We start from the raw sequence: 60,948 nt of genomic DNA on the forward strand, positions 1-60,948 counted from the left end.
GCAGATTGAGGGGATTTCAGCAGAAACAAAGAGGGAAGAGATGAATCGGCTCTATGTCCGAGAAGAGGAAGAAACGTTAAGAGTGAGGCAACACAAAAACTACACACATCTTTTTACACTTTTTTATGATAGAGACGATAACATTTAAACAATAGCATGTTTAAAGTTGTGTAGAAAGCTTATTTTGCATGTTGTCCTGCCTCTGTGCTGGCGATGACCTTTAGTTGGGGTGAGTAGCCTTTTTCTTTGTACACCTTTTTCTCCTGTTTTTTGGTTAGAGAGTGAGGTAAGAAAACCTGTTTTTTTTTGTTTTTTTGTTGACTTTTGTTTTGGGTTAGGAAAGTGAGTTTTAAAACCCAGCTTGTTTTGTTTATTGTTTTAGGTATTGCTCACCCCGAAGTCTATTTTCGTTTGGGTAAATAAATTCCCCTTATTTTGGACTGCATCCGTTGGTTTTTGGCGATTTATTCTTGGAAGTGGGAAAAAGGGAGAGATCATAATGTTATGTTCTAGTATACCCGAGGCCGGGGCATAACAATTCTTTACACAAATGTCCAATGTGATAAAATGATTAACTTGTGACATTTTATATCCATGAGGTCAAAGGTCAACTGTGTTCTGGTGTTTCTAGTTTATTCAAATATTTAAAGCCCCTGTACGGAGTTTTTAATTGGATATGCAAAAGTCTCTGGTTTCTGCTGATGTGTCTCCATTACCCACAACAGCAAATGAGCCCATCAGCGTGAAGATACGCTATTTCTAAGTAGTCTAATTCTATACCTCTGAAAGGCCTTGGTCGGGTCGGACCACTGACGAAACGATTTACGGCAGTCAGACCGGAACTGACGACATTCAGGATACGGCATAGCTGTTTTGTTGCTACGCTAGCCAGTGCTAACCGAGCTAAAACTTTTGTCATGGCTGATAATTAGACAAAGAAAAGAAAAAGAATTCGAACCGAAGACCAACGAAAGGCCAAGAGGGAATCCGATCGAGCTAGGGCTAAACACGGATAAACATTGGCGATTCCTTCCAGAGATGGAGAGAGTTGCGGGGCTTGAAGGGAGGGTCAGATCCGGAATTCGCCCGATTCCTCCTAGACAGGTTTGTAAATTTTATTTCATTTATGAAATGTAATGCGGGACGTAGTTTACAGCAATACATGAATTTATGTTGTTACAACAAAGCTGGCTAACGTTACCACTAGATTAGCTCTAGATACTACACTCGTGAAAACGACAACAAACGTCTTAGATCACGCATCCATTTCAGCTGTGTGATCAGCCCAGCCGACCTGCAACGATGCGTCGGTAATATCCTCTGTCATTATAAATGATTCAGTTTCTTACTTAGAACAAAACATCCATCACAATCACTGTGCAGATAGCTGCTAAAAAAAAAAAAAGTTTTCAAAGCAAGTCACGTCGTCTTTCCGACGTTTCCAAAACAAATCTACACGCGCCGGCCAGACAAACGTCTTCACGACAGTGGGCGCTAGAGCTCATGGGAAATACAGTCTTCATTCCGGCAAAACACTACCGCTTTCGTCCAGCGGGGCCGCCAAAATCAACACTAAATGAAAAGTCTGTACAGGAGCTTTAAAAAAGAGAAAAACAACACTTTTTAAATTCTGAGACGTACTTTTTTTTTTGCTAATTTTGTCGAGATGTATTTTTGACAATCCATCCTTCATTTATAAATGTACTGTACTGTTGGTGAAGGGAGCAACATGCCTTGTTTAGGACTTGGACTTGTGATGCCGGCCATGTTTGCTTTTGAATTAGTATCCCACTTAATAACCCAAATTTTCCTTCCTTCCATCACCAGTTTATTTTTTTCAAATTTCTGGTGCTATGATTAAAGTCTGTGTACATTTACATTAGTTTAGTTCAGTCTTCAAACAGGAAGAGTCTGTTTTCAAAGAAACAATAAACCTTTTACGACACTCCACAAAGATATGACAATCTATAAAAAGTAAACACAATAAATACATTAAAAAATCACCTAAAGTACAAAGGTCAAAAAATGTTTTCCAAACTCTCAAATTTTAGATGTTTGTCTTCAGCGACCTGAACTTCTCCTGTGAGGTGAAAACATGATTCGTTCTCACTGTTTCAGGGGAAATGAAACTCTGCGTTGCTGTCTGGAACAGTCAGCTGTCTTTGAAACCTGTAATATTTTACAACCTCCCATAAAAGAGGGTTGCTGGGAAGGAGGGAGAGCTGAACTACAGTTGCTTGATAACACCTGTAACTCAGGTGCTTAGTTCATTGTCAAGTCTCAGCCTTTTGGAAAACACAGCGGAGCCGAGATGGACTCCAGCGGTTTGGTTCGGCCTGGTCTCCTTCTCTTCATCTCTATTTGTGTGTGTGCCATCTCTGGAGATCCTTTAAGTGAGTAGAACCAGAATGGATGGAGTTTGGAAATCAGGAAAAAAAGTGGTAGAGATTTGATTTAAAACTGAGGCCGACGGTTTTCTGACGCTCGATTTATTACCATTAGTTTTTCGTGTCCAAATCTGTTAATTCAGTCCGTCCAAAAATCAACAAGTCATACTTAATATTCATCATGACTTATTGACATTTGGTGAATGTCTGGTGAGATTATTTATGGAAGTTCAGTATTCAAGTTAAATTAAGTTATGACGTTGTTGGACCCTGCAGCGGGTATCAGGCTGTGCCATCGTAAATCTACCTCTAGTCTTTGACGCACTTAAGCAGCGAGCAGATACTCAGGGGCTCGACCCAGCCCTTTCACTGTGTACACTAAACAATGTGTGGTTGTCAGTTTGATTACACTTTATGGTGTTTCAAAGTCCAGTATCAGGTTCTGCACGGATGTAAGAAAGAAAAATTACAGTACATAGTCACCAAAGATTATACATTAACACTGATTATGACCAGAGACATTAGAATTAATTTTGCCATTGTTAAAAGAAAAGAAAAGTAAAGAAAAATATATTGTAATTTACTTTAAATGGTCTGTTTGTTTCAGGGCTGTTCAGCAAACATGTTTAGAGTATCTGTCTCCAATGGTGGAGAGTCACTTAAAGGGCAACTCAGATGTTACTCAGTTGCATTGTGGGTAATGTAGGCACCAGGTTTTGAAATAGAAGACAGATGACTGGAATAAAAGGTGATATCTCTGGTTCTGTTCTTTTGTTTGTGATTGTTTGTTTTCAAACCGTCCATAATAAGTCGAACAGTGTTACAGCAGTGTAATGATGCTTTTCAAAACCAACTGCCTTCATTACCCACAATCCAACTTGGCCACTGAGTGACATCACTGGAGGCAATTATCTGACTCCATGCAGCTTCCTCTGTAGCCACAGAAAGGCTTCATGATAATTTTTTATCCAGTAGGACTCCCTCAGACCTGTAAACACACTTTAATGTGTCAGATTTGACAAGTTACTCTTGAAGCACATTTACTGTGGCAACACACATTTGACCCCTTTCACTGCTAAGTAATATTGTTGGCACTGCAGTGATCCTTTCCATTTCCTGCAGTCTAAAAGGGCAACAACACTGGACAAAGAGTCAGTTTATTCAAACATGTAGTCTATTATATAAATGGATCACCAGTTAATCTTCATCATTGCAGGTTTAGTTTAATTTGTTTTTTATCAGCGTGGCTTCAGGGATATCAATATCAGTCTGTCATTAACACCCCTAAACAAATGATAGGCACATAAAACCAAAACATTATACATGCCCAGATACCAGATGTTGTTATGGAGGTTTTAATATGCAGGTATTTGAGTGAACCTACATTAATGTGTCTGTTCTGTATTAACTTGTATGTTTTTTTCTGTTCCTAAAGATACTACAGTCATAGATTGTACTACAGGTAGCTCAAGAGCATTTGGTCCAGTGGATGAAGGATATGCAGGTAAGTTAGATTTTACACTTGTTCTACGTCACAGATTTTCAAATAAATTAATGTCAATTAATCCAGCAAAAGGTGACTTTAGAAAATGAGTTTTGTGTTTCTTTGCAAAAGGCAGATATCTTCTAAATGATTATAATAAATCAAATGTGTTCAAATAAAATGACCACCTAATTATTTAATTTCTTTATTATTTTTTTTCCTTCTCAAACAATATTTCACCCAAATATCAAAATTGAAATGGATACCAATATTTTTTTAGAATTAAAAACCTGGATTTACTATCATGTGTGGAAGAGTGTCATGATTTATGAGGTGATGCATCATTAATGAGCCACTACAGAATACATTATCTGCTCAAGGCTCATAAGAGTGCAGCATTCATATCAGTGAGATGCATCATTTATTAAAAGTTCACTCAGATAAGTAATTTAGTCCCTCTCACAATGCTCCCATCATGCTGCAGGGGATGTGGAGTTGATTACTGGGATCACAGCAGGAAGTGGTGTGAAGTTGGTGCCATACATCTTTGACAATCACCTGGAGTATCTGGAGCTGAGCTTCATGATTGGAGACACCAGCGCGACTGTTCGAACCAAGAAGCCGCTGGACGCAGACACACTGACAGACGTGAGTTATGACAACACTGTCAGATAGATATTAAATTGATTTACTGATAAATCCCAACAGCAAATGTGTTCTACTGCCTGGATTGAATTTCCTCACATGCTCATGTCGATATTAAAGGTCACATATTATATTTTTCCAGCTATTCACGACTTGCTGCTGTATTATGTGCAATATTTCATATTTAACCTTCAGCACTTCTTTATGTTGAGTTTTCTAGTGTGTTCTGTCAGGTGTCTCCACAAACCTCAAGTGCCCTGTGTTCCTGTCTTACAGAGTGGCGGCACCTTGTTTTACTCCATCATGTGTGATGGTGTAATTAAGGTGAGTGAAATGTAAAAGTTACAGTATTCACTCAGCACTGCATTACAAAATATTTCAAATGATGTGTTTGTCTTTGCAGTACAACAACACTCGGAGACTGAAAATCAATGACATCAATGACAACAGCCCGATATTTGAAGAGAAGCTCTACAGTCAGAATGTCTCTGAGGTGAGTCACTGAAATCTGTGAGAAAGTGACTGTAGACCTCCTGCACAATACACCTGTATCTACTGTCAGGAACTGAGCAGAAATATAAATGCAACACATTTTTGATCCAGTTTTGTCAAATAATTTCTCTGAAATTTTGTTGATATATTGGTTAAACTCTATGTTAGTGACAGTAAGGCCCAATCCACACATACGGGGGATTTTCAGAGACAGGTTTCTTAAGAAAACACAACTCATGGTCGATCACGTACACTAAGTAGGCTGTGGTCAGTTGCTTAGCAACAGGAAATACTATTTATAAGGAAGTGATATCCTCGGTGAATAAAACAACCTTTTTTCAAAAGGCTTTGTAAGTGTGGACCGGGCCTGAACTGCATGAGGACAATGGTGTTCACACCAGATACTGATAAAAACTAGTGGAGCAGAGGCTAATTTGTAGTGAAGTACTAGAAGAATTTGCTTGAAAATGTTTGTTTCATTGTTCTTCTGTTTTGTCTGTAATTGGCTGAGCTGATTAACGACTAGTGTTGCCAAAGTGTGACCATAACCACCAGTTAGAGAGGATAAATGTTGTAACAAACACTGTGCTCAGACTAAGTGTTTATTGTATGAACAACAGAACATGCATGTGTGTAATGTATTTGTATCTGTATCAATCGTCCTTTTCTTCTTTCAGTCAGAACCTGTGGGATTCGAAGTTGTTCGAGTGACGGCGACGGACGCAGATGGCACCACAGCGAACAACGCAATCACATATTCCCTTGTAATGAGATTCACCCATATTTATACAAGCTTAATGAATCTTTCCACGTACACCAATACTTCACCTAGTTACTGAAATTACCTGAGTGAAAGATTTAATGACATTTTTTTTAAAACTGAGAGATATTTGTAGTAACATTCATGTTGCTTGTCACCTAATTGCGGAAGCTAGAGTGGACGTAGTTGCTTGCATGTTTTTTTAAATCCTGTCAGCATTATTTGCCCCTGACTTTACCCAGCCAGCTCCCTAATCCCAAGTCCTGAATGTGTGAATAGAGCAGACAATTGTCCAGTGTGAGTTCACAGCGAGCGAGTTGGCATGTCAATGACATGTACAGTATATTGTGCGTACTTTCAAGAATACAAATATGTGACGAAGAAAGAGAAAATCTGGTAGTTCGGGCAAACATGAAATTATCAGTCAGACCCGCTGAGGTCTCCACAGCGGACCTTTTGCATCACATTTTGCCTTCTGCATGCTTCTACTCAGGCGCCGAACAATCTCCTGTTGTAAGCTGAATATAGGAACAAGCAAAAAATTAAAACTATCAGGATTTACCTCTGGATTCTGCATATTGTCTGGCGTTCATACAGTATGTGAAGAGCCTGAAGACGACACATAGGCAGCACATCAAAGAAAACAATGCAAATTCATAAAACTCAAATAAAGGAGGATTTGTATAAATATTGTAGCATATATGTTGCTTGTCACTGCACTGAAACACAAGTGAATTAAAATACTATCAACCAAACCAAGAAGAGAAGTGCAACATTTTGACATTTACATTACAAAATGTTCATCATGAAAATCTGTTGTTCACTTTCTTCCATAAGGAACCAGCTTCAGAGGTCTTTGAGGTGACCAGCGCAGGAGCTGTTCGCTTGAAGAAACCTTTAAACTACAATTTAGTCCAACAGTACAACTTAATAGTGAAAGCCAGTGTGAGTAAAATTATTGATACTGACAGAAATAACAAATACAGATTAACATGACTGACATGACTACCTGATGGATCTGCTTTGTTTATGTTGTTCTTCACTACAGGATCCCTTGGGGTTGAGTGACACAGCCACTGTGGTGATTAACGTAGAAGACTTTGACAACTTGAATCCATATTTCAGCCACAGCTTGTACCGGGCTTTTATTCCAGAGAATCAGGTGAGTCTTCTAAACTAAATACTACAAGTGAATCAGCGTCATGGACGAGAGGTGAAACATGAGAGTCCAGTTTTCTATGATATAACACCCAGAAATACCTTCAGCTTCAATACTACAATATTTCTCTCACAAGTCTTGACATGTCTTTGCTTCCACATTGTCAGAACACTTCTTTTTAAAGCAACATTATGTAGAAATCCCCACGGTTTCTGGGTGCAACACCAGTATTGTGAACACAAATCCCAGGTCTGTAACAGTTTGTCAGTTTGCTAGCAGCAGGCCTGATAACCTTATTTCCTCCCAGCAGTCCAAAGCTCCTCTGCTACGGATTTAACCACCATCACATCCCCGATAGTCTGGCTAGCTATGCCGCTAACTGAGCAAACAAGCTAACAAGCTAACTGAAGCTACAATCATGGATGCATCAACGTAATACAGTTAGCAGCAATTAGCAGTTACTCTGGGAAATATGACTTTAAACAGCTGGTCGAATCTTCCATATGCACGTTTTAAGTTTTTGTGTTGTGGTGCATTTTGAAGGTTTTTGCTACACATGTGACATAGTTTTGTATTTTCTTAATAATGACTGTGGAGTGTTAGATAGAAGTGTTGCTTTTGATTTTGAGGACAGAATTTGAACATTAACCACTTGTGCATTACATATTTTAGGATGGACCTTTCCCGACCATTGAGCCAGAGGCAATAAAAGCTCAGGATGGAGACATCGGGATCAACATGGCTCTGATCTATAGCATCAGTGAAGGTAAATACAACAGGAAAATAAAGCTGCGAATTTAGCTCAGACAGACGAAACACTAAATTATGTGAAGAAACGCTCTGTATTTAACCTCCTCTTTGTTTGTTTAGTGTCTCCAGCAGAGTATCAGAGTAACTTCCACATTGACTCCAGCAGTGGAGTTTTGTCTGTGCAGACTCCAATAGACAGAGAAGAGATGAACAGCAGTGTGATCTCTGTCAACATCGAGGTAACAACATCCTAATATTTGGTGACATGTGACGCTCATAGCACATCTCAGGCTGAGGCAATTGATGACTCATGTATTTGTAGGAAAAGTAAAGCTAATGTGCACATTTAAAAAGTGAAAATATAAATATGGACATGAAATATTTCTGTGTTTTATTGGAAAAATGTTCAAAAATATTTATTGTAGGCAGTTGATGTTCTTCTCTTCTGTGTCTGGGCCCCCTGTTTGTTTGGCATGTGCCTTAAATGCCTCTGCTTAGGTCCTATATTAGTTGCTAGCTTGAATGATTATTGGCTCAAAAACAAAAGAATAATTAAAGGTAAAGTTTCAAAAATGAAAATTCAGTCATCATCTCCTCCCTCCATGTTGATGGAAAGCCAAGTGATGTTTCATGGTCCAAAGTGTTTCTGGAGCTTCACAGTAAAACAGCATTACATGTTTATCCCTTTAATGATTATCTGTATTATTCTGTCTGCAGGCGGCTCAGACAGACGACAGCTTGAAGACGGCTAACGCTGTGGTGTCTGTCACCATCGAGGATGTGAATGATAACGCTCCAAAGTTTGACCGGTCCAACTACTCTGTTTCACTTCTGGAAAATTCTCCTGTTGATGCTGTCATATTCAGAGCCGTCGTCACCGACCTGGACCAGGTAAATATTTTACTGAAAACCACACTTGGATATTGATTGATAGTAATTATTCAATAATCTATTCCATGATCCTGTTTCTCCAGGGAGGATTTGTGGGAACATTGCGGATCCTTCCAGAATCAGCTCCCTTCTCTATCGGTTCTGATGGGACAGTCAGAGTGAAGGACTCCACAGCTCTGGACAGAGAGACGACTACAAGCTTCACTTTTCAGGTGATCCAGATTTCACATTGAACATAAACCCTGAACTTTCTGGTTGTTGCAGGACTATTGCAACAACTACTGCTGCAGGACATTGTTGTATCTGAGCATGTTTACACTTTAAGTTAGATGCTGTTCTTTTGTTGATTAAAAGATTGAAGCAGCAGAGACGAATCCACCAAACAACGTTGCAACAGCAGAAGTCAGTGTGACCCTTCTGGATGAGAACGACAACAGTCCTGTTTTCACCAGTAACAAGTACGAGGGAAAGGTGTTTGCAAATCAAACTGAGGGAATGTTGCTGGTCCAGGTGAGTGATTAATATTCATCATATTACTTTACCCTGCCCCTATATCCCAACAATAATCAGGAAACCTTACACCTGGCCATGAGTGTAACAGGCGGTGTGGAATTCCTCAAGGTTCAGTTTGAGGTCCCTTTCTACTTCTAATTTTTACAACTCAGCGGACTTAATTTATCACTTCATTATATAACACATCACATATTTCACTTATGTGATGTCTGCTTTACTAAATGAAATCCTGTCACTGATTCATCCTTAAGCGTAACGTTGTTATAGTTTTAGTTTAGTCTTTTTTCATAGTTTTTTTTTTTCTTGTCAACTGTTATTTTTATGATTTATATAATTTCACACAAAGGTTGAGGCAGATGATGTTGACGATGGCGCAAATGGACAGATCACGTACTCAATCGACTTTGGGAACACTGACGGCTACTTCTCCATCGAGGAGAAAACTGGAACGATAACTCTGGCTAAAGCAATTCCCCTGGTTGAAAACCAGATTTTGGAGTTCCCTCTCTACATAACAGCCACAGATGGTATGTCTGAACAGTATTTCTCGTAGTATTCAGCACAACCAGAAGTAGCACTGAATTACACAATTATTTATCATGTAGATGGCTCGGAGTGATAATCCAGTACCTGTTGATAACACAAGCACAGTATACTTGGATTAAAATGCTCTCTTTAGACTGAAAAGTCCAACAACTGCATTTCAGTCAAAAGAGATATGTTGGACACGTCACCTTTGGAACTATTGAATTCTTTGTGGTCATAAAGTTGTTATCACACCCACGAAACTGTATCAGCTCCAACTTTCCATGACCAATGTCTTCTTTCAAACGTGTGTTATTTAGATTTCCATTTCCTCGCTTGGTGTTATTTAAACACTGGACCATAAAGAGCCCAGAGCTCTTATCTTAGATATTAAATTACTTAAATATTTAGATTTTAGACGAGGTTAGATGAGATGTTGTACAGTCTGGTTCATCTGAAGCATACTGAGATCTTGTTGGAGTGTGAAACATCCTGAAAAAATTACCAGCCCTGGACTAGGATTCCGAGACTTATCATAAACACATTCAACCACTTCCACGGGCACAAGGTAGAAAAAGAGTTATCACGCTCGATACTCAAAATCATTTTGATAATTTTTTTCCATCTCTCCTCTAGGTGGGACTGTATCCCGCTCTACTGCAGCACAGGTGATCATTCGTGCTCCTGGCGACTCAAAACCTCAGTTTTTACAAAGAGTCTACTATGGCACCGTAGCAGAGGAGCAGGACCCAGAAGTTGTGATTCTTAGGGTAAGTTTCTTTGATCAGTCATGTCCATTTAACCCACACCTGTTCATCTGATATCCAAAACTGATTTGTATTTAGGTGTGATTGTTGAGAGGGTGGCATAACTCAGGATATTTATTTTTACATCCATCCCCTCATCTTCATGTCTTCAGGTTAACTTCCAGGTGATACCTGAAGACAAACCTGTGACTCTTCGAGTTGATACACACTCTGACAAGTTCTCCATCGCCCGCACCGGTGAATTCACCACTAAGGTGAAACTCGACTATGACGAAGGCCCACACAACTACTCTGTGACCATTTCCATCTCTGACGGCGTCGACAGTGACAGTGCTGTCGTGGAGGTTCAAGTCACTGATGTCAACGACAACAGTCCTGTTTTTGCCCCCAGTTCTGTCACAACATCAATCCCAGAGGACTCAGAGGTCGGATCCAATGTTACTGTTGTACCAGCTACAGACAAAGACAGCAGTTTCAACAAGGAGATCAGATACTCGCTGAGAGGAGGAGAGGGGAGGTTCGATATTGATCCTGTGTCTGGGATGGTGAGTGTGGCTGCTGCACTTGACAGGGAGACCAAGGCAGAGTACAACCTGCTGGTGGTGGCTGAAGATCAGGGTCGTCCAGCCAGGTCGGCCACAGCCTCCCTGCTGGTCCAAGTGTCTGACGTCAACGATAACGTCCCCGAGTTCTCAGTGGCTGAGTATCAGGTTGAAGTGTTGGAAACAGAGTCAGTGGGTAAAAGCTTGCTCACCCTATCAGCTGTAGACCCAGATGAAGGAGCAAACGGGAGAGTTTCTTACAGTATTCTCCAGCAGAGTCCCTCATCAGACCCTGCTGTGTTTGAGCTGGACTCTTCCAGTGGGACTCTGCAGCTGGCCCAGCCTCTGGACTACAGTGAGGTGAAGATGTACAGCCTGATGGTTCAGGCCTCTGATGCAGGGACCCCCTCGCTGGTCACGAACAGCTCTGTGGTGGTGAAGGTGAAGGACGTGAACAACAACCCTCCTGTGTTCAGTGAGGAAAAATACGACGTGGCCGTCTTTGAGAACCTGGCCAGCGGTGCGTCCATCCTGACACTGGAGGTCACTGACAGGGACGAGGTGAGTGCAAAATATTTAGTTCTTAGTTCTGTGTGATCACATTCATTGTATGTAGCTGAGTGACCTGTGGATTAGTCCACAGCATTTCTCGATATCAAAAACTAGAGATGCACCGATCAGGATTTTTGGGGCCGATCACCGATCACAGTGTCAAATCCATAAATTCTTCTATATTGTTGTCTTGTGTAACTTTAATATATTTAACTAATGATTCTTCTTACACAACATTGACATTGTATTATTAAGTATAAAAATTAGGAGATGAGAAAGTATCATGAATTGACCACCGTTTTATTGCAGGCTGAGGCAATGTGCAATATTTCACACTCTAGAGACTCTTAGAGACAACTTGGACTCAGCTTACATAGAGTAACTGTAGCTTACTAGTGGGAATGCAGTAGGGGTGGGAATTTCGTCATTTTAGGGGCAAGTCCATTTGGCCTTCAGTTTTTTTTTTTCAGGGGCACCAAGGCCACATGACAGGGCACAAAGGCCACTGAGTAAAATGTGTTAATTTACCTTTCAGACTGATACCATAACATTCTAATTTATAATAAGACATGGATTGTGTATTAAAAACATTTTTTTATACCAAAATCAAGTTAATGTTACATTACAAAACAGTTTTTATTTTAAGTAGGGTTAGGGTGAGGTGAGTTTTGTGACACTACACTGAATATTAGTGTTACTGAATATTTCTCCCAATAGAAATTCCCCCAAATTATGGCAAAGCACATTTTTTCCAAACAAAAAATTGTAGAATAACCAGCAGGGAGACCACTGATGTGTGGAGTGATTTTGGTGACACTACACTCTCTAATAGTCAAGTTATTGAATTTTTTGTAGTTTCTCTTTTCAGTGTTGCACTTTGTAGACGGTCCCTGCGCCCTCGTCTCACAGCTGGCTGATCATACAGACCAGAGTTAATGTCCAGACGCTCGTTTTGATGAAAATACGGTTGTAGCTCGTTGTCTTCCTCACTACGGTAGAAAAGAGCCGTCGTTTGTGTTTTAACAAGGTTTCACTTATGAGTTATTGATCCGGGAAGTTCGAATCTGTGAATATATTTCCAACTTTCCCAAACTAAATCCTACCACATAAGTCAGTTACGTATCATGTCAAACCGGCTGCGCTCGCTCGCTGTGCTGTAAGTTTCGTTCTTCTGTTTTGAGACGCTGCTGCTGCTTGAGAGGCTTTCACGTGAGATCATCGTGATGATGAGACTCCACCTGCGCAAACCGCGAACTCACTGAAGTTACTGTGAGTGACTACTGTGCACTCAGGTGGCTGTAATTAAAGGCAAGCTCGCTACGCTGACCGGGCCAGGGGCACAGAGGCCACTGTGGCCGTATGATGAGTTTTTTTTTCACGCTGCATCAAGGCCAAAGTGCGGGGCAACGGCGGCCATGAAATTCCCTCCCCGCATGCAGTTAATGCACTGTCTTTATACTTAAACGTCATCTGATCGGCCTGATGTGATCTATTTTGAGAACTCCGATCTAAACCGATAGGGACATTATCGGCCGATTGCGATCGGTGCATCTCTATCAAAAACTTCATTAGGTGCCTTTAATCTGATCCGTCACTCACCGAAGTTTTGCTCTGTCTCTGTGCTGCACGATCGGTGGAAATGACAAGTATGAATTTCATTCTATTAACCCTGTAATGTTGAATACAGCTCAAATGTAATGGTTTCATTCTCACTGGTTAACATCCACGAGCCAAAGCATCCATCACTGCAACCTTAAATATTGATTTGCATTCATTACAATCCATTAATTTGATCTTGTATTTAAATGTATTAGATAAATAAAAGACTTGGCAGATTTATATCAGATGGAAACACATAATTATATAATTATTTATATAAATTATATAAAACTGTGAATCATCTCTCACATCATACTTTATGTTGTTTTTGATAAGCTTGTGATACCTGCTGCTATTAACTTGGTGAACAGTGAAGTCAGCAAATGTGTGTAACACCCTACAATCATATCTTTTCCTCAGGGTGGATTCTCCGCTGGTGACTTCATCTACACCAGTGATACCTTTGACATCAACAAACAGGGTGTGGTGACACTGAAGAACGACGTTACTCTGGACAGAGAGACAAAGGACAACTACGTATTAGAGGTATAAGTTTTATCATTACAAAAGGACAGAGTGGAAGATGTAAATTTGAATGTCCTCCTCCCATTGCTTCATAAGTCTTGAGTTTAAATTAACAAAAATAGCTTGTGTTGTAAAGTTTAACAATATGAAAAAGTTAACTGAATTTACTTTTTACTGTAATAGAAATTACAGTAATCTGAGATCCTGGTACTATAGGCAGCTGAAACAGTTATCCAACTCCTCACTCAGCTTATAATGTGTTGTCCTCTTCATCTGTCTTCAGGTGGTGGCGGTGGATCAGGCCACAGACGGTCTGAATGCCACAGCTCAGCTAAACATCACTGTCCTGGACTACAACGACAACAACCCACAGTTCCCAACTATCGCAGACCCCCTACAGATCCCCGAGGGCAACTACACCGAGGAAAATCCAAGAGACATTGTCACCATCTTGCCCACGGACGCCGACCTCGGCCCCAATGGAGAGGTCACCCTCTCCCTCTCCTCCCCTCACCCACTCTTCAGATTCAGAGAGGTGAGGCTAGAGAGGATTGTGCAAATATATTGAACCTGTATTGTGTTGGTGCTCTGGCTCTGAGTCATGTGATGTGTGGCAGGATGGGACGTTGCTTGCTGTCGGAGCTCTGGATCGGGAGAGCAGGGAAACTTATGAGCTGTTGGTGAAGGCCTCAGACAACGGCACCCCACAGAGAGAGGTGAGAGCAAAGCCCTTTCTCGCCATTCAGCAGCCATTTGTGCAACGACCCCGGGGTAGTTATCTTGGGCTAACAAGACCAGACCCTTATGTCAATTAACTTTAAATGGTCAACTGGATATAAAAACTGCATGTATGGAATCAACAGCCAAATCTTATTAAAATAAATTATGATGTTTAGTGTCTTTGCCCCAAAATAAGATTTAAAACACCTGTTTCCTAAAGGCTGTACTTTATGTGCACAGTTTCACCACACTGACTTATGTTACAGAGTGTTTGGCCTAGCATTACATGAGGCACAACTAAGTAGTGTTTATGCAACATTAAAAGGGAGATTTAGGATAAATTCAATAATTAACAATAAGGATCAAATTGTCATCAAATTATGACAGCTTGACTACAATGCTTAGACTTAGACTTGGACTACTTTATTTATCCTTTTGGGAGGTTCCCTCAAGGAAGTTGAAGCTCCATGTCACACACAGCACTGTTACACACATATAGAGGATCAAGAAAGAAGAGACACCAAGGCACCCGACACCCATAAAAGAATAGAAAACCAAATACAATATATTATACATAGATATATAAATATAAATGTATACATATAGAAATATGCAAGATATATACATACATACATACATTTAAAATATACATGTAAATATACATATAAGTAAATAAATATAAAATAACACTGTAAGAATATAAATATATATGTACATACATATATATATACTAGTGCAGTGCCCGTAAGAAAAGTGTATTCCTATAAAAAAGTGGGAGGTTAAGGAGCTTTTTCATGGATGGCCAAATGAGGCTGTGTTTGAAGGTGGGGCCTAAGGGATATTTAGGTTTGTTGTGAAATCCGATATTCCAGGGTATAATTGGCTGTTTTTGACTATTTTTGATTTTGCCATTATATTTCATCTTAAAAACTACTTACTTGGTGTCATTATTTTCAGCACAACCTCACATGTGTGACTGTACAGTTATTTTTCTTTATTTTGACATACTGTATTAACACAATGGACCGAGATTTTTTTACTGTGAAAACCACAAATATGTTTAACCTTTTTTTTTTTTTTTTTTTTAAACTTATAATGCAAATATAAATTGTTGTTTATCTAAATGTGTGCATACATTTAAAAAATTTACAAAGTTATATGTAACTATTTACATTTAAATGCAGGCAATGCTCAGGTCTTCCTGAGCTCCTTCCAGCTGAATGAAGAGCTGCACTGCCTGCTCCACATTCAGCTTCTCCTCATTATTCTGACTCAAACAAAAAACCGACTCCTCTACTCACTAAACACACTACACCAAACACTACATAACACACTAACTACACACTCCAAACACGCTAAATGTCACAAATCTCTCAACTCTCAGACACACCGACCATCGTTGCATGTCAATCATCCGCCTAGGTCCCTCCTACAACTTCCTGTTCCTCAACAACCAAACTTGCTGCTTGGACACTTTCGTGACAAAAGCCTGTTTTATCGTTTCTTCCTGCACCAGACACAAAGCAAACGTGAAGGCAATGTTTGCGAAAAAGCGTGGCGGACATTATTTACCCTAGGTCCGGTTTTGGAAGTGCCGATGCTTCCGGTCCGTCGCTTTGGGAGGTGGGCCGTGTGGCTAGCTGCTAGCTAGCGGCTAGCTACACACGAACATCCACAGATTCCGATTCCACTTTGTTGTCTGCGGGTCTCCAGATCTCCTCAGACCCGAACAGACTCGGTCCGGACTCGTTTAATCTCATTAATCCACAACAGTCAGTTTAGATGCACAGAACAGAACAGAACGGGACCGAACCGCCGGCAAAATCCCGGTCCAGCTCGCGCCGCTGCAGGTATAAATCTGCTTGTTTCTTAAGGTGGGGGGTCGCAGTGGGCTCTGCAGTGGTTGGCTCTGGTGCGCGCGTGGCCACGGTGTGCAGTGATTGGCTCTGGTGCGCACGTGACTGTAGTGGCTCCGGTGGACAATGCTCGTGGAATTTGTAAAGCATTTATGAAATGATTTATTAACGGTATCATTGCAGTCCAAACAAATGCAAAATAGCACACCCTTGAACTACGCAGCAGCCATGTTGAAACTCTCAGGTCAGTCTGATCCTGATCCGCAGAGATATTTGAGGAATACACACACACACACACACACACACACACACACACACACACACACACAGACAGACAGACAGAGGTTATTTGCTTTTATAAAGAGATACACACACATGTAAAACTGTACACTGTACATTCAATGCGTTGAATATGGGATATTCGGAGGCTGAACTGAAATTTTCACAATCTCTACTGAGCACTTTCAACTTGAATTGAGAGCAGCAATAGCAAATGGCTCGAAGTGGCAGTTGATAACCCAAAAGACTTTGCTTAATCAAATGGGTTATAAATTTGATAAATCACTTTTCATCACACTGCAGTTGTTTGTAAGTAAAAATCAACGTATTCTCCTGTAGTGGACTTGTGGGGTTAAAGGTAAAACATTTCGGCTAAAGGATTCAAGATGTGAAACCCAAATTTTAGCACTGTACTCATTATGCTGAAATGAATATTGCACATTTATGAATAATTGCCAACAATACAGCACATCAAACAGGGCACCATTATGTGGATGCCTCACACGGGGCACCATTATGATAGTCCGCAGTACAATGGCACAAATAAAGGGATAGTTTGGGTTTTTTTGAAGTGGGGTCATATAAAGTACATATCTATAGTCGATCTGTTCCATACCGTAATCACCGATCAGCGCAGCCTCAGTTTGGAGAAGTAGAGAGCCGCTCCAGCCCAGATGCTCAGCTTTGTACAGCAGTGAACGGGGTCCAGATGCAAAGCACCTAAAACACAACATTTTTTCAACCGTATCCCTACCCATTAGCGCAACTGGGCAACAGGTGATCTGCAAGCGGTGAAATACAGTGCAATGCCCAGTTGCTGGACGAGAGGTTTACTTTCGATAAAAACGAAACTTCACAAATTTAAGAAATAGACACAGACCGTAGAACCTCCGTATACCTACGCATTAGCGCAACTGCGTAGGGAGGTTGAGAATATGTAGTGCCAAAAGAAAGGCCGGTCTGACTGCGATGTAAAGCGGTGTGAATTTTCTCTATAAAACATACACTTGAACTGATATAGATTTTTTTTAGGTGAGCCTTGTATTAGGTGCTTAAAATTCACTTTGCATCTGGAACCCTTTCACTGCAGTACAAAGCTGAGCTTCTGGGATGGAGCGGCTCTCTGCTTCCCCTGACTGAGGCTGCACTGATCGGTGATTATGGCAGGGAACAGATCGACTATAGATATGTACTTTATATGACCCCACTTCAAAAAACACAAACTGTCCCTTTAAGTAGTGTTTATGCAACATTAAAAGGGAGTTTTAGGTTAAATTTGGCTATCAATGATGATTATCAGTGATAATTATTAATTATGATAAATAATATGATCCAATTTACATTAGATCACCTCGGGGATCCACTCTTGAAGAAGGGAAAAGATAGCAAATTTACTACATTGGTCTCCTAAAAATGTACTACTGTTTATAACTCTGATTAATAATTAACTTAATAACTACAACCAAATTTACCATAACAGCTAGTAATGGTTGAAGGGTTTTGGAGTTCTCGACATTGTAGAGGTTGGCAACATTCTGAATTTTACAATAATAAAAAGACAGCAACAAGGTTCAAAAGTCTTTTATTCAACACAAAGATGAAAACTTTGTGTGTGTCTGGCAGAACAAAGAAACAGTGGTGGTCACTGATATCACATGTGGGTGTGATATGCTCAAGGAATGTGTGTGTGTGATGTGATGCCAGGTTAGAGATGATGGTTAGTTGCATGCAAAGACCTTGAGTCTATGTGAAGCATCATTAAACTGTCATTTAGGAATGCAAACCACCAGTAACCTGACCTGAGATCACAATAACATCAAAACAGTGAACAAACATATACATTTAACACATATGCATTACATCAACCAGAGTTAAAAGTCCTGTGCTTAGCCGTGCTATGCTATCTAAGCTCAGTTCAACATTACCAGTCAATTGTCTGCTTGCCTGTCACCCTGACCAAGAGTAGCTCAAAGCTGAATTTTACAACAGCTGCACAAAATGTTTTAAACTGTTTAAATCTCAAATGTCTTAAATCTATGTAATTATTAATTCAATAATGTAACATGCAAAAACGAACTCAACCACTATCATAAAGGAACTGGAAAAAATGCGATTATGAAATGTGCATAAAACAATACAAACTGATGTTACAGTCCAAACATCATTATCTCACATACGTCTCCTGTGCACCAGAACATCATCACCATCAGAGTGAGCCTCACTGACATCAATGACAACAAACCTGAGTTCAGCTCCAGCAGCTACGTCAGCAGCATCCTGCTGAAGGACGCAGAGAAAGGGAAGCTGCTGCTGACGCTGGAGGCCACCGACAAAGACGCCGGGGACAACTCGCGCATCACCTACAGGTCAGTTCAGACTGTGATGTGGTTTAAAGAGCCTGAGTCCAACTTACGGATCAAATTCAATTGTAGTAGTTTTTTTTTATGTTTTTAAAGATGTTTTTTCCCTCTGCTGCACAGTTTCTCTGCAGGAAGTTCCCCATATTTGGCTTTAGACAGTACAACTGGGGCTGTGACCTTGACCTCTGACCTTGCTGATGTCAAAGAGGACACCACACTGGTGCTGACAGCCATGGCTGAAGACCACGGCGAGCCTCCCCTGAGCTCCACAGGTCAGTGTGACAGGAAGCAGCAGGTAGTTGTGTTTGTTCTGTTAAACCATTTCCCTCCAATATAAAGTTATGGATGGTGGTTGTAGTATTTCCTGTATGAACTGGATGTTTCCTGCAGCCCGTGTCGTGGTCAATCTGAGGGTCGTCAGTCTTGTGGAGGGCGTGGCCTTTGGGAGCTCCTCCTACAACTTCAGCATACCTGAGCACCAGACTGTGGGGACGACTGTGGGGACGGTCTTTGCCTCCTCAGGAAGTGACCTTTACGACGTCTCCTACACGCTGAAAAAACAAACGGACCTTTTCTCCATCGACGCCAGTGGAGCCATCAAGACAAAAGCAGAGCTGGACAAAGAAGAGAAGGAGTGGTACGTCCTGGATGTGGAGGCGGTGGACACAAGGACCCCCCCTACGACAGCTGTTGCAACGGTAAAGGATTTACTTTATGTCCTATAAACACGATGATGAGCTGAATATTTGCCTATTGAAGCTCTAATCCACTTATTTTATTCTGTCATTAGAAAAACACAAACTTCTACCATCAAACTCTTGCTGAAGTCAGTCGGCAGAGACTGGTGACAACATGTTTTCCAGTGAAGAAAAGTCTTCAGTGTCGCTCTTTTCTCTTCTTTCAGTGAAACAAACTCCCCAGTTCTGATGTAACTGATGCTATAGCAGCTACGCTCACCTCTCGAAGAGCTGAATATTGTTTTGCTGGTCGTCACATCTAAACCACACTGGTAGCTGCCAGTAGATCAGTTTGTATCCACTGCAGCAGTGATGTTTTTGACAGCTGGTTGTTCAGTAAAGTTTTTAAGTCAAGCAGCTGACGGTTGTTTTCTTGTTCATCCATGAATCCACACATAAAGTCTTCAAACATGATCCAGCTCTCTGCATCCGTGCTCAGAGCTCACCAGCCTCTTCTCTCAAATCTCACTCCAAGGACATTTTATCTAACCACTCCTGTCTGAAACAGTTGAGCAACCTTCGTGACACATGGTTGAGTTTATTCAGCAGGGATCTTTACAAATATTTGTGGTTAAGAATGAGATTTTCTGTGATTTTTATGTTTAAGTTTCCGTTTGTACCTCAACTCGTCACACTGCCGTTTGGATGTGGGGATCCTGCGCCAATTCCACCTCTTCCTACCTCCACCTCTGGAGGTAGTATCAGTGGCGCAGTATTGGCGAACCGAACCAGTGTGAATGGATAAGCCTGCTGCACGTATTGAGGGCGTGTTGGTCTGACAGTCTGATAACTACACAGGTCCTTCACTCAGCTTAATAAAGAGAAATGTCCCGCAAAGCAAAGTTATACGACCAAACAAAAGTATGTAGTAACTGTCTTTGGCAACTTATATGAGGAATAAAATATCGCAGCTATACGCAGAGAAGCATCTGTCCTCTTGTCTGTCCTCCCACCTGTTCTACCAGGTGGGAAAAACAGCGTCTGTCACCTGTGTGAAAGGGGTTCCTGATACTGATCTGTGTTAAACAAACAAGACTGTCAACATCACCTTTCAGTGATTTCAGTATTTTTTCTTTTCTTCTTCCTCAGGTGACAGTTCAGGTGGAGGATGTGAATGAGCCTCCACAGTTTTCCAAACCGCTTTACGAGGCCTCCATCGTCAGCATCGCTGTGTATAAAACCCCAGTCGTCACCGTCAAGGTAAAAACATGCCCAGACGCTGTCGGCTGACTTTTGTTGGAGAACATCCTCCTCGTTTCCAGAAACACAAACTGTAATAAAACAGATAAGAATGTCTCCTCTGTGTTGTGTGAGAGCAGCACTGATAAACAAGAGTAATTTATCTGATCAGTTTGAGCTGTGAGCGACGTGGTTAATGTGTCACTGAGCGTGTTATCTGATCGCTCACTGGAACGTTTCCATGACTGTCAAAAGCTCAAAGGTTTGAGACAAAGTGGAGATGTCCAAACAGGTGATACTGCCACGAAGCAGCCAAGATCAGCAAAACCTGATGGTTCAATTCAGCAAACTGACTCTATTAAACTTTGAGTCGATCAGTTTTGAGAAAAGACGATCCTGCACGCTGCTCCTGCTCAGCACAAGTAGAGGACAAGGCATCCATCTTGACACACTGACCAAAACTCATTTATTGATACCTCTAATGTTTTTAATTCTAAATCCATCCCCTCCCCCAGGCTTCAGACCCCGATGTGGGTGACCAGGGTCGCCTGGTCTACAGTCTGGAAGACACTACTTATTTTGATGTGGATCCGTCCACCGGTCTGGTGTCTGTGGTGTCAGCAGTGGAGCTGGCTGGACTGAAGGTTGAGTTGAAGGTGCACGCCGACGACCTCCAAGGACTTCAGGCTACGACCACGGTGGAGGTGAGTGTAGAAAAATGTTAGACACAATATATGTTACTTTGGAAAAATGATCCGGACAAGAAAATGTTTTTCTCCCAACACATTTTTCAGATTAGAAAAACAAACAAGAAAGTCAATCAGACAAAACTTTAATCAGTTTTCATAAATGGAAAAATACTCTAAAAATTAACCGAGGAAGTTAAAATTACATCATAATGTATTTTCTTTCTTGCCTCTCAGATCCTCCGTCCATTCATGTGCATTCAACAAAAACACTCTTTATCTTATAACTCTTAAAAAGTCAGGAAGATAATTGGAGACATGAGGTGGGACTGAACATCACGCTCCTTTTTATTTAGTTTCTTTGGATTCTCCCCGGAATAAAAAAAATGCATCACCCTGCTCCAAATTTGTCAAAATAATATAACATCTTTAGTGAGTTTATAGAATTACGTGCACAGTAAATAAGCGTGTATTAATTGGAAATGGAAATGAAAATGGCCAACAACAAAATGGCGGGTCCTGCTTACTGCACATTTCATCTGGTGCCGAAAGAATCTCCGCTGCTCCGGATTCCTGCACTCACCACTGTCTGTTCTCCCTCCAGGTGACGGTTGGGGGAAGTGTGAGCAGCAGCAATGTGGTCGTCATCTCCCTGAACCAGCCAGCTAACACTGTGGAGAACGAGATCCCCGACATGGAGAGGTAGGACAAGTTCAGCTCACCATAAAGACTCTTTGGAGATGTTTTGTTTCCAGTTTATATCATTTGTAATTGATTTATTTCTCTCAGCTCTTTAGTGAAAGTTCTGGGCTGGAACGTGAACGTCGTCGGGGTGTCCAACGATAACAGAGAAGCCTCTGAGTCCAGGACACAGAGGACGGCTATGAAGAGTCTGGTCAGCTTGATCTGTTTGGATGGAGGGACGGTGGTGTCCGGTGAAGAAGTCACATCGTAAGAGTTTGATTTTTAATGACAACATTCAGAGTGAACCAGACAGATTTATGTATTAGTTAGCTTCCATTTACAGTCCTTCTTCTTGTTGATTTAAACGTAAGTATTTAAAGTGTGAATCTACAAGAAAAATGAATTATTTGTCCAAAGAAAGGGTGACAGGTGTTATATAATAGTAATTGTTTTTGTTTTCTCTGTTTAGAAAAGTTACTGTATGAATAAAGTGTTTGTACGGTGATATAAACTAAAATTCACCACACATAAGTTAAAAAGCTGGAGCTGACCTCTTGTGTCTGATCCATCAGGAAGCTGCAGAGCCAATCAGAAGCTGTGAGGGAGGAGCTAGTCAACGTGTTTGGGGACAGTGTTCAGTTTGAGGTCAGGTTAGAGGTGGAGCCTCAAAGCCCCGCCTCCAACCAGGCTGTGGTCATCGCTCTGGGCGTCCTGTTGGCCCTGAGCATGGTGGGAATGATGGTGGCTGTCGTCTTTGTCGTCAGGTGAGACTGAACACAACGTGACTCAGACTGGTTCTTCTTCACAGAACACTGCTTGTTAATAATCAGTTAATATAACTTATTAACCATCAGTATCATGTGTACAGCTTCTCACTGCTGCCACCAAGTGGCCAAATCAGAGAGTGACAGATTCATTCTCTTCATTTAGAAACTCAGTTCTGAAAAATGTAAAATTGCAGTAAACTAGTCCAAGTTATCGGGTCATAAGTCTAAATTAATAAAATTAAATTAAAAATAGAAAACTAATCACAACCTTAAAATCCAAAGTTCAAATCGAGTCAGGCATTTGGAGAATCATAAACTTGTGACTTCCTGTCTGCTCTGTGCTAAATTGCTGCTGAATAACAATCCAAAATAAATGTGTTTAAATAAAATTAACAAATTGATACAGAAAGTAATTATATATTCACTAGACCTTGAAATTAAACAAAAGGTGAACACTAATGATGAACCTTAAACTGTTTTAACAAGTTAACCAGAATCTTTTATCATTTTTTAATTAAACTAAGTAGTATTTAATGTTTATACATCAGCGTCACAACACGTGACTCCTGACAGGATGAAGGAAGTTAAAGCTTCAAACTTCAACATGTGTTTAATCTCTCAGGTTTAAGAAGACGAAGGGTCATCGTGAGGATTCTGAAGTCAGTTTTGACATGAGCCGAGGCCTTGAAGGTTTCGAGTAAGTCCTCTGAACAACTCGTCATGTTAAAATGTCATCACGGCTCTTAATTAAAGGCCTGTTTTAATGGAAACCTCCTCCAATATGTTTCAGCAACAAAGCCTGGAAGGATTCTGAACCAGCCAAACAGGTAACAGAAGAAAAAATAGTCTTAAAATATGTTGTATGAATGTTTGATAATTATTGGTTTGTGTTACAGAGGCACTCAGTGGACAAGAAACCAGACTTCAACGACAGTGTGAAAGGCCGACAGACGGATAATGATGGAGGTCACATTTCTGCTCTCTGATCTGAACACAGAAGCTTTCAGTCGGACTGTACGAGTCTGCAGAGCGCCACCAAAAGAACCAGCGACTTTCATTTTGTTTGATTATATTTTATTAAGATATTTTTATTCGGAAACGACAAACTGTCTGCTCACCAAATATCAGCTTCTGTTCTGTAAGCTGTTCATGATGTTGTTGTTTTTTCTGATTAAAAAAAAGAAATAGAAACGGCACTTAAAATCTTTTCCATCACTGAAAGTATGTGTAAAGATTTAAAGGAACAGTTCACCCATGAATGGAACCTCAAGTTTCCAGCTGCTGCAGTTGTTTAGCAGAATGCTGCAACTCTTCGACACTTCACCTGATGATATAAAGTCAGGTGGAGGAAAGGAGGACTGGGTCACATTCATGGGTGAGCTCCTCCTTTAAAGGGAGACAATTTATTTATTGCCTTTTAAGTGGCGACTGAATTTGTGGAGAACAGCTTTAAACAGTGTCAATAGTAATTAATTCATCTTTGACCATCAGGACAAAGAAATAAAAAGATTAACTGGTGAATTTAATGATCAGTTATTGAGCAGAAATGTTTGTTTTTGACCACAAAGTGAAAAACAATAACAAAAGTCAGACTAATTTAAGTCAACGTTAACCCTTCAGTGCATCTCTCTCAGCTCAGGAATAACTCGTCCCCTGAAGAAGACCATGAGGAGCTGCTGAAAGCTCCGGATAAAAAGCTGTTAAATGGGTTCTTCTCTTTAACATTATTATTATTTTATTAAACCTATTTTATCAACGCATCAATAAAGTGCAAATTTAAATAATCTATTTTTAATGTTCCTGTGTCACTCTGAGGCCTCCATACATCCAGACACAACAGCAGCTGGTTGAGTTTTATTGATCAGCTGTCAATTTCAGTTTTAAATTTTATTTTCCCTGAGAGATAAATCATGAACAAACTGGCACTTTATTCTTCTTCTCTTTATTCTTTCTTTATTCTCTTCTGTTTGGATTGCTTCACTGATGAGCTGATGTCACTACAATCGAGTTTAATAATCAACCTATTGATTATTATTTGGATAATTTATTTGTAACATGGCTGCCGTTAAGCAAACTGAGTTTCATTTTCCAGTTTTCAAGTTTAATGTCATCAAATGTCTGCTTTTGATTTCAGACGCAGCTTTTATTCTTTGTCTCTTTTTCAAAAATGTAAATAATGTTAAAGCAGCTCTGCAGTAACTTTTGTTTCCATGTGCACAATCTGTACAAATATATTTTTTTTCCCATTTGTTTGGAATATTTCTTTTCTAATATTTGAAATTGTATGAAATAAAATCTGAGAAAAAAGACTTTTTTCTGTTTCTGGATTTATAAAATAAAATAATTCTACTTTCAAAGAACTTGACTGGTGGGTGGAGGCAGACAACTGTGAAGCTTTAATTTTAGTTTCAGTGAGTCACAACAAATCCGTGTTGAAATCAGCAGGAGAGCTAGTTAGCTATTAGCAGCTGGTAGGCAGCATGATCCTGTGGTGTGTTTGGCTGGATCTAATTGAGCTAAACACACTGCAGGACTGAGAGTTTCTGTTCAAAGGAACATTAAGTGTAAAACTAAATGTACTGAAGTTCTGCAGCTGATGATTCCAGGATGGAGGTGGAAGAGTTCATCTGGATATGGTGTTATGGGTGTGCACAGTGAAGAGTTTGCTCTCGACCACGTCTTTCTGCCACAGTTGATCTCAGTGGTAATGAAATATAAACTGGGTTGTTCTGATTGTGTTCAGGGTTTACCAAATAATTGACACACAGACCAGAATGGATGCTTAGCGAAGCTTTATTCAGATTAAACAGACATCAAGAGATGTGTACAGTGACATCAGTACTGTAAATACTGAGGACAGTAAAATCTTTTTTTGGAAATGGTGTCTTTTTTAAAAAGGAAACAAAAAATCCTTTTTAATTTAATTATTTTTTTAACTAGGCTTTGATATTAAAGTTGAGACTAAACATGTTTTCTGTTAGTTTGTTCCCTTTTTCTAGCAACAACAAAAAAATGCTGCTTCTTTATTTTTCCATGGGTCTATCTTTTAATCTATATAATCAAGTCCCTCTAATCAAGACATAATGATAATTAAAAAAAAAAACACTAATACATGTGATAATTGCAGAATTTAAATGTCCCTACAAAAATACAGGTAAAACTGTAAATTTGTAATACTATCATTGTTTTTTTATCTTTTATTTATTTAATTATTTTGCAATTTCACTTCATATGACTGTCATAGAATCAGCGTGAGAAATTACTTGAGAATTATGCTTGCTCTATAAAGTAATAATATAGTAATATAGTAAACTTGTTTGTTCTCAAAGCGAAGGGAGTTTGTTGCAGTCAAGGTGGATTTGTGGAGCTGCTGAAGTTCCAACATATCTGTTTCACCTGAATCACAGCTCTCCCAAAACTTAACTACAACCCCATCTTGATCTCCTACCAAATCCTCAAAGACCCCATCCTCCTCTACGCCTGACGCCTCCTCTACGTCTGCCGCCTCCTCTGCGCCTGACGCCTCCTCTGCGCCTGACGCCTCCTCTGCGCCTGCTTCCTCCTCTGCGCCTGACGCCTCCTCTACGCCTGCCGCCTCTTCTACGCCTGACGCCTCCTCTACGCCTGACGCCTCTTCTACGCCTGCCGCCTCTTCTACGCTTGACGCCTCCTCTACGCCTGCCGCCTCTTCTACGCCTGACGCCTCCTCTACGTCTGCCGCCTCCTCTGCGCCTGACGCCTCCTCTGCGCCTGCTTCCTCCCCTACGTCTGACGCCTCCCCTACGCCTGACGCCTCTTCTACGCCTGACGCCTCTTCTACGCCTGCCGCCTCTTCTACGCCTGACGCCTCTTCTACGCCTGACGCCTCTTCTACGCCTGCCGCCTCTTCTACGCCTGACGCCTCTTCTACGCCTGACGCCTCCTCTGCGTCTGCCGCCTCCTCTGCGCCTGCCGCCTCCTCTGCGCCTGACGCCTCTTCTACGCCTGACGCCTCCTCTGCGCCTGCTTCCTCCTCTGCGCCTGACGCCTCCTCTGCGTCTGCCGCCTCCTCTGCGCCTGACGCCTCCTCTGCGCCTGACGCCTCCTCTACGCCTGACGCCTCTTCTACGCCTGACGCCTCTTCTACGCCTGACGCCTCTTCTACGCCTGACGCCTCCTCTGCGCCTGCTTCCTCCTCTGCGTCTGACGCCTCCTCTACGCCTGCCGCCTCTTCTACGCCTGCCGCCTCCCTACGTCTGACGCCTCCTCTGCGTCTGCTGCCTCCTCTATGCCTGACGCCTCCTCTACGTCTGCCGCCTCCTCTGCGTCTGCCGCCTCCTCTGCGTCTGCCACCACCTCTCCGCTTGACGCCACCTCTCCGCCTGCCGCCTCCTCTACGCCTGCCGCCTCCTCTACGTCTGACGCCTCCTCTGCGTCTGCTGCCTCCTCTATGCCTGACGCCTCCTCTGCGTCTGACGCCTCTTCTCCAGCTGACCCTTCCTCTGTGCCTGACGCCTCCTCTGCGTCCGCCGCCTCCTCTCCGGCTGACCCTTCCTCTGTGCCTGACGCCTCCTTTGCGCCTGCCACCTCCTCTCCGGCTGACCCTTCCTCTGTGCCTGACGCCTCCTCTGCGTCCGTCACCTCCTCTCCGGCTGACCCTTCCTCTGTGCCTGACGCCTCCTCTGTGCCTGCCACCTCCTCTACGCCTGACGCCTCTTTTTCGCCTGCTCATTTGTCTGTCTTTCCCCCCTTGTGAGGATGGCGCACTGGGACCTGCTCCTCTGTAAGTGCCAACATTTGTGGAAACGCCTTGTTGAGGTGTTGGGAATGAAGCTTGTGAATTCTCTGAAAAACAATAGGGGGCAACTTGTCCACCACTAGAGCAGCTTGTGCACTGCATAGCCCTTTGTCGGTTGCAACGGAATATGTTGCTCAGACCGATTGATCCCCCAAGTCGCTGGAGGGCTCCCTGTAGATCCTTTTCAGGTATGATATTACCACTACGCGGCTGGAATATGTTGGAAAACACAACAGCGTAGTTATGCCATTTCTGAATCGCTTTAATGCTATTAAGAATGCTCAATTTACCTGATTTGCTTGTACATCTTTTATCACATGGGGAAGCAAGAACGTAGAAAAGCAACAAATCATTTTTGTTAAGATTATTGACCAAGGTGTTAATGTACTGCAGAGTACGGTACTCTGCATGATCTGCTCTACCCTCCTTAACTTCATCAGGACACTGTCTATTAACATCATCCCAGGTCTTAACCCCTTGAGGACATTTTGTCAGAACATCAGGCCATTGCACACGTCCACCAGGACACTGATCCAGAACATTAGGCCATCTCAGAACCGTGGCTGCAACCACCCTCGTGCTGGTGTACACTTCACAATTGAGAATCTCCCTCCTGACACTGCCTCCATCGTCAAGTTGACTGATGTCATACATCTTCGTGTCTTTGTTGTATGGGATGGTTACTGCCAGGCTGAACATTGGGTTTCTTCTGTCAGAACAAAAGAAATCCAAAAATTAAAAAAAACAGGTGTTATTTAAAACAGTTGAGCAATATAGGAAGTTAGAGACCAAACCTAATAGCAGAATTCAGTCACATGTTGCACTGCCACTGCCAGTATCTCTGTTTGATTATCAAATAAAATACATTTATAAGAAATATTAAAATAAGTTAAACTCTTTATCCTGAAGTAGATACATTGTTTTTGTGAATTTAAAAACAAGCATTGGAAAATCATCAGGTCATACTTTGTATAAAAGTATCATTGTTCTGTCAGTTTCTGGTGCTTGTTTTATGTGTTTGTCTGTTTCTGACGTTTCTCTCCGCTACAAAGCAGATTATAACTTTTTAAAAAACACTATGACTAACATTTACTCTGTTCTTTACTGACCTTCCACCATTGTAGCTTGGTGTTTACCTGCACAAGAAACAGATGCAAAATGTTATGTTTGATCATTTGATACAGACGATAAGAACCTGATGTGATAATTAGAAAGGTGCACTGGTCATACAATTGTCAGAAATTAACTTTATATGAAAAGGAAACAATAAACACACAACAGCCCACCACATTATATTAGAAATGTATCAATACGAAGGACTTGTACTGCCCAATTCAGTTTTATTAGCACACTTAACTGAGATAGAATGACTCTTTGGACTGCTTCACACACTTTTGTGAGATTTTGAAATAGAATTACAAAGGTAACCTGACTAGAGTTTGTCATGTTTCCTGGTTGTGTTGCTTTTAGGAATTGGTTGTATTTTTGTGTAGAAGTCGACTCACATGTTCAAGATCTGATCTACAATTTCTGCAAGTTGGTTCTGGTCCACAGCTGCCAAACTGTTTCCATCAAACAGCAACAGGCAGAGTGTTACAGCCACCCAGCACCGGCCAGCCATCTGAGTGTTACACAAACAGCATCAGCACAGAGAATTTAGTACATTAGAGTACAAAGTCTGTGAATACTGAGTACAGTAAAATACAATAGCGTCTGTGATTACTGACTGATAAATAATTACTTACTACTCGGAATATTTCTACACAAAAAATATACAAATGCTCTGTCCCATAAGTCCAACCTGAAGTCAAACTGACTGTCGAGCTCAGTAAGGACACTGGAAATGGTTGTTGTTGCTAAAAGATCATTAAGCTGCTGACTCATGACAATCATGGGGAATTAAGGGAAATTCAATGTTTCATTATCCTGTAATTGCCACCTGCAGCCAGAGTGGACTCTGTTCAGAGCTACAGTCTCACTTTAATGTGGCTTAATAATGTTTTCCGGAACTGAAAAGGGCTGGTGAGACTCTTCAATAGGCTTTTATATGGAAAATATGTTTCTGTTACCACAGTCCATATTTCAAACTTATTGTTGGCCAACCTGCACCAACCTGACAAATGTCACTGCCTCATTAAAAAGGAGGCACAATTAATTATTTGCACTGAGTTTTACCAAAATTAGTAGGTGTTCCTTTAAAATCGTAACATCAAGGCATGGAGATATGAACACACCACATACTTTAAACCATCTTAAAATTATTGTGCAGGATGGATTTAGTCCACCAAACTGAAAAAGACTAAGGAAAAAAAACAGTAAAAGATAAGTTCTGCCAACCACGGACATTGTCAGCCTTTTATGGTTCTTAATGTGGCTTTATGAACTCTTAAATGAAAACTGTTCAAATGTTTTACAAGGTGTCAGGAGAGATGAGATCCATTAAAGGCCTAATAACTGCATAAATTGAGAAACAATGATCACTTAAGCCTGTTGCTTCCTCCTGAGAATGAAGCCAGATGCAGCCAAGTGAAAATCTTTTACCTTCTTCGTAGAGAAAGATGTCTGACGGATGCTGCCACCCACCTCTTCTGTTTTCCTCGTAAGACAGAAGGGCGTTTTTATAGAGGAGAAGTTGATGACATCCAACCCCTCAGAGTCACACCATGACCTTATTTGAACATATTTTTATACAATTTGGAAGATGAAAGGATATTGAGACTGTAGGAGGTCTTGTCTTTGATATGCTTCTTAGATTTTACATTTGGACAGAAGAAAACCTATTGAGCACTAGATGACTTTAACTTGTTAATGCATCTAACAGCTGTGGCTGTAAAATTACCCATTTTAGGTTGAGTAGTAAAAAGCTCGACAATTTAATGTATAAACAGTTGCATTTACACATTAAAATATACTTTTGTTGTCATTAATCACACTGACTGAGTCCTGAGGAATTGAAATCGGTCATCAAAACATGGTGTCACTGCTCAATCAATCAATCAATCAATCAATCAATCAATCATGTAGTAATTGGCCCCTCTGCACAGACACGGAAAAGGTCCCCACTGCTCCCACATGGAGGCCAGCGCCCCAGACTGGGGGAGACACAGAACAATGTGACGCAGGTGAACCAGAACTCTCAGAATCTCAGACAGATGTAAAAACAACTCAGATGTTCCTTGTAGTATGGTGCAACTATTTTGTTAACATTTTGTGTCTCTTTGTGGTCATCAGCATCTCTTTGTGGTGGCTCTATGATTTTTTGGGTTTTTTTTTGTAGTCTTCTGGTGTTTCTTTGTAGTAGTTTTGTGTCTTTCTCGCAAGTCTCTTTGTGGACGTCTGGCATCTCTTTGTGGTGATTTATGTCTATTTGTAGTCATTTGGTTTTGTGTCTGGGAAATTTCTGTCTTTGTGGTCCTTTCTTTGTCACAGTGCTTTGTAGTAGTTTTGTGTCACTTGCTGGTCAGCATTTGTCTTTTTGTGGTCATTATGTAGGCTAACTGTAGTCATGATTTTTTCTTTTTTTTTTGGTCTTTTATATGGATTTATAGGTTTGAATTGTGACAAAAAGTGATGAGGCAGCAGGGTGGATGATATGTAGCAGGGTCCGCAGGTTGGATTTGAACTCTCGGCTGCTGGAGCGAGAACACAGGCTGTACATGAGGCACACACTCCACCAGCTGAGCTACTGGGGCCAATGTTTTGTCTCTTTGTGGTCAATTGGTGTCTTCTTCTAGTCAGTGTAGTCAGTCTTTCTGGTCGTTTTGCAATTCTTTGTAGTATTTTTCCGTATTTTTGTAGTCAGTTTGTTGTTGCCTCAGAAAAGGCCTTTGCAGAACTGGTGCTTTCTTTGAGTACAAAATGTTTTTGTGTCTCAGATAGTAAAACCAAATCTGCCTGCTCATTCTTACATAAAGATTGAAGATGGAGATACGGACATTCATAAGGAAGTTCAAGTCAGGCTACCGTCTTCTACACTTCAGCTTTTTAGACATAAAAATTCATACACTGATAGTGGTGGCTGCCATGCAAGGTGCCGACCAGCTCATCAGGAGCAATTTGGGGTTCAGTATCTTGCCCAAGGACACTTAGACATGCATACCAGGGGAATCGAAGCAGCAGCCTTCCAATAACAAGACGCTGGCTCTACCCCCTGAGCCACAGCCACCCTCATACAAATAAAGAGGAAGAGCACCACAAACATTTTGCTGTTTTACATATTGTTATTATTGCTAAACAATTAGCATGACTTTGTATCACTTTGTATCACACATCTCTTCTTGTAGTAGTGTCAGGTTTTCTTGTGTTGATCTTTAAAACTGCTTCTTCATCCTGATTCGCAGATCGAGGAGATTTCAGCAGAAACACAGAGGGAAGAGATGAATCGGCTGTACGAGAAAAGGATCAACGTTAAGAGTGAGGCAACACAAAAACTACTCACATCTTTTTACACTTTGTTTAATGATAGAGACGGTAACATTTAAACAGTTGGCATGTTTAAAGTTGTGAAGAAAGCTTATTTTGCATGTTGTCCTGACCAGAGGCCTTATGTTTTTGGGTTGCCCATCTGCCCGTGTGCACAAAGACGGAACTGATTAGATTTTGGCGGTCAAAGATCAAGGTAACTATGATTTCACGACAATTCATATAAATATGACAAAATTCTTTACACAAATGTCCAATGGGATAAAATGATGAAGTTGTGACATTTTATATCCATAAGGTCAAAGGTCAACTGTGTTCTTGTGTTTCTAGTTTATTCAGATATTTAAGAGAAAAACAACACTTTTTAAATTCTGCTAATTTTGTCGATGTTTTTGGGACAAACCAGATTTCTATCTATTCTTCATTTATACATGTACTTTACTGTTGGTGAAGGGAACAACATACCCTGTTTAGGACTTGGACTTGTGATTTAATAACCCAAATTTTCCTTCCTCCCATCACCAGTTTATTGTTTTCAAATTTCTGGTGCTATGATTAAAATCGGTGTACATTTACATTAGTTTAGTTCAGTCTTCAAACAGGAAGAGTCTGTTTTCAAAGAAACAAACATTTTACGATACTCCACAAAGATATGACAATCTATAAAAGGAAAACACAATAAATACATAAAAAATCCCCTAAAGTACAAACAAGGTCAAAAAGATTTTCCAAACTCTCAAATGTTTAGATCAGGGTTCCCATAACTTTTTTTGATGGGGGTCACATCAACTTTCCTTTCTGTGTTGGGGGGCCGGGGTCAGTCTACAGGAAATGATATCGGCCAAAGAGGACAACCAGTATTATGTGGAGATTATAAGGATCATTTTTTTGCAGCTGCCCTTTGCTTGGCCTTTGGTTTACCTGTTGGTTTGCAAAAAAAGTAATAGAAAGTCTTTACGTGTTTATTTGAAGTACCACAGATACTCCTTTTATTTTATAGAAAATAAAAACACAAGCTGATGCCAGGTAACAATGACCCAACCCTTAATTGTCTATATTAGGAATCGAGGAAACATCAACACGTATAGAGAAAATATAATGAACAATGTATGAAAAAATGCAATACTACTGTTACATGTCTTTTCTTTTTTTTGATTTTCTTGAGGCATAGACACCTTTTATTTGACAGTGGATAGATCAGGAAGGGGAGAGAGATGGGGGGTGTGACATGCAGTACAGGTCCTCTGCGTTCGTGGCATGTGCTCTAACCACTTGACTACCTGCGCGCCTACATGACTTTTCCTAAAAGTCTCTGTATTTAAATTGAGAATAGTTTTTATATAGATTACACAAAATATGATATGTTTTACCTATTTCGGCCATAAGCGGTCATATTGACCACACATCATTTCGTGGGGTTTCATTGTTACATTTTTTGGGACGGTTTACTGCTTTCATTGTCTCTATTGTGCAGTCTCCAGCTGTGCTTCGTTGCAAATTTACTTGTAAGTTCATTATTATATAGTTTCCTTATATAGCCTGGTTGGCACCATGGGCAAACAAAAACGGGAGTTGCCCCCCGCCATGAAAAAGCAAGTGGAGCTGTTCAACACGAGGGTGCTGAAGTTTGGTGATGCGACTCTGTGTAGCAGGGAAAGCCGAGGAAGAACGTCTGCATCCTGAGCACCGTGCACACAGGTGTGGGCACCTTTAGTGGGGCGAAGGCAAAGCCAGAGTCTGTGATGTACTATAACAACACCAAGTAAGGCGTCGACGTCTCGGACAAAATGCATAATGACCGCTTATGGCCGTTCTAGTAATGTTGAAATTCCGGCTCTTCTGAAGTCCAACTGACTCTTAGGTCCAATCAGAAACATATAATTTGACCGGATCTAACTCTAGGGTTGTGGAAAGCACACCTTTATGCCTTAACCATGATATAGATCATTAAGATTAATTGGATCAGATCTGACTGGAATGAACCCACCAAAAAACTGATTCAGTTCACCTGCCAGCACACAAATTCACCTGCATTTGGGGGGGGTGGGTGCTAATTTCCATCCCTGCACTGGAATGAAGCCATTCATTCATTCTTTCCCCATTACATAGTTAGAGATGATTATCGATCGTTCTCTCTCTCGCTCTGGCTTCTTGGGCAACGAATATGGCGCCTGACACTGCAGCACGTTGCCAAACTCTATAGGAAAGTGCAATTTTAAAGAATAGGCCATGTTTAGAGGGATCGTTAAATGGGCCACTCTAGTTGTTTAGGCGGGCCGGATGTGGCCCGTGGGCCGTAGTTTGGGGACCCCTGGTTTAGATTTTTGCCTTCAGCAGCCTGTGAGGTGAAAACATGATTCGTTCACACTGTTTCAGGGGAAATGAAACTCTGCGTTGCTGTTTGGAACAGTCCGCTGTATGTGAAACCTGTAATATTTTACAACCTGCCATAAAACAGTGTTGCTGGGAAGGAGGGAGAGCTGAAATACAGTCACTTGATAACACCTGTAACTCAGGTGATCAGTTCATTGTCAGGTTTCAGGTTTGTGGAAAACACAGCGGAGCCAATATGGACTCCGGCGGTTTGGTTCGGCCTTCTCTCCTTCTCTTCATCTCTATTTGTGTGTTTGTCGTCTCTGGAAATCCTTTATGTGAGTAGAACAAGAATGGATGGAGTTTGGGAAATCAGGAAAAAAGTGTTAGAGATTTGATTCAGAATGAGGCCGACTGTTTTCTGACGCTCAATTTGATACCATTAGCTTTTTCGTGTCCAAATCTGTTTGTTTAATCTTTCCAAACATCAAAGACTCGTACACAATATTCATCATGACTTATTGACATTTGGTGAATGTCTGGTGAGATTATTTATGGAAGTTATGACATTGTTAGGCCCTGCAGCGGGTATCAGGCTGTGCCATCATAAATCTACCTCTAGTCTTTGATGCACTTAAGCAGTGAGCAGATAAAAAAAAAAAAAACACAGACACAACATATAATTCACTTTGAATGATCTGTTTGTTTCAGGGTTGTTCCACAAACATGTTTAGAGTATCTGTCTCCAATGGTGGAGAGTCACTTAAAGGGTAATTCGGATGTTACTCATACTTGCATTGTGGGTAATGTAGGCACGAGGTTTTGAAATAGAAGAGACAGATGAGTGGAATAAAAGGTGATATCTCTGGTTCTGTTCTTTTTTTTGTGATTGTTTGTTTTCAAACCGTCCATAATACGTCTAATAGTGTTACAGCAATGTAATGATGCTTTTCAAAACCAGCTGCCTTCATTACCCACAATCCAACTTTGCCACTGAGTGACATCACTGGAGGCAATTTTATCAGACTACATGCAGCTTCCTCTGTAGCCACAGAAAGGCTTTATAATACTTTTTTGTCCAGTCGGACTCCCTCAGACCTGTAAACACACTTTTAATGTGTCAGATTTGACGAGTGACTCTTGAAGCACATTTCACCCCGAGCACTGCTAAGTATTACTGTTGGCACTGCAGTGATCCTCAAATGGCAACAACACTGGACAAAGATTTCATTCAAACATGTAGTCTATAATATAAATGGATCACCAGTTAATCTTCCTCATTGTGGGTTTAGCACACAAGAAATTTGTTTTTTATCAGCGTGGCTTCAGGGATATCTATGTCAGTCTGTCATTAACACCCCTCAAGAAATGATAGGCACATAAATCCAAAACATTATACATGCCCAGATACCAGATGTTGTTATGGAGGTTTTAATGTGCAGGTATTTGAGTGAACCTACATTAATGTGTCTGTTCTGTATTAACTTGTATGTTTTTTCTGTTCCCAAAGATACTTCAGTCATAGATTGTACTACAGGTAGCTCAAGTGAATTTGGTCCAGTGGATGAAGGATATGAAGGTAAGATAGATATTACACTCGTTTAACATCACACATTTTAAAATGAGATTAATGTGAAATAATCCAGCAAAAGGTGACTTTTTAGAAAATGAGTTTCTTTGCAAGAGGCAGATATTTTCTAAATTGATTATAATAAATCAAATCTGTTCAAATAAAATTACCACCTAATTATTTAATTTCTTTATTATTTATTTTTCCTTCTCAAACAGTATTTCACCCAAATATCACAATTGAAAGGGATACCAATAATTTTTTAGACTTAAAAAGTTGGATGTGTGGAAGAGTGTCATGATTAATGAGCCACTACAGAATACATTATCTGCTCAAGGCTCATAAGTGTGCAGCATTCATATCAGTGAGATGCATCATTTATTAAAAGTTCACTCAGGAAAATCTGCCAGAGAAGTAATTTAGTCCCTCTCACAATGCTCCCATCATGCTGCAGGTGATGTGGAGGTGGTTACTGGGATAGTAGCAGGAAGTGGTGTGAAGTTGGTGCCCAACATCTTTGATAATTACCGGGAGTATCTGGAGCTGAGCTTCATGATTGGAGACACCAGCGCGACTGTTCGCACCAAGAAGCCGCTGGACGCAGACACACTGACAGACGTGAGTTATGACAACACTGATAGACATTAAGTTAATTACTGATAAATCCCAACAGCAAATGTGTTCTAGTGCCTGGATTTAATTTCCTCACATGCTCATGTCGATATTACAGTGAGGAAACGCTACCTAACTTCTGAAGTGGCTGCTTTATCCAGATTTTACAGAGCACTCCTGCAGAAATTTTACCAGCACCATGTGATTTTATTGTTGACAGCTTTAACCATAAAATAAAATCAGCGCTGGACTCTGTGGCTCCACTTTCAATTAAAACAATTAATACAAGACCTACACCCCCGTGGAGGAATACAGAAATTAAAAAACTCAAGAGAAACTGCAGGAGTGCTGAGAGGAGATGGAGAAAAACAAAATTAACAGTTCACTATGAAATTTTACGTGGACATCTCAAAACATATAATAATGCAGTCAAACAGGCAAGAATCTCCCACTTCCATAAAATCATCAACGAACATAGAAACAGCCAAAAATTCCTCTTCTCCACAATTGACCTTTTAACAAACAAAAATTTTAATAGATCCTCCAAAACACCAACTGACGCCCTTTGCGAGGACTTTGCAGAACACTTCAGAAGTAAAATCAATGACATCAGATCAAGTCTTTTACCTCAACAGATTTTAAATGTCGACACACCTGAATCATTGATTTTACCCGAGGAAACACTGGAGAGTTTTGCCCTGGTTGATGCGAGGACACTTGGTCGAGTCCTCTACCAAGTAAAGCCCACAACCTGCCTATTAGACCCAATTCCCACACCGTTTTTTAAAACACTTTGTGGATCCTTTGAGGATCAGCTGTTATACATGGTGAATTGCTCTCTTCAGACGGGTGTCTTCCCCGCCTCCTTTAAAACGGCGGTGGTGAAGCCACTTCTGAAGAAGAGCAACTTAGATCCCAACATCTTTAATAATTATCGGCCTGTATCCAACTTACCGTTTTTAAGTAAAATCTTGGAAAAACTTGTTTTTAACCAAGTAAATGATTTTTTAATCGCAAACAGCATTTTAGAAAAGTATCAGTCTGGTTTCAGGACAAACCGCAGTACAGAGACAGCCCTTTTAAAGATTTTAAACGAGATCAGGTGCAACTTAGATAACCATAAACTCACAGTCTTGGTACTACTGGATCTAACCGCCGCCTTCGATACAGTAGACCATCACATTTTATTAAATAGACTAAGGAACCTGGTCGGCCTCTCTGGTACTGTTCTTAACTGGTTCGTCTCTTACCTCACAGATCGACATTTCTTTGTAAGTATGGATACATGTTCCTCAGAAACCCACAAAATAAAGTGTGGGGTTCCCCAAGGGTCAATTTTAGGTCCAACTCTTTTTAATCTTTACATGCTTCCCCTTGGGGACGTCATCAGGAGGCACGGCATCAGCTTTCATAGTTATGCTGACGATACACAACTGTACATCGCCGTGTCTCCTGATGACACAGGGCCTATTGATGTCCTTTTTACCTGCATTTTAGATATCAAGACATGAATGGCAGCAAATTTCCTACAGCTCAACCAGGACAAAACAGAGGTTTTACTCATTGGTCCTGATGGCCAGAAAGAGAAACTTTTACCAAAGTTAGAGAATCTTAAACCATCACAATCTGTAAAAAATCTGGGTGTGATTTTTGACTCTGAGCTCAGTTTTATTCCACACATCAAAAATATAACAAAGATAGGTTTTTATCATCTTAAGAATATCGCCAGAGTCCGCCCGTTTCTCTCTCAGGCCAGCACGGAGGTGCTGATCCACGCTTTTATCTCTTGTCACTTAGACTACTGTAATGCCCTGCTCTCTGGCCTTCCCAAAAAGAGCATCTCGATTTTACAATTACTACAAAACTCAACCGCACGAGTGCTGACAAGGACCAGAGGGCAGGAGCACATTACACCGGTTTTAAAGTCGCTGCATTGGCTCCCCGTGCGTTTCAGGATTGATTTTAAGGTTCTTTTACTAGTTTTTAAGTGTCTTAACGGTCTTGGGCCTTCTTATTTATCTGACCTGCTTTTAGTCTATCAGCCCCCGAGGACCCTGAGGTCCTCCAGCACCGGCCTTTTGACCATACAGGTTAGTTCAAAAAAGCAGGGGGAGGCGGCTTTCAGTTATTATGGGCCCCGACTGTGGAACAGCCTGCCGGAGAACCTCAGGGTTGCGGCGACTGTTGAGGTTTTTAAAAAGAGGCTCAAGACCCACCTTTTTAACCAGGCTTTTACTTAGTTTTTAGCCTCTTTGTTTTTATGTTTTTATGTTTTAGTCTCTCGTGTTTTTAGCCGTTATGCTTTTAGGTTTTAGTCTTCTGTGTTGTTTTTAGCCTCTTTGTTTTTATGTTCTTGTGTTTTAGTCTCTTGTGTTTTTAGCTGTTATGCTTTTAGGTTTTAGTCCTCTGTGTTTTTAGCCTTTATGCTTTTTGCTTGATTTTACTGTTTTAGACTGTCAGCTTTTAGTCTCCTGTGTTTCCTCATGGGGGCCTGCCAGGCTGGGAGTTGTCTCTGGTCTGGCCGGTGGGGGTGCTGTCTCGGGGGCTGTTTCGGCCCGGGCGGTTAGAGGGCTCCGCACCGAGGTGTGGGGCCTCCTGTCTGCCCGGGTTGGGGTGGTCCCTGTGGCGGCTCTCTCTGCGGCCTTGGACCGGGATCGCTCTCAGTGTGGCTGGCCCCCACAAAGGTAGCTTCCTCCACGCCTTAAGGTCTCGCTGCCCAGCCATGTCTCTTCAGTGACAACTAGTGTATGTGTGGGTATGAGTGTGTGAGTCTGTGTGTCTGTATGCGTATGTGCGATTGTCTGTTTGAGTGTGTATGTCTCTGTGCATGTCTGTGGGGGTGGGAGGGTTGGGTTCTTTTAATTTTTCTTCTCTTGATTTTATTTACAGTTTCTCTTTTCTGTTGTTGTTTTAAATCTATGTAAGGCACTTTGAGTTACTCCTCTGTATGAAAAGCGCCATACAAATAAAGATTGATTGATTGATTTATATATTAATATTATTTTCGCGTCTATTCAGCTTACGTCTGAACTTTCTGTTCAGGACTTGCTGCTACATTATGTCCAATATCTCATATATTTAACCTTCAGCACATCTTTACGTTGAGTTTTCTAGTGTGTTCTGTCAGGTGTCTCCACAAACCTCAAGTGCCCTGTGTTCCTGTCTTACAGAGTGGCAGCATCTTGTTTTACTCCATCATGTGTGATGGTGTAATTAAGGTGAGAGAAATGTAAAAGTCACAGTATTCACTCAGCACTGCATAACAAAATATTTTAAATGATGTGTTTGTCTTTGCAGTACAACAACACTCGGAGACTGAAAATCAATGACATCAATGACAACAGCCCGATATTTGAAGAGAAGCTCTACAGTAAGAGTGTCTCTGAGGTGAGTCACTGAAATCTGTGAGAAAGTGACTGTAGACCTCCTGCACAATACACCTGTATCTACTGTCAGGAACTGAGCAGAAATATAAATGCAACGCTTTATTTATTTATGGGATTGTGAGCATATCACATGTATAACAAACCTCATACATGAAGTGTGAATAATACAAAAATTCAGTCTGTGAAGGCTCTTAGAGAGGATAAATGTTGTGACAAACACTGTGTTCAGACAAGTGTTTACTTGTATGAACAACAGAACATGCATGTGTGTAATGTATTTGTATCTGCATCAATCGTCCTTTTCTTCTTTCAGTCAGAACCTGTGGGGTTCGAAGTTGTTCGAGTGACGGCGACGGACGCAGACGGCACCGCAGAGAACAACGCAATCACATATTCCCTTGTAATACAATTTACCCATATTTATACAAGCTTAATGAATCTTTCCACTTACACTGATACTACACCTAGTTACTGAAATTACCTGAGTGAAAGATTCAATTCAAAGCCTTTTTTTAAGTGAGAGATATTTGTAGTAGGGTTACTTTTTACTTTTTAAAAAGTAAAAGGTAATGTTCAATATGAAAATGTGATGTTCACTTTCTTCCATAAGGAACCAGCTTCAGAGGTCTTTGAGGTGACCAGCGCAGGAGCTGTTCGCTTGAAGAAACGTTTAAACTACAATTTAGTCCAACAGTACAACTTAATAGTGAAAGCCAGTGTGAGTAAAAGTATTGATACTGACAGAAATAACAAATACAGAAATAACATGATTGAAATGACTACCTGATGGATCTGCTTTGTCTGTGTTGTTCTTCACTACAGGATCCCTTGGGGTTGAGTGACACAGCCACTGCGGTGATTAACGTAGAAGACTTTGACAACTTGAATCCATATTTCAGCCACAGCTTGTACCGGGCTTTTATTCCAGAGAATCAGGTGAGTCTTCTAAACTAAATACTACAAGTGAAGAAGCCTCATGGATGAGAGGTGAAACATGAAAGTCTAGTTTCCTACAATATAACACCAAGAAATACCTTCAACTTCAATACTACAATATTTCTCTCACAAGTCTTGACATGTCTCTGCTTCCACAATGTCAGAACACTTCTCTTTAAAGCAACATTATGTAGAAATCCCCATTGTTTCTGGGTGCAACACCAGTATCGTGAATACAAATCCCAGGTCTGTAACAGTTTGTCAGTTTGCTAGCAGCAGGCCTGATAACCTTATTTCCTCCCAGCAGTCCAAAGCTCTTCTGCTACGGATTTAACCACCATCACATCCCTGATAGTCTGGCTAGCTATGCCGCTAACTGAGCGAACAAGCTAACCGTAGCTACAATCATGGATGCATCAATGGAATACAGTTAGCAGCAATTAGCAGTTACTCTATGAAATATGACTTTAAACAGCTGGCCGAATCTTCCATATTGCACGTTTTAAGTTTTTGTGTTGTGTTGCATTTTGAAGGTTTTTGCTACGTGTGTGTTTGCCTGTGAAATAGTTTTCTGTTTCTATACCATTGTGTTTTCTTCAATAATGACTGTGGAGTGTCAGGTAGAAGCGTTGCCTTCGAGTATGAGGACAGAATTTGAACATTAACCACTTGTGCATTACATATTTTAGGATGGACCTTTCCCGACCATTGAGCCAGATGCAATAAAAGCTCAGGATGGAGACATCGGGATCAACGTGGCTCTGATTTATAGCATCAGTGAAGGTAAATACAACAGGAAAATAAAGCTGCAAATTCAGCTCAGACAGGCGAAACAGTACATTCTGTGAAGAGACTCTCCGTATTTAACCTCGTCTTTGTTTGTCTAGTGTCTCCAGCAAAGTATCAGAGTAACTTCCAGATTGACTCTAGCAGTGGAGTTTTGTCTGTGCAGACTCCAATAGACAGAGAAGAGTTGAGCAGCAGTGTGATCTCTGTCAACATCGAGGTAACAACAATATTTGTTAATAACATCCTAGTATTTGAACAAAAGTGTGAAACAAGTGACATGTGAGGCTTGTAGCACAATCAGACAGAGGCTCATGTATTTGTAGGGAAAGTAACGTTTATGTGTACATTTTAAAAAGTGAAAATATAAACATGGACATTAAATATTGTTTAACATATTTTCAAATAAAACAGAGCAGTATTTAATGTAGGCAGTCGATGTTCTTCTCCTCTGTGTCTGAGCCCCGTTGGTTTGCATGTGCCCTAAATGCCTCTGCTTAGGTCCTACATTAGTTGCTAGCTAGAATGATTATTGGCTCAAAAACAAAAGAATAATATAAGTTGAACTTTTCAAAATAAAAAATTCAGTCATCATCTCCTCCATCCATGCTGATAGAAAGTCATGTGAAGTTTCATAGTCCAAAGTGTTTCTGGAGCTTCACAGTAAAACAACTTTACGTGTTGTCCCTTTAATGATTATCTGTATTATTCTGTCTGCAGGCGGCTCAGACAGACGACAGCTTGAAGACGGCTAACGCTGTGGTGTCTGTCACCATCGAGGATGTGAATGATAACGCTCCAAAGTTTGACTGGTCCAACTATTCTGTTTCTCTTCTGGAGAATTCTCTTGTTGACACTGTCGTGTTCAAAGCCGTCGTCACCGACCTGGACCAGGTACATTTTTACTGAAAACCACACTTGGATATTGATTGATAATAATTATTCAATAATCTTTTCCATGATCCTGTTTCTCTAGGGAGGATTTGTGGGAACATTGCGGATCCTTCCAGAATCAGCTCCCTTCTCTATCGGTTCTGATGGGACGGTCACAGTTAAGGACTCCACAGCTCTGGACAGAGAGACGACTACAAGCTTCACTTTTCAGGTGATCCAGATTTCCCATTGAACATAAACCCTGAACTTTCTGGTTGTTGCAGGACTATTGCAACAACTACTGCTGCAGGACATTGTTGAATCTGAGCATGTTTACATTTTAAGTTAGATGCTGTTCTTTTGTTGATTAAAAGATTGAAGCAGCGGAGACGAATCCACCAAACAACATTGCAACAGCAGAAGTCAGTGTGACTCTTCTGGATGAGAACGACAACAGTCCTGTTTTCACCAGTAACAAGTACGAGGGAAAGGTGTTTGCAAATCAAACTGAGGGAATGTTGCTGGTCCAGGTGAGTGATTAATATTCATCATATTACTTTACCCTCCCCCTATATCCCAACAATAATCAGGAAACCTTACACCTGGCCATGAGCGTAACAGGCGGGGTGGAGTTCCTCAAGGTTCAGTTTGAGGTCCCCTTCTTTTGTCCTTGCAATTAATAAATGTGCAGGTACATCCTTGTACGCTGATGACTCAGCTCTATAACTAATCCTAATTTTTACAACTCAGCGAACTTAATGAATCACTTCATTATATAACACTTCACGTATTTCATTCATCAGTCTTCCAGATGTCTGCTGTACTAAATGAAATCCTGCCACTGATTCATTCTTTAGTGTAACGTCGTTATAGTTTTAGGTTTCTTTTAATTTTTTTTTGTTTTTCTTGTCAACTTTAACGTGTATGATTTGTATAATTTCACACATAGGTTGAGGCAGAAGATGTAGACGATGGCGCAAATGGACAGATCACGTACTCAATCGACTTTGGGAACACTGACGGCTACTTCTCCATCGAGGACAAAACTGGAACAGTCACGCTGGCTAAAGTAATTCCCCTGGTTGTAAACAGGATTTTGGAGTTCCCTCTCTACATAACAGCCAGAGATGGTAGGTCTGAACAGTATAGCACATAGTATTCAGCACTACCAGAAGTAGCACCGAATCACACTTCTTAAGCCATATAAATGATTATTTATCAGGTGAATGGCTCAGAGTGATTATTTAGTCCCTGTAGATAGCACAAGGCACAGGATACTTGGATTAAAATGCTCTCTGTAGGCTGAAAAGTCCAACAACTGCATCGCAGCCAGAAGGGATACATTGGGCACTTCACCTTTGGCACTATTGAATTCTTTGTGGTTATAAAGTTGTTACCACACCCACGAAACTGTATCAGCTCCAACTTTTCATGACTAATGTCATCTTTACAACATGCCTTTATGGTTTCCATTTCCTGGCTTGGTGTGATTTAAACACTGACTGGACAATTAAGTGCCCACAGCTTTTGTCTTTGTTTTGTACTCTTTGTTACATAAAACACGGCATTAACATCTTATACTCACTGTAGACCTTTTTTTAAATTATTTTATTTCAAGGTCAGGTTTTTTGAAATCTTGTTCTGGAGTGATGTCTACAATCTTGTCTGTGTATATAAACATCTTGAGGTACGTACATCGTACTGTCAAACCGCGTAGGAGAAGAGACTGTGTGAAAGAATGCATCATATTTTCCATTTGTAAGGCTCATCCTGTCGCGTCTATGAAGACCGGCTACAGACCGATGGATCTTTGAGAGTGATTGGGAGGCAGTCAGATGCAGCCATAAGGAGACTCTGTATAATCGTTTGGAACGGATGTAGATATTTAGATTTTATACGAGGTTAGATGAGATGTTGTACAGTCTGGGTAATTTGAAGCAAACTGAGGTCTTGTTGGAGTGTGAAAAATCCTGAAAAAATTACCAGCCCTGGACTAAGATTCTGACACCTGCACAGATGGAAGTTTGAAGAAGAGTCATCATGCTCAAAATTAAGATTTATTACGATATTTTTTTTCCATCTCTCCTCTAGGTGGAACTGTATCCCGCTCTACCGCAGCACAGGTGATCATTCGTGCTCCTGGCGACTCAAAACCTCAGTTTTTACAAAGAGTCTACTATGGCACCGTAGCAGAGGAGCAGGACCCACAAGTTGTGATTCTTAGGGTAAGTTTATTTGATCAGCCATGTCCACTTAACCCACACCTGTTCATGTGATATCCAAAACTGATTTGCATTTCGGTGTGATTGTTGAGAAGGTGGGAAAACTCAGGATATTCATTTTTACATCCGTCTCCTCATCTTCATGTCTTCAGGTTAACTTCCAGGCGATACCTGAAGAGAAACCTGTGACTCTTCGAGTTGATACACACTCTGACAAGTTCTCCATCTCCCCCACCGGTGAATTCACCACAAACGTGAAACTCGACTATGACGAAGGCCCACACAACTACTCTGTGACCATTTCCATCTCTGACGGCGTTGACAGTGACAGTGCTGTCGTGGAGGTTCAAGTCACTGACGTCAACGACAACAATCCTGTTTTTGCCCCTAGTTCTGTCACAACATCAGTCCCAGAGGACTCGGAGGTCGGTTCCAATGTTACTGTTGTACCAGCTACAGACAAAGACAGCAGCTTCAACAAGGAGATCAGATACTTGCTGAGAGGAGGAGAGGGGAGGTTCGATATTGATCCTGTGTCTGGGATGGTGAGTGTGGCTGCTGCACTTGACAGGGAGACCAAGGCAGAATACAACCTGCTGGTGGTGGCTGAAGATCAGGGTCGTCCAGCCAAGTCGGCCACAGCCTCCCTGCTGGTCCAAGTGTCTGACGTCAACGATAACGTCCCAGAGTTCTCAGCGGCTGAGTATCAGGTTGAAGTGTTGGAAACAGAGTCAGTGGGTAAAAGCTTGCTCACCCTCTCAGCTGTAGACCCAGATGAAGGAGCAAACGGGAGAGTTTCTTACAGTATTCTCCAGCAGAGTCCCTCATCAGACCCTGCTGTGTTTGAGCTGGACTCTTCCAGTGGGACTCTGCAGCTGGCCCAGCCTCTGGACTACAGTGAGGTGAAGATGTACAGCCTGATGGTTCAGGCCTCTGATGCAGGGACCCCCTCGCTGGTCAGGAACGGCTCTGTGGTGGTGAAGGTGAAGGACGTGAACAACAACCCTCCTGTGTTCAGTGAGGAAAAATATGACGTGGCCGTCTTTGAGAACCTGGCCAGCGGTGCGTCCATCCTGACACTGGAGGTCACTGACAGGGACGAGGTGAGTGTTGAGTTCTCAGTTCTGTGTGATCACATTCATTGTGTGTAGTTGAGTGAACTGTGGATTAGTCCACAGCATTTTTAGTTATCAAAAACATCATCGGGTGTCTTTAATCTTCTCCATCGTTCACTGAAGTTTTGTCTCATCTCTGTGCTGCACAATCAGAGGAAATGAGAAGTATGAATGTAATTCTATTCACCCTGTAATGTAGAATACAGCTCAAATGGTTTCATTTTTGCTGGTTACCATCCACAAGCCAAAGCATTCATCACTGCAACCTTAAATATTGATTTGCATACAATAAAAATCCATTAATTTGTGCTGGTATTTTATTTATCAATAAATTTAAAGACGTGGCCGATTTGTGTCAGATGGAAACACAGCTGATATGATAGCTCATGTCGCTCTTACAGTTTTGACCTCAGCACCACTGCATTATTATTAGTTTTATATAATATATAAAACTGTGATTCATTTCTCAGATAATACTTTGTTGTTTTCTATAAGCTTGTGATATTGATTATTAATAATTATTCAGTAATCTATGCCATGATCCTGTTTCTCCAGGGAGGATTTGTTGGAACATTGCGGATCCTTCCAGAATCAGCTCCCTTCTCTATCAGTTCCGATGGGACAGTCAGAGTGAAGGACTCCACAGCTCTGGACAGAGAGACGACTGCAAGCTTCACTTTTCAGGTGATCCAGATTTCACATTGAACATAAACCCTGAACTTTCTGGTTGTTGCAGGACTATTGCAACAACTACTGCTGCAGGACATTGTTGTATCTGAGCATGTTTACATTTTAAGTTAGATGCTGTTCTTTTGTTGATCAAAAGGTCGAAGCAGAGGAGACAAATCCACCAAACAATGTTGCAACAGCAGAAGTCAATGTGACTCTTCTGGATGAGAATGACAACAGTCCTGTTTTCACCAGTAACAAGTACGAGGGAAAGGTGTTTGCAAATCAAACTGAGGGAATGTTGCTGGTCCAGGTGAGTGATTAATATTCATCATATTACGTTACCCTCCCCCTATATGCCAACAATAATCATGAAACCTTACACCTGGCCATGAGTGTAACAGGCGGGGTGGAGTTCCTCAAGGTTAAGTTTGAGGTCCCTGTCTTTTGTCCTTGCAATAAATAAAGGTGGAGATACAGCTACATCCTTGAATACTGATGACTTAGTTCTGAAACTCCTCCTTATTTTACAACTCAGCGAACTAATCGAATCACTTCATTATATAACACTTTACATATTTCACTGATCAGTCTTCCAGATGTCTGCTGAGTACAGTATTCAAGGACATGCTGCCACTGAGTCATCCTTAAGTGTCACATTGTTATAGTTTTAGTTGGTAGAGTTTTTGTAATTTTCCTTTTTTTTTTTTTTATAGTTTTTGTTTTTCTTGTCAACTTTATCATGTATGATTTGTATAATTTCACACAAAGGTTGAGGCAGAAGATGTTGACGATGGCGCAAATGGACAGATCACGTACTCAATCGACTTTGGGAACACTGACGGCTACTTCTCCATCGAGGACAAAACTGGAACGATCACGCTGGCTAAAGTAATTCCCCTGGTTGAAAACCAGATTTTGGAGTTCCCTCTCTACATAACAGCCACAGATGGTAGGTCTGAACAGTATTTCTCATAGTATTCAGCACAACCAGAAGTAGCACTGAATCACATGATTATTTATCATGTGATTGGCTCCGAGTGATTATTCAGTCCCTGTAGAAAACACAAGGCACAGGGTACTTGTATTAACCTGCTCTCTGTGGGCGGAAATGTCCAACAACTGCATTTCAGTCAGAAGAGATGTGTTGGGCACTTCACCCTTGGCTCTATTGGATTCTTTGTGGTCATAAAGTTGTTATCACACCCACGAAACTGTATCAGCTCCAACTTTTCATGACTAATGTCATCTTTCAAACATGTTTTTTTAGGTTTCCATTTTCTTGCCCGGTGTAATTTAAACACTGGCCTATTAAGAGCCCAGAGCTTTTGTCTTTGTTTTGTACTCTTTGTTACATAAAACACAGGATTAACATCTTAAATACTCACTGTAGAGCTTTTTGAAATTTTATTGCAAGGTCAGGTTGTTTGTCGAACAGTTTCACACAGCAGTAATTGAAATCTTGTTACAGAGTGATGTCTACAATCTTGTCCGTAGATATAAAAGTCTTGAGGTAAGAGATGTCAAAATGACTCAGTGTGTTTCAAAGGAGTTGGCTGCTACTGTCAAACAGTGTTGGAGGAGAGAATGTCTGGCTGACTGGCTCGTCCCGTCGCGTCTGTGAAGACTGGCTACAGACATATGGATCTTTGAGAGTGATTGGGAGGCAGTCAGATGCAGCCATGAGAAGACTCTGTATAATCGTTTGGAATGGGTATACATATTTAGAATTTAGACATGGTTAGATGAGATGTTGTACAGTCTGGTTAATCTGAAGCATACTGAGGTCTTGGTGGAGTGTGAAACATCCTGAAAAAATTACCAGCCCTGGACTAGGATTCTGAGACTCATCCTAAACACATTCAACCACCTCCACAGATGGAAGTTAGAAAAAGAGTTATCATGCTTAAAATTCATTATGATATTTTTTCTCCATCTCTCCTCTAGGTGGAACTGTATCCCGCTCTACCGCAGCACAGGTGATCATTCGTGCTTCTGGCGACTCAAAACCTCGGTTTTTACAAAGAGTCTACTATGGCACCGTAGCAGAGGAGCAGGACCCACAAGTTGTGGTTCTTAGGGTAAGTTTCTTTGATCAGTCATGTCCATTTAACCCACACTTGTTCATCTGATATCCAAAACCGATTTGTATTTAGGTATGATTGTTGAGAAGGTGGGATAACTCAAGATATTTATTTTTACATCCGTCTCCTCATCTTCATGTCTTCAGGTTAACTTCCAGGTGATACCTGAAGAGAAACCTGTGACTCTTCGAGTTGATACACACTCTGACAAGTTCTCCATCTCCCCCACCGGTGAATTCACCACAAACATGAAACTCGACTATGACGAAGGCCCACACAACTACTCTGTGACCATTTCCATCTCTGACGGCATCGACAGTGACAGTGCTGTCGTGGAGGTTCAAGTCACTGATGTCAATGATAACAGTCCTGTTTTTGCCCCCAGTTCTGTCACAACATCAGTCCCAGAGGACTCAGAGGTAGGATCCAATGTTACTGTTGTACCAGCTACAGACAAAGACAGCAGCTTCAACAAGGAGATCAGATACTTGCTGAGAGGAGGAGAGGGGAGGTTTGATATTGATCCTGTGTCTGGGATGGTGAGTGTGGCTGCTGCACTTGACAGGGAGACCAAGGCAGAATACAACCTGCTGGTGGTGGCTGAAGATCAGGGTCGTCCAGCCAGGTCGGCCACAGCCTCCCTGCTCGTCCAAGTGTCTGACGTCAACGATAACGTCCCTGAGTTCTCAGTGGCTGAGTATCAGGTTGAAGTGTTGGAAACAGAGTCAGCGGGTAAAAGCTTGCTCACCCTATCAGCTGTAGACCCAGATGAAGGAGCAAACGGGAGAGTTTCTTACAGTATTCTCCAGCAGAATCCCTCATCAGACCCTGCTGTGTTTGAGCTGGACTCTTCCAGTGGGACTCTGCAGCTGGCCCAGCCTCTGGACTACAGTGAGGTGAAGATGTACAGCCTGATGGTTCAGGCCTCTGATGCAGGGACCCCCTCGCTGGTCAGGAACGGCTCTGTGGTGGTGAAGGTGAAGGACGTGAACAACAACCCTCCTGTGTTCAGTAAGGAAAAATATGACGTGGCCGTCTTTGAGAACCTGGCCAGCGGTGCGTCCATCCTGACACTGGAAGTCACTGATAGGGACGAGGTGAGTGCAAAATATTTAGTTCTTAGTTCTGTGTGATCACATTCATTGTGTGTAGCTGAGTGAATTGTGGATGAGTCCACATCATTGCAAGTTATCAAAAGCATCATCAGGTGCCTTTAATCTGATCTGTCACTCACTGAAGTTTTGTTCCATCTCTGTGCTGCACGATCAGAGGAAATGAGAAGTATGAATGTCATTCTATTAACCCTGTAATGTAGAATACAGCTCAAATGGTTTCATTCACTGCAGCCTTAATTATTGATTTGCATGCATTAAAATCCATTAATTTGCTCTTGTATTTAAATTTATTAGATAAAGAAAAGACTTGGCAGATTTGTATCAGATGGAAACACAGATGATACGATTGCTAATGTCGCTCTTACAGTTTGGACCTCGGCACCGCTGTGTTATTATCAGGTTTCTAGATTATATAAAACTGTGAGTCATTTCTCACATCATACTTTATGTTGTTTTCGATGAGCTTGTGATACCTGCTGCTATTAACTTGGTGAACAGTGAAGTCAGCAAATGTGTGTAACACTCTACAATCATATCTTTTCCTCAGGGTGGATTCTCCGATGGTGACTTCATCTACACCAGTGATACCTTTGACATCAACAAACAGGGTGTGGTGACACTGAAGAACGACATTACTCTGGACAGAGAGACAAAGGACAACTATGTATTAGAGGTATAAGTTTTATCATTACAAAAAGACAGAGTGGAAGATGTGAAGCAATGGGAGGAGGACTTTCATATTTACAAGTCTTGAGTTTTAATTAACATACTTAGCTTGTGTTGTAAAGTTTAATAAAATAAAAAAAATAAACTGAAATAACTTTTTATTGTAACAGAAATGACAGTAATAAGATCCTGGTACTGTAGGCAGCTGAAACATATCAAATCATGTCTCCTCACTCAGTTGATCCTGTGTTGTCCTCTTCATCTGTCCTCAGGTGGTGGCGGTGGATCAGGCCACAGACGGTCTGAGTTCCACAGCTCAGCTAAACATCACTGTCCTGGACTACAACGACAACAACCCACAGTTCCCAACTATCGCGGACCCCCTACAGATCTCCGAGGGCAACTACACCGAGGAAAATCCAGGAGACATTGTCACCATCGTGCCCACGGACGCCGACCTTGGCCCCAATGGAGAGGTCACCCTCTCCCTCTCCTCCCCTCACCCACTCTTCAGATTCAGAGAGGTGAGGCTAGAGAGGATTGTGCAAATATATTTAACCTGTACTGTGTTGGTACTCTGGCTCTGAGTCATGTGATGTGTGGCAGGATGGGACGTTGCTTGCTGTCGGAGCTCTGGATCGGGAGAGCAGGGAAACTTATGAGCTGTTTGTGAAGGCCTCAGACAACGGCACCCCACAGAGAGAGGTGAGAGCAAAGCCCTTTCTCACCATTTGGCAGCCATTTGGGCAACAACCCCGGGGTAGTTATCTTGGGCTAGCAAGACCAGACCCTTGTGTCAATTAACTTTAAATGGTCAACTGGATAAAAAAAAACTGCATGTATGGAATCAACAGCCAAATCTTATTAAAAGCAATTATGATGTTTAGTGTCTTTGCCCCAAAATAAGAGTTAAAACACCTGTTTCCCAAAGGGTGTACTTTGTGCACAGTTTCACCACACTGACTTATGTTACAGCTCAATACGGAGTGTTTGGCCTAGCATTACATGAGGCACAATTAAGTAGTGTTTATGCAACATCAAAGGAAGTTTTAGGTTAAATTTGGCTATCAATGATAATTAATGATGATGATTAAATTGTCATCAAATTGTGACAGCTTGACCACAATGCGTTGAATACAGGGTATTCAAATGCTGAATTGAAATTCTTCCAATCTCTACAGAGCGCTTTCAACTTGAATTGAGAGCAGTAATAGTAAGTGGCTCAAAGTGGCAGCTAACAACCTAAAAGATTGTGGTTAATCAAATGGGTTATACATTTGATTGATAAATCAATTCTCATCAAACTGCAGTTGTTTGTAAGTACAAATCAACGTCTAATCCTGTAGTGGATTAAATATAAAGACTTTTGGCCAAGGGGTTCAAGAAGTGAATCTCAAAAATTAGCACTGTACAAATTATGCTGAAATAGCTATTGCACATTTATAAATGATTGTCAACCGTACAATTCCTCACACGGGGCACCATTATACAGGTGCCTCACACAGGGCACCAATATACTTAGCCTTGCATTGCACAATTGAGTAGTGTTTATGCAACATTAAAAGGGAGTTTTATAACTCTGATAATTAACTTGATAACTACAACCAAATTTATCATAACAGCTAGTAATGGTTGAAGGATTTTTGGAGTTCTCGACAGTGTAGAGGTTGGCAACATTCTGCCTTTTACGATATTAAAAAGACGGCAAGAAGGTTCAAAAGTCTTTTATTCAAACAAAGATGAAAACTGTGTGTGTGTCTGGCAGAACATAGAAACAGTGGTGGTCACTGATATCACATGTGGGTGTGATATGCTCAAGGATGTGTGTGTGTGACGTGATGCCAGGTTAGAGACGATGGTTAGTTACATTCAAAGACCTTGAGTCTGTGTGAAGCATCATTCGACTGACGTCTAGGAATGCAAACCACCAGTCACCTGACCTGAGATCACAATAACACCAAAACATTGAACAAACACATAAATTTAACGCATATGCATTACATCAACCAGAGTTAAAAGCGCTGTGCTTAGCCGTGCTATGCTATCTAAGCTCGGTTCAATATTACCAGTCAATTGCCTGCTTGCCTGTCACCCTGACCAAGAGTAGTTCTAAGCTGAATTTTGCACCTAGGTGTGAAGAATGGTAAATTCTGGGACACTGAGTTCAGTTCAGAGTCCATTTTTAAATCCACAATGAATGACTTCATCTGCCGGTCCCACAAGGAGTAATGCTGTCAGCTTATCCCACCAGAGCACTTGGACAAATGCAAGTTTAATATCTTAATGTTGGAATAACCACACCTTCCTTGATAATCCTGCTTATCAACAGGATATCCTCCTCTTCCAGGTTATTAGAAGTCCGTCTGCAGCTGCACAAAATGTTTGAAACTGTTGTGAATCTCACCTGTCTCAATTTTATGTAATTATTAGTCCAGTAACATAACAGGCAAAAACATGCTCAACCAACATCATAAAGGAACTAATAATTGAAATGTGATTATGAAATGTGTATGTAAATGTAATGAAATAATACAAACAGAAGTCACAGTCCAAACATCATTATCTCACATATGTCTCCTGTTCACCAGAACATCACCACCATCAGAGTGAGCCTCACTGACGTCAATGACAACAAACCTGAGTTCAGCTCCAGCAGCTACGTCAGCAGCATCCTACTGAAGGACGCAGAGAAAGGGAAGCTGCTGCTGACGCTGGAGGCCACCGACAAAGACGCCGGGGACAACTCGCGCATTACCTACAGGTCAGTTCAGACTGTGATGTGGTTTAAAGAGCCTGAGTCCAACTTACAGATCAAATTCAATTGTAATAGTTTTTAAAACGTTTTTAAAAATGTTTTTTCCCTCTGTTGATGCAGTTTTACTGCACGAAATTCCCCATATTTGGCTTTAGACAGTACGACTGGGGCTGTGACCTTGACCTCTGACCTTGCTGATGTCAAAGAGGACACCACACTGGTGCTGACAGCCATGGCTGAAGACCACGGCGAGCCTCCCCTGAGCTCCACAGGTCAGTGTGACAGGAAGCAGCAGGTAGTTGTGTTTGTTTTTTCTGTTAAAACATTTCCCTCCAATATAAAGTTATGGATGGTGGTTGTAGTATTTCCTGTATGAACTGGATGTTTCCTGCAGCCCGTGTCGTGGTCAATCTGAGGGTCGTCAGTCTTGTGGAGGGCGTGGCCTTCGGGAGCTCCTCCTACAACTTCAGCATACCTGAGCACCAGACTGTGGGGACGACGGTGGGGATGGTCTTTGCCTCCTCAGGAAGTGACCTTTACGACGTCTCCTACACGCTGAAAAAACAAACCGACCTTTTCTCCATCGACGCCAGTGGAGCCATCAAGACAAAAGCAGAGCTGGACAAAGAAGAGAAGGAGTGGTACTTCCTGGATGTGGAGGCGGTGGACACGAGGACCCCTCCTACGACAGCTGTTGCAACGGTAAAGGATTTACTTGATGTCCTATAAACACGATGATGAGCTGAATATTTGACTATTGAAGCTGTAATCCTCTTATTTTAGTCTGTTATTAGAAAAACACAAACTTCTACCATCAAACTCTTGCTGAAGTCAGTTGGGAGAGACTGGTGACAACATGTTTTCCAGTGAAAAAAAGTCTCTAGTGTCGTTCTTTGCTCTTCTTTCAGTTGTGATGTAACTGATGCTGTAGCAGCTACGCTAACCTTTCGATGAGCTGAACATTGTTTTGTTCTTACAGAAACACTTGCTTGTTTTGCTGGTCATCACATCTAAACCACACTGGTAGCTGCCAGTAGATCAGTTTGTATCAACTACACAACCAGCTGTCAAAAACATCAGTGCCGCAGTGAAGTTTTTAAATCGAGCAGCTGATCGTTGTTTTCATCATCCATGAATCTACACGTAAAGTCTTCAAACGTGATCCAGCTGTCTGCATCCATCCTCAGTGCTCACCAGCCTCTTCTCTTAAATCTCACTACGAGAACATTTTATCTAACCACTCCCATCTGAAATGATTGAGCGACTCTCGTGACACATGGTTGAGTTTATTCTGCAGGGATCATTACAAATATTCGTAGTTATGAATGAGATTTTCTGTGATTTTTATGTTTAAGTTTCCATTTGTAACTTGACTCGTCACTAGCCCCATTCACACTGCTGTTTGGATGTGGGGATCCTGAGCCAATTCTCCGACTCTGGATTTAGTATCAGAGGCGCAGTATTTCTGACAGTATGATAATTACACAGTTCCTTCACTCAACAAAAAAAGAGAAATGTCCCACAAAGCAACGTTACATGACCAAACAACAGTACCGTAGTAACTGTAACTGTCTTTGGCAACATATACCGTATTGACCCGAATATAGGATGACCCTGATTATAAGACAACCCCTCTTTTCAAGACTAATCTTCAGAAAAAGACTCTGATAACCACAATGTGTTTCTCAGTAACAAACTCACATACCCTCCTGTCAATCTCTTGGAAGCGGCCGCTTAGAGGACCACGATAAGCTTTTCTCTTACTGTTAGCGTTTTCAGACGGTCTTTTTGGACCCGCTATCTTCGGACGTTACACTCCATAACTCCATATTTCTTGGCTGGCTGACAGTTGTTTGGCGCCACCGCTTCATTGACCACCATTATCTCAAAATTAGCATCATAGCTCCGCCTCAGATGTCTGTTAACTTGACCCATTTTTGATCCACTTTGCTTCGTAAAATCACTGCGTCTCTCCATTTTTCATCTCCTGTCACTTCTTCTCCGCCGTGACTGACAGATAACCACAGCCACAGTGTCAGTGACGTCTCTACAATAAGCTGGCGCCCTCTGCCATTGCGGTCGCATAGCGACCCAGACAACTATCAGCATGTGTCAACAGTTGGACCCCGATTATAAGACGACCCCACTTTTTCACATAATTTTCATCGAAAAATACCTTGTCCTATATTCGGGTCAATACGGTATATAGGAAAAAAATATCGCAGCTGTACACAGGAAAGCCGACTGTCAACATCACCTTCAGTGATTTCAGTATTTTGTCTTTTCTTCTCCCTCAGGTGACGGTTCAGGTGGAGGACGTGAACGAGCCTCCACAGTTTTCCAAACCGCTTTACGAGGCCTCCATCGTCAGCATCGCTGTGTATAAAACCCCCGTCGTCACTGTCAAGGTAAAAACACGCCCACCCGCTGTCGGCTGACTTTTGTTTGAAAACATCCTCCTTGTTTCCATAAACACAAACTGTAATAAAACGGATAAGAACATCTCCTCTGTGTTGTGTGAGAGCAGCACTGATTAACAAGAGTAATTTATCTGATCAGTTTGAGCTGTGAGCGACGTGGTTAATGTGTCACTGAGCGTGTTATCTGATCGCTCACTGGAACGTTTCCATGACTGTCAAAAGCTCAAAGGTTTGAGACAAAGTGGAAACATCCAAACAGGTGATACTGCTACGAAGCGTCTGGGATCAGCAAAACCTGATGGATCAATTCAGCAAACTGACTCCATTTAACTTTGGGTCGATCAGTTTTGAGGAAAGACGATCCTGCACGCTGCTCCTGCTCAGCACAAGTAGAGAGGACAAGGCATCCCTCTTGACACACTGACCAAAACTCATTGATTAATAATACTATGTGTCTAATTCTAAATCCATCCCCTCCCCCAGGCTTCAGACCCCGATGTGGGTGACCAGGGTCGCCTGGTCTACAGTCTGGAAGATGCTACTTATTTTGATGTGGATCCGTCCACCGGTCTGGTGTCTGTGGTGTCAGCAGTGGAGCTGGCTGGACAGAAGGTTGAGTTGAAGGTGCACGCCAACGACCTCCAAGGACTTCAGGCTACGACCACGGTGGAGGTAAGTGGAGAAGAATGTACGGACGTTTGTTAGAAAGGTAAGAAAAAAAAAATCAGCATCCAGCAGAGACTTATACTAAATTACTGATCTCCTACAGGGGACCAATAAAGATGCATCTTAAGCACAAGACAGTAATGTTAAACAAAAACAAAACACCAAAACCTCAGATAAAATTGAGATAAAAAAAAATGATATTCCAGTTGTTCATCAGTGCCAGGATCACTTTTTTTTTCTTTGTTTTTTCCATATATTTTTTTTTTAATTCTGGGATTTTTTATTATCAGAACTGAAGGCATTTTTTATGTTCCCTTCCCAATGAGTTAAATGACTCTGTGTGCTTTAGACACTATATGTTACTTGGGAAAATTGATCCGGGCAAAAAAAATGTTTTTCTCCAGGCAAATTTTTCAGATAAAAACACAAACAAACAAGAAAATCAATTGGCCAAAACTTTAATCAGTTTTCATAGATGGAAGAAAAATATTCTAAAAATTAATCGAGCTCAACCTGTTTTCACAGATGTAAGGTAAAACTACATCATAATTTATTTGTATTTCTTGCCTCTTAGAGTCTCCATGCATTAATGTGCATTCAACAAAAATACTCTTTATCTCTTAAAAAGTCAGGAAGATAATTGGAGACATGAGGTGGGACTGAACATCACGCTCCTTTTTATTTAGTTTCTTTGGATTCTCCCCGGAATAAAAAAAATGCATCACCCTGCTCCAAATTTCTCATGATAATATAACGTCTTTAGTGAGTTTATAGAATTAGTTGCATAGTAAATAAGCGTGTATTAATTAGAAATGGAAATTAAAATGGCCAACAACAAAATGGCGGCTCCTGCTTACTGCACATTTCATCTGGTGCCAAAAGAATCTCCGCTGCTCCGAATTCCTGCACTCACCACTGTCTGTTCTCCCTCCAGGTGACGGTCGGGGGAAGTGTGAGCAGCAGCGACGTGGTCGTCATCTCCCTGAACCAGCCGGCTAACACTGTGGAGAACAAGATCCCTGACATGGAGAGGTAAGACAAGTTCAGCTCACCATAAAGACTCTTTGGAGATGTTTTGTTTCCAGTTTATATCATTTGTAATTGATTTATTCCTCTCAGCTCTTTAACTAACGCTCTTGGCTGGACCGTGAACGTCGTCGGGGTGTCCAACGATAACGGAGGAGCCTCTGAGTCCAGGACACAGAGGACAGCTGTGAAGAGTCTGGTCAGCTTAATCTGTTTGGATGGAGGGACGGTGGTGTCCGGTGAAGAAGTCACAACGTAAGAGTTTGACTTTTAATGACAACATTCAGAGTGAACCAGACAGATTTACGTATTAGTTGGCTTACATTAACAGACCTTCTTCTTCTTGTTGATTTAAATTAAGTATTTCAAGTGTGAATGAGCATCTACAAGAAAAAAAAATATTTATCCAAAGAAAACACCGAAGAAACACATCAAACTGTTACTGTAAGTCATGTGAAAGGTGTTGTATAATAACAATTAACTTTATTACGGTAGCACGTCCTTTTAACAGGTGGGAAGGGCCACTTTATGCTACACCAGGTAGTTCACGGCTCGGATGTAAATATGACTACCACTGAAGAAGTTATCAAGGATTATTTTGATGCAGGACATATGAGGTGATAGTTGATATGCTGTCAACCTTTCATAGCATAACAATGAACATTCACACTTTGAAGACACGTTTAAGAGAAGCAGGGTTTGTATTACTGCAGTGGGGCCCCAGTGACGCCATTCAGGGCAACATATGCTTCCTCGTTCTTAACTCTTTCATAAGGGGCTTTGGAACCGCTCTTGGCCTGACCCGTCACCTACGACCTGTTTGCCTTGGGAGACCATACCAGGGACATTAAGTCCCAGACTACATAACTCCTAGGATCATTCAGCTGCTCAAACCCCTCCACCACGGTAAGGTGCCGGTTCAAGGAGGTTGCTTGGTCAAATTAGCTCCACGTTTTTTTTCTAGTGCTTGAATCTACTAGACTGCAGACTGCAGTCTCACGATCAGACCCATGAAACATACGAGAGTTGTACAGCAATTATTCCCGGTAATAAACTAAAAGTATCACGAAGGTTTGCTTACGGATTTCAAAGTAAAGGAAGACATGAGGAAAAAAAAATGTTTCCATTAGTAGTTTAAGATTCATATACTGCTGGACTTAGTACTTCCTAGACTACCTGCATGCATAATATGAAGTACTTTTACTGTATACTTTTTGAGTAATCATGTGTCAAAATCCTTAACAGAGGACAAGATTAAGGATACTTCACCCAACTTTTATGTGGAATAAGAAACTTATTTTCCATAAGTAGTCCAAGATTCATACAATTGAGGAAAAAGCCAAAAAAGACATACACAACCCCCACATGGGGCTGAGAGGGAGGTTTTGTAATGATTGTACAAACGTGTCTTCAAAGTGCGAACACTCATTGTTATGCTATGAAAGGTTGACAGCATATCAACTATCACCTCATATGTCCTGCATCAAAATAATCCTTGATAATTTATTCGGTGGTAGCCATATTTACATCCGAGCCGTGAACTCCCTGGTGTAGCGTAAAGCGGCCCTTCACACCTGTTAAAAAAACGGACGTGCTCTCGTCCAATCAGCATTGATCCGTGTCATAGAAGGTACCTACCTTTTCCGGTAGAAGTTAATGCTGTGTTTTTGTTAATGTGGTTGTGTTTTTCTTTTCGTGGTTGTGTTTTTGTTTTTGTGATTGTTTTTTTGTAAATGTTGTTGTGTTGCTGTCGTTTGCCATTCAGGGCCACCGTACTTTAATCATATAGTAACTTTTCTAAACAGAGTAAACAAATAAAAATGAAATTCAGCACACGTTAGTAAAAAAGCTGGAGCTGACCTCTTGTGTATGATCCATCAGGAAGCTGCAGAGCCAATCAGAAGCTGTGAGGGCGGAGCTTGTCAAAGTTTTCGGGAACAGTGTTCAGTTTGAGGTCAGGTTAGAGGTGGAGCCTCAAAGCCCCGCCTCCAACCAGGCTGTGGTCATCGCTCTGGGCGTCCTGTTGGCCCTGAGCATGGTGGGAATGATAGTGGCTGTCGTCTTTGTCGTCAGGTGAGACTGAACACAACGTGACTCAGACTGGTTCTTCTTCACAGAACACTGCTTGTTACTAATCAGTTAATATGAATTATTAACCGTATTGTGTGTACAGCTTCTCACTGCTGCCACCAAGTGGACAAATCAGAGAGTGACAGTTTCATTCTCTTCATTTAGAAACTCGGTTCTGAAAAATGTAAAATTGCAGTAAGTTAGTCCAAGTTATCGGGTCATAAGTCTGAATAAATTTGTATCTTTGTGTTAATATGATTGTGTTGATCTTTACTGATCCAGATGTGATTGTGCTGAAAACAAAATGTTTAAATGAATAATAGAAAACTAATCGTGACCTTAAAATCCAAAGTTCAAATCGAGTCATGCATTTGGAGAATCATAAACTTCCTGTCTGCTATGTGCTAAATTTTCCTGAATTGTTGCTGAATAACTGTCCAAAATAGATTTGTTAGAATAAAATTTAACAAATTGGTATAGAAAGTTATTTTTATATATTCACGAGACCTTGAAATTGAACAAAAGATGGACGCTAATGATGAATCTTAAACTAACTGTTGTAACAAGTTAACCAAAATCTTTTATCACTTATAATTCAAAGTAGGCAATATTTAATGTTTATACATCAGCATCACAACACGTGACTCCTGACAGGATGAAGGAAGTTAAAGCTTCAAACTTAAACGTGTGTTTAATCTCTCAGGTTCATGAAGACGAAGGATCATCGCGAGGATTCTGAAGTCAGTTTTAACATGAGCAGAGGCAGTAGAGGTTTCGAGTAAGTCCTCTGACGATATTTTAACATGACGAGTTGTTCAAAGCTCTTAAAGGCCTGTTTTAATAGAAACCTCCTCCATTATGTTTCAGCAACAAAGCTTGGAATGATTCTGAACCAGCCAGACAGGTAACAGAAGAAAGAGACGTTATTTGAAGTGTTAAAATATGTTGTATGAATGTTTGATGATTATTGGTTTGTGTTACAGAGGAACTCAGTGGATAAGCAACCAGACAACAACTCAGTGAAGACAGACAACGACAGTGTGAGAGGCCGACAGACGGATAATGATGGAGGTCACATTTCTGCTCTCTGATCTGAACACAGAAGCTTTCAGTCCGACTGCAGAGCACCACCAAAATAACCAGTGACTTTCATTTTGTTTGATTATATTTCATTGATATTTTTATTAATATCAGCTTCTGTTCTGTAAGCTGTTCATGATGTTGTTTTTTTCTGATTCAAAATAAATAAAATAGAAACAGCACCTAAAAATCTTTTCCATCACTGAAAGTCTGTGTTGAGATTTAAAGGAACAGTTCACCCATAAATGTAACCTCAAGTCTGCAGTTGCTTCAGTTGTTTAGCAGAATGCTGCAACTCTGTTTTACTGTGACGCTCCAGAAATGTTTTGTGGACTACGACACTTCACCTGACTTTATATCATCAGGAGGAGGACTTGGGGTTACATTCATGGGTGAACTGCTCCTTTAAAGAGGAACAATTTATTTATTGCCTTTAAGTGGCGACTGAATTTGTGGAGAACAGCTTTAAACAGACTCATTAGTAATTAATTCATTAATTCAATTTGACCATCAGGACAAAGAAATAA

The 60,948-nt window shown here is 41.2% G+C and overlaps 1 protein-coding gene across 1 annotated transcript; it reads left to right on the top strand.

The window, feature by feature from the left end:
- The first annotated feature begins 2,275 nt into the window (after window positions 1-2,275).
- Window positions 2,276-60,432, top strand: LOC115586875 (cadherin-23-like). The gene is made up of 35 exons (XM_030426308.1): window positions 2,276-2,393; window positions 3,823-3,891; window positions 4,355-4,518; window positions 4,792-4,839; window positions 4,919-5,008; window positions 5,685-5,771; window positions 6,605-6,712; window positions 6,816-6,929; window positions 7,599-7,692; window positions 41,762-41,880; window positions 42,381-42,554; window positions 42,637-42,765; window positions 42,908-43,063; window positions 43,483-43,663; window positions 44,625-44,758; window positions 44,908-45,858; window positions 46,426-46,554; window positions 46,697-46,852; window positions 47,311-47,491; window positions 48,487-48,620; window positions 48,770-49,720; window positions 50,286-50,411; window positions 50,677-50,928; window positions 51,011-51,109; window positions 52,993-53,165; window positions 53,280-53,431; window positions 53,554-53,861; window positions 55,457-55,567; window positions 56,063-56,251; window positions 57,180-57,277; window positions 57,365-57,526; window positions 59,153-59,344; window positions 60,045-60,119; window positions 60,209-60,245; window positions 60,325-60,432. The coding sequence occupies exons 1-35, from the start codon at window positions 2,312-2,314 to the stop codon at window positions 60,430-60,432; spliced, it is 6,333 nt and encodes a 2,110-aa protein (XP_030282168.1). The 5' UTR covers window positions 2,276-2,311.
- The last annotated feature ends 516 nt before the right edge of the window (window positions 60,433-60,948 follow it).

Source organism: Sparus aurata, chromosome 1 (assembly GCF_900880675.1).
Source record: "Sparus aurata chromosome 1, fSpaAur1.1, whole genome shotgun sequence".
NCBI lineage: Eukaryota > Metazoa > Chordata > Actinopteri > Spariformes > Sparidae > Sparus > Sparus aurata.

Bases quoted from the DNA above. Each gene is read 5' to 3' on its own strand.
- LOC115586875 (XM_030426308.1), top strand. From the start codon at position 2,312: ATGGACTCCAGCGGTTTGGTTCGGCCTGGTCTCCTTCTCTTCATCTCT. The intron at 53,432-53,553 runs GTCAGTGTGACA...TGTTTCCTGCAG, and splicing joins GCCTCCCCTGAGCTCCACAG to CCCGTGTCGTGGTCAATCTG. The intron at 53,862-55,456 runs GTAAAGGATTTA...CTTCTCCCTCAG, and splicing joins CTACGACAGCTGTTGCAACG to GTGACGGTTCAGGTGGAGGA.